This window comes from Lactuca serriola, chromosome 8 (assembly GCF_051521515.1).
Source record: "Lactuca serriola cultivar US96UC23 chromosome 8, Lser_US96UC23_V15, whole genome shotgun sequence".
Taxonomy (NCBI): Eukaryota; Viridiplantae; Streptophyta; class Magnoliopsida; order Asterales; family Asteraceae; genus Lactuca; species Lactuca serriola.
The window spans coordinates 129,273,151-129,345,239 of NC_136415.1; the positions used below are offsets into that span (position 1 = coordinate 129,273,151).

Below are 72,089 nucleotides of genomic sequence, written 5' to 3' on the forward strand. Positions count from 1 at the left end.
GGGGCAACTTCGTCTCCAATGCCCTTTCTCTTGGCAATAAAAGCAAATTGACTCTTTTGGAACATGACATGGAACTACTTCATACATTGTCTTTCTCTTATGATCAAACTTTTTGATCATAGCATATCTTTCGTTGTCATTATCTATATCCATAGAGGTCTTGAAGGCAAATTCACCAATCAACTTTGTTTTTCTATTGCGCCAAACCATTGCTGATTCGACAGCAATAAGCATATAGGTGAGATCTATAAGGGTTACGTCGTGGTTCATCATATAGTACTCTCTTACGAACTCACTATATGAGTTAGGAAGTGACTGAATAACCCAATCAACAGCCATTTCCTCACAGACAACGGATCCCAACATTCTTAACCCATCAATGTGTGACTTCATCCCTAGGACGTGCGCACACACCGACTTTCCTTCTTTATGTTTACTTGCCAAAAGGGCTTGAGTGACCTTGAACTTTTCAAGCCTTTGAACTTGTGGGTTAGGGAGAATAATTGGAGGAGATGGAGGAAGTGAAGTATGATTTCTTGTTCCTCGATCGAATCGTGGAATATCATCTTCATGTGGAATGCTTATTCCACAGGATTTGAGAAAACCATAGTTGTCGAACTTTGACATCTACAATACGGGAGAAAATGAATTCAAGTTAGTTGATTGATCGAGTCCTTAGTAAATCACCCAAATGAGATACTAAGGCTAGGACCCAACACAATATTCTACAACTCGGGAGAGGGATGCCGTAACCCAAATTGCAGAATATTTGAAGGTAAGTGAATGACGATTCACTAATTTCCACCACGAAAAACGAAAAAGAAATTTAAGTTTTAAATCTATGAAAACTCCTAGATCCTTTGAGATTCATTTAACTTTCAATGGCATGTTTAAATCTCGATATGCCCCTCTAGTTTGTGACTGGGATGCCGAGGATCACAAAGCGGGTGTGAATAACCATGCAAACTTACATGGTGCCCTCTTATGTTACAGTCATCTATTCGATGTGCCGGTAAACCACACACGCTCCACCGAACTATGACAAACATTGAGTCACCCTTTGCTACCTTTGCTTAGAACCATTTAGTGTGCCGGTAAACCACACACGCTCCACTAACGTCTTCGCAAGGGCACAAAGTGTAATTTCATGGAATTGCATCAATTCACTTTTGCCTAAAGTAACTAAGATTGGGAATTTTGTAAAACATTTAGTTACTTTTGTACTTCATTATACTTATAATGTAAGGTTCTGTCTTATCCTACCCGTTCGGCTAACGACCCTCCACTAGTCAAGAGCGCGGTGGGTAAGAGTGGATACCTATTCAATCGCCATTTTATAGGCAATTTCCTTAAACACCCCTTATAGACCAACTTCGTGAATGAGGCCTACTAACGGTAGGACTGACTTTTACTCATACATATATATAATGTTAGACTTTTAATGTTATATATAGTATAGGGTGTATTTTACACTTTTAAAATACTAGGTGGTAAAATTTAACAATTATACTTTTAATTCAATTAAATTGTAAACCTAAACTTTTATGGATTTATTAAATCTCTATTAATTATACACCTTAATTAATTAATAAAACCATAAGGGTGTGATTTGAACTTTTTCAAACCTATACTAGAGTTTTAGAATTTAACATTCCTAATTAAACTTTTAATCAACTTTTAAATTCCAAAACTTGAGGGCAAGTTTTGAAACATTTCAACACATTAGGGTTTAGAATTTAAATATACATCAAAATTAAACCATTTAATCAAAATTTAAATTCCAAAACTTGAGGGCAAGTTTTGAAACCTTTTTTTCAAAACATTAGGGTTTCAACTATTTAAATTTCAAAACAACAAAACTTTTGAGTTCAAATTTAAACTATAAAACCTAAAGGGCAAAATATGAAACTTTTCATAACAACAAGGATCAAATAACAGATAATTCAAATTAACATTTAATCACATAATTATCCATATTTGATTTATTTAATGATTTCTTGCAAAACAATTTATCAATTTACTCAAAATAATTAATCAATTATCACATAAGGAAACAATTATCCTATTAATTGATAAATATCTTCAATTAGATCAAAATTATAGTCAAATATATCATATAATCGGATTAATATTGATCTAACATGATAAGGTAACAATCCATAAGCAAAAACAGCAAGAAAACCCGAGAAACCCTCCATGTGACGAGTTAACTCGTCGAGTCAAGCCTGGACTCGACGAGTTAGCATGGACTCGGCGAGTTCAACTATGGACTCGGCGAGTCCAGCCTCCAGAAACCCAAAAAACGAATTTTTCAGTTATACAATGCATCAATACAATTGAAACCAAGCTAGGCTCTGATACCACTGATGGGTTTTAGCCATAAGACATCCTATGTGCTCATACAAACCCTAATGCTTGGATCTAGGTTTCTCTATTATACATGCTTTGAATCCAAGACTATAAACCCTAATTCTAGCATATGGAAATCAATATTAACATATAATTAGGTTTATGATATTACCTTGATTGTTACGTAGTAATAACAACCCCAATTCCTCCTTGAATTGACTTTGGAAGGCTTAGAGTCACAAGTGTCACTCCTCTAATGGCTTACAAACACCAAGAGCAAATGGAGAAGGTATAAGGAGAGAGGAGAGGTATTAGAATTCGTCTCTAGGACCTCTTGGGAAGGCATGCACGAATTCATGAGCCTTGTGGGTCTTTATATAGGTGTAGAGATTAGGGTTTTAGTCCTTATCCTTATCTAGTTGCTTGCCCACCAAGTAACCATAAGATAAGCCTTGAAAACCCTTATCCTTTATCCTTTGGACGATTTCAAGGATCCTTATCTCCTTGAATTCGTTCAACCCATATTTAGGATAACCATTACCATATTTTGTAACTATCACATAATTACAATTCAGCCCCTCTAGTTTAATTAATTACATTTGACCACAAAATTAATTCTTAATTAATTATTGACTAATATTAATTAAACAAATATGATTTCCCTTTCAATATATTATTCTTATAACATATTAATAAATCATAATAACCTCTCTCTTTATTTATTTCTCCAATCAAGTTGCTTTGGTGAAGGCAACCCAAAAGGACCATGCACCATCGGGTCAAGTACATACCAAAATAGTTATGGACTTAGACACTAATCCAACAGTGTACACTAGGCGTACTGGGGCGGACCCTAGAACATTGGGTGTACACCGCATACGCATGATGTACGTGGTAAGTCTTTAAACACTAATTTTTAGGGTTATTTCCACATATAAGCATCATTATCTCTCATTTCTCATTCCCTTACTAGCCTTCATCTGAGAAAAATGACCTCCAAGCTAACGCTAAGTGAGATGAGTGCATCTTGAGCTTATCTTTGTGTTTTGTGGCATTCTTTAAGAAGAAGAAGGTGGTGAAAAAAACTTAGAGCTTGGAATCAACTTGGATATGAGATTATCTCCTTGCTCGAAACCTTCAGGATGTAAAAAGTTCATAACTTGATCACCATATGTTGTATATATAGCCATTTCTCCATTTATGGCACTTTTGGTCCCAAATATGGTGATTCTTGAGCAAGGCATGATCTTAACCAAATAAGTCGTCCTTTCAGACCTTATGAGGGATATTGAGTGATAAAAATGTGATCTTGATGCTTAGTTTTTTCTCCATGCATGCTCTAGAAGGTCTTAAGGAATTAAGATGTTGAGATTTTGTGTATTAAGCACTTAATGGACATGAAAAGTCATAAAGTTGGAAACGTTATAACTCTTAGTGGTATTTTAGCCTTGTATATGAAGTTTAGACGTGAGAGCTTAATATATTAAGCTCTTATTGAGAAAAGGAGGTACCGAACGTTCGTCGTGTGTACCTTAGTGTACAGCGTACTCCCCGCATACGTGGTCAATCTCCCGACTTCGGTCAAAGCTCGAGTACGTCGAGCGTAGGAGCTAAGTACGCCCTGCGTACCCGGTTGAGCGGACCAAGTTGACTCCTTGACCCCGTTGACTTTGACTTTGACCAGGGTTGACCAAGTTTGACTTAAGGGTATTTTGGGTATTTTTAGATATAGTTAAGCCTTGGTCTCTATCCGTTGAATAGGTGACCTGTAGAGTCGATATTTGGAGCAGTGTATTTTTCCAACTATTCCTCAGATTGTGAGGTGAGTTTCCTCACTATACCTGTGGGGCGAAGGCACCAAGGCCGACCCACTAGATTATTTATCCTGGTTAGGATAGTGATATGATAGTTGTAGCTGTTCAGTAGATTCGTATGATTATCTGTGTTGCTGGCTCTGTGCTTATGTTTGTTTGTTGCATATGTCGACATGTTGTGTTGGGTTGCAGCGATCTTGCTTTATTTTGTAGTCCAAGACACCCGGGGACGACAATATAGGCTGTAGGCCCTGCGAGGCGGTTCAGTCATGTCGAAGGCTCGTAGAGCGGTCCTGTAACATCCCAAAATTCAAGCCCAAATTTTTCATTTTTGATTAATTAATTCATAAAACATTCATTAGAAAATATTGTATAAACACGTCATCTCAAAACCAAGTATCATATTTGAAACCCACAACCATGAACAAATGTCATATCATAGTACAATCCCAGAGAACACCGTTCGGAAAATCATATGTGTGTGTGATGTCATGCTACGCCACCGGCTCCTTCCCCTTAGATAAAGAGGTACCTGAAACCAAAAATTGAAACCGTAAGCACAAAGCTTAGTAAGTTCCCCCATCATACTACATACCATACAATGCCATCGGTATCTTTCAACCAGTAATCATCATCGGTATCTTTCAACCGGTAATCGTCATCGGTATCTTTCAATCGGTAATCGTCATCAGTATCTTCCAACCGGTAATCGTCATCGGCATCTTTCAACCGGTAACTGGGGACTATTCCACCCCCTACCACTAACATACAATAACAAGATATAATCATACAGTCAGGCATATCCGGGTACCGACCTACCCCTCGGTTCTAAGGATCACTATCAAGGAAACTATCCCTATCATGTAACATATCATACATATATAACTCATAACCAAACGCATACCAGACCAAGATAAATTATCACAAAGACAATTATCTTCTAAATACTCCTCAACGGTGGACCGGCATTGTGGCCTTAGACCCACCCCTACTGGAAGGTAACTCACCTCGTAGCTGCTGAACTGTGCAGAAATCCTCCGACTGCTGCCGCTGCTGCTACGGAAATCCTCTGGCTATAATTCCCACAAAACACATAGTTAGAAATTGACGTATACCTTTAGGATAAAATGACCATTTTACCCATTGACCAAGTCAAAGTCAAAGTCAAAGTCAACTTCCAGCTGACCTGACTCGCCGAGTTGGCTCGCCAACTCGCCGAGTCCCTATCCTTCCATCAGACCTCATACCCGTCTCTACTCATCGAGTTAGGCGATGACTCGACGAGTTTTCCTTCTAAATGAACATCGACTGAATCCACATCCGACTCGCCAAGTTGTATGAACAGCTCTTCGAGTTCATCATCAACTGATACTCACGTCCTGCCCTGACTCGCCGAGTTGTATGAACAACTCGTCGAGTTACTCTTCATCCTATGAACACGTTCTCTCGCCGAGTTGATGAACAACTCGCCGAGTACCATGAAGATTGTCTTGGACTCGCCGAGTCCATTCATGCACTCGCCGAGTACCATGAATTCCCAGAACACTCCGCTTAGTCCAGAACGTTGGGTCACTCCCCAAGACTCCTAAAACTCTTTCACACTCAACTGGTCCTTATGACCCTCACTGATATGGGACCAAAACCCTTGGACTCGCCGAGTCTAGGAATGGACTCGTCGAGTCAATCACATCCCTTACTAAGAACTTCGATTTCTGATGTACAACACTTAACCAAATGATAGATCTAGGCCCCTAAACTCGATCTAGCACGTAAAGTTACAAACTTTACGTGCGTGCATGGGACATTAGAGCTTAAAAGGCTCTAAAATGGTTCTTTTGTTACATGGGGCCTTCCTTGGTTCAAAAGCAACCTATATCTGACTTGTGACTCATAGAATGACATGATTCAGAAGCCCAAACCCCCAACCATGTTTGCAAACATGGTTGGCCACCAAAAATGGCTTATAAAAGCCCTAAATTAACTCAAAGAGGGATGTAACAAATGAATGAGCAAGGTTCAGACTTTATACCTTCCAAAGACTGCAAATGATGAACCAAACTCGAATCCTTCAGTCCCCTCTTGATCCTTTTATCCTTTTATGCTCTTCCTTCTTCCTTGAGGTCAAAACTCACAAGAATCACTCAAAAAGCCTTATGTCTTCTCAAAAACGGCTAGGGTTTGCTATGAGGAGTGTTTGGGAGCATAAAGGGGGAAAGGAGGCTGCATAAGGTCGTTTAAATAGGGTGCAAACCCCTGGATTAGGGTTTTTGTCCAAACAGCGGCTACTCGCCGAGTCTGGGACCCGACTCGCCGAGTCCGAAGCTTAAACCCCGCGCCTCATCCCGCTTCTACTCGGCAAGTCAGTCATTCGACTCGCCGAGTCCAAGGATAAAATACAAAAATAAATGAAGATTTAATAGCAGAATAGATACCAAGAACTAGGTGCTACAGGTCCAGATAGGCTGTAGACCCTATGAGGCAGTCCAGTCAGGCTTGTGCATGTTGTATGCTTGTTTGTTGTGGTGTGCTGGTACTTTGGGGGAACTCACTAAATCTGGCTTACAATTTTAGTTTATGGTTCCAGACATTTCCGAGGATCGTAGGAAGGTGAATGCGTGATCATACACAACTTCTAGTTTTTATGTATTCGAGTCTTGTGAAAACTCTGATTTGAAATATTTTTGAAACATTGATTCTTTCTGTAGACAATATTGATTCGTGGTTGGTTTTAAAACTTTTAAATTTATTGTGATTTTTGGAGTATTGCACCACATAGACAATTCGTGTTGTTTAGTCTTAAGAAAGAAAAAAAATAGGTGGTGGAAGTTTAACACAAAATGATTTTTTTTTGTTTTTTTTTTATTTTTATACTTTAAAAGCAATCATAATTAATATATATATATATATATATATATATATATATATATATATATATATATATATATATATATATATATATCTTTTTATGAGTTTTTGTCTTTTAGTTTATTTTGAAAGGCTAACACAAAAATCTCATTTAGTATATTTCTTTCGATTTAAATAGGAATGAAATTATTTTTATCGATGTTCTAAATAACGTGCAACGTGAGCTTAGCGATAAGATTAAACTTAAGTCATTGCAAGTCTTGGCGAGCCATGATGTTTTTCAATGCGTGACAATTTTATATATACTAAAAAAGATAAATCATATAATTTTGTCAAATATATCAACTTTTTAGAAATATTATATTATAATTTAATATTAATTACAAAAACTCAATTGTTTTAGGCCCAATAAAAAAAACAAAAAAATAAAAAATAAAAAAAAAACTCGCATCTTGAAAAATTCTCATGCTACAACAGGATAGGATATTTTTTGACACGTTATTTGGATATCACGTTTAACAAACTCGTTGTAAATGTTTTCGTAACGGTTACTTTACGACTCAAACCATGACACATCTTGACACGCATCATGACATTTTTAGAACTATAATTTTTATATAAATCTCAAACCTTTTTGTAAACCTAACTTTTTTTTTTTTTTTTTTTTCAATTTCAGCCGAACCATACATACAATTAAAATTAAAAAAGTATTTAATCAAAAAGTAAAATCGTTTTTCTCTCCACGTTAAAAAAAGTTTTTATTTTTATTATTATTATTATTATTTTTAATGAATAATCAGATCTTCAAAATCGAAAACATCCCTAAATTTGAAAACACTTTACCAAATATAAAAAAAGAAGGACTATTGTTCGCTCACCCAAACTGCCTGTTTTTGGTGTTCGGAGGTTTTTAGGGTTTTGTGATTTCTCAAACTGCTCGGTGCCCACCATGACTGCTCAAACACAAGAAGAACTCCTTGCTGCCCTTCTCGAACAACAGAAGATTGCTGTAAGATCTATTTTCCTTGTAAATCTTTCATCTTCGATTCTTGTATTATTGTTCTTCTTCTGGTTTCAGCACAACCCTTGATTGTTTCACTTTATTAGCTTCATATCCACCTTGATGTGTCGTTTTTTAGTTATGATAATATATGTAAATGGCAACAAAATTCGACTGATGAAATCGAAACAGCTGCAAAAAAAGCTGGATCTACCATCGTGATGCACACCTAAGATTATCAGATCATCATAGGAACCTTGTTTTGATCTCATTATCGGATACTTTTCGTTCTTGCTTTTTCCCCCCAAAAAAAAAGAGATCTAAATGTTGTGTATTTGTAGTGTTGACAATTACTGACCATATTGACTGTACGTCTTCCTTATATATGTTAAGAGTCGGTGAAGACTGCAAAGACTTGTTCTTTTTACAAGTGAACGCACATTCACTATTGCTGTACGATTTCCAGAATTGCCTGTTTAATTTTTGGTTTCCAAGCTAAGGGCCATATGGGTAATGTCACTAATGTTTAAAACGATAAATTTTGCAGCATGAGGAACCGCTGATTGAAGACGAAGATGATGATGAAGATGATGATGATGATGGCAATGATGAAGATGATGTTGAAGGTGAGACGGTGTAATTAAAAATGATGTACTGATTCCATTTCAAGAAAGTGACGAGCTTTTAAGTGTCACATAGGTAAACCATTGATTGATGAATTTGTTTTACAAGCACAGGTTTAGGAGATGCAAGTGGTAGATCTAAGCAAAGTAGAAGTGAGAAAAAGAGTCGGAAGGCTATGTTAAAACTCGGGATGAAGCCCATTCCTGGAGTCAGTCGTGTCACTGTGAAAAAGAGCAAAAATGTTGGTTTCTTTGGTTATCTTTTTCATGATGATTGATTGGTTGTTGATATGATTGATTGATCGATTAGTGTTATGGGGTTGCAGATTCTGTTTGTGATATCAAAACCAGATGTATTCAAGTCGCCTGCTTCTGATACGTATGTGATATTTGGTGAAGCAAAGATAGAGGATCTGAGCTCACAGTTGCAGAGTCAGGCAGCTGAGCAGTTTAAAGCACCAAATTTGAGTAATGTGGTGTCAGGCATGGCTTCTGAGGAGGCAATAGGGGCTGCTGCAAATGATGAAGAAGATGAAATTGATGAGAGTGGGGTGGAGCCCAAGGACATTGATCTGGTGATGACACAAGCTGGGGTTAGCAGATCAAAGGCTGTAAAGGCTCTCAAGGCTGCAGATGGTGACATTGTAACTGCAATCATGGAGCTTACAAACTAGAAGGATATCATGAGTCATGTTCACTATCATTTTGTTTTGTTTAGAGTTATTTATACATGTATGTTTGGAGATTATGAGATGGTTATATCCTGTTATGTCTTATATATCGACAGTTGCCTGTTTGTTAACTTTGTGAGGATGTGAAGAATGATAAAAGGAAATGGTTTGTTTTGCTTATTAGAATGTTTCCAATTGATTGAAGTTTGTTTTTGTATTTTTGAAACTGATATCGAATGGAAGTTGATTGTATGATGTTAAATTTGGTTGGAACTTTGTAAATTTATGATGCATATAGGATGTTAAATTTTGAACTTGTACACAAAAAAAGAGGGTGCTTGGTATCATGGCAAAATGTGAGACTGTTTGGGAACCATTTGGAAATATAATAAACATTTTAAGTAAATCAAAAATGAATTTATTCCGTTAGCTATAACTAAAGCAAACTGATTATAATATTATGGGTTGTTACCTCAAAACCCTTATTTTACATCTAAAGTTATCATTTGACAAAATTGATTTTTTTTTCTTATTTTCCCCTTGTTAATAAAAGAGCCGTATCAATAATAAATGAATATCCGGCTTCACCGGTTGCTCAAAACACAAATGAAAAAAAATCATTCTCTCAAAAACCCTTCCACACCCTTATCTCTAAAACCCGTGACACTCATTTTTTGACGGACACGTGAAGACATAAAATTTGAATCAATATTTAGAACCAAACATACACATAATATTTTTTTTGCCCAAAATACCCTTGCTAATCAAAAAGCCATAATAACAAAACAAATCAACAACACAACAAAATGACCAAACGTACATGATTTTTTATGCCCAAAATACCCCTGCTCAACATAACAATGAGAATACATGATAATTCCAATGTACCAAAATACCCTTGTGCATCTAAACATAACAACAACACTTGCAATGCCAAAAATACCAAATCATAGAAAGGAAGCTTAGTGAACAAAATACTCACGTGCATCAAAACTAAACTTAATTACTTAAAAGGGAAATATTTTTACATTTAGAAGCAAACATCAAATTGTACAACCATCTTTACAAATAGCCAAAACATGATTGTTTAAAAAGGGCTACTTAAATACCATAAAAGTTGACAAACACAATAGATGTTAACAAACAATTGGATGTTTGTTACTAAAAGCTGAAACAAAAATGCAAGCATTTATTGCTTCACCAATCTACCCCTCTTTACTGAGCGCTCATACTCCAATGGAATGACTTTGTCCTTAGAAGAACCACCCTCAACCTTGTCATAAACTGGATTATTAGACTTTAACTTGATTATCCTCTCTGAAACCTTTCTATTGACTGGTACTTTGGCTTGGGTAACTTGTGTATCTTCATTACTATCACTAACCTCCTGTTAAAAATTATTGTATTAGTAAACTTCTAAACAATATTAAAAAGTTTATAACTATGAAATTAAGGTTGGCATACCATTCCTTCCAAATCCAAATCAGTCTCATCTCCCAGACTTCTCCATATCCCTTTTAGGAGTTCCCTAATTCTTGGTAAAGATCCCTCTTCAAACACAGACTCAGGAACATCATTGCACTCTGATACTCCATTTTCAACAACCTCACGTGCATATCTTTGAGAAAAAAGGATCTACACCATGTTGATGGATTCTTTGACATTAACCAATCATATGCCTTCTCACTAATCTTCTTGATTTTTTCCATCGTAGCAATGAAATTGTTACGTCCTGAAATTTCAAAGGAAAATTTTTCATTTTATTTATTATTTAAATATATGTCTTACAAAACATTACGAATCATTATTACATACTTATTTATAAAAGAGTGTTTCAGCGGAAGGTTATAAGACTCAATTGAGGCTTTGATGCAAATACAGTCATGTGAGCCTTTCCACGGTCAGATGAACAACTTGTAAAGTAGTTATTCAACAACTGTAAGCTAAGGCTTAGTGAACTCCCTCAAAACATTTCATACCACAATATATATACAATGCATACACATAATGACCTTTAACATATAGTTGGCTTGCCCCTGGCCTTCAGCATAAAGTTGGTCCGCCCTATTTTTGCCTACATCTTATAGCTGGACCACACCTTGGCCTTTAGCATAAAGCTAGTCTGTCCGAGTATATTGGCCTTCAGCACGAAGCTGGACTGCCCTCAACTTCCACATAATATATTAACACATATAGCAAGCAATATTCCAACATTACATGCAACTATCTAGCCTAATTGCTTAAGTGCATGTTACATTATACTACAAGCATCTATATCCTAACATATAGTGGATACATACCGGAGTATACAATATAGTGAGAAGAACTCACCTTGACAGATTCTCAGAGGATTAATAGTTAACCGAACAATTTAGCTGACGACCAACCGTTCAACGAGGATTAACCTATATCACTATAGTTTATTAGTTCTTATGGTAATCTTGGTAAAGTAGGCTAGACCTATCACTAATCCTAATGAATACCGATAGTTCTATCAAAGAAGGATCAGCCAGGCACGACAGTTTAGAGGTAGGACCATTTTCGACATACAGCCTTTCTGAAATCCAACAACCAAGCCAACATGACCATTCTAGTCACCTATCCCGTAAGTAGATCAATCAGTATAACGACTTAGAATTACGGATAAATCTTAATTATAGGTTCCTAGTAACGATTTGTAACTATAGTTATAAATTACACAGAGGTAGAGTAAGTGTAGCTCACTTAGTGAGTACTATTGATGAGAACTAGGATCTAAGCGGGCAAAATACTGACTTAGGATCTTCTACTCGAAGACTACTACTCAGATGAGTACTCAGAGTGTCGCAGGTTTTCTCCGTAGTATATAAACTAAGGGAAAATAGGCTAGTATCGGGAGATTATCAAGAGAGGACGATTGGGGAGGTGTGGGGAATGGATGAAGCATGGAGAGCTATTTATAGGCAGGAATTCGAGTATGCGTGTTGCGCACAGACCACCTGCACACTACACACCAACTTGGTCAGAAAGGGTGCCCTTAGAAGTGGACACGTGGCAGATGTTGGGTGGTGCAACGTGGCAGCTTCTAGAACGTTGTGCATGTCGTGCATAAAACGCTCAAGTAATTCTAGATTTTCAAAATTGTATAACTTTTTCATACGAGCTCTGTTTTTGACGTTCTTTATACCCACAAAAAGCTCTCGACGAGATCTATAACTTTCGTTTATACTCTTTCGGTTAATTTTAAATTTCTTTTTTTCACACCGCTTAGATTGCTAAAGCCCGTATAAAATGCATAACTTTCTTATATGAAGTCTGTTTCCGACTGTCTTTATATCGTTGAACTCCTATGAATGAGATCTTCAATTCTCATTTAGAATGTGTCGGTTAAAAATCAACCAATCTAAAATTCGATTTTTGAGTTGCACACTGTTATGTCGAATCTTAGAAAAATCATGATTTCCTCTAATGAAGTCAGATTTAGACGTTCTCTATATGCATGCTCTCGGTTTAACGACTATTATGATTTTTGTTTAGATCACTTAGGCTAAAAACTATTTTATGAAAATTTTACTTTTTACGATACGCTGAGTCGTGAAGGTTTAATCATGAAACTTCAAAGAAGTATAACTTCTTCATATAAAGTTGAATTTACGTGTTCTATATATCTATGGAAATAGTATCGACATTTCCTATGTGTTTGTGATGATTATTTTGGCTTAAAAATAAAATATCTTTATTTTGTATTTTATTACAATATATAGTTATAGTAAATATGGGGTGTTACAACTCTCCAGTCTCTCCCGCTTACAAGGATCTCATCCCTAAAATCTAACTAAATAACTCTGGGTAGTTGCTCTTCATCTCTTCTTCTAGCTCTCAAGTCCATTCTGATCCTTTTTAGTGTTGCCACTAAACCTTCACTAAGTTGATCACCTTTTTGCGTAAGGTCTTCGTCTTCTTATCGAAGACCATTATCGGATTTTCAACCTAGTTCAGATGCTTGTCTACGTGAATGTATTCCAAAGGTACAACTGTGGATTCATTCATAATACACTTTCTTAATTGGGAGACGTGGAAGGTGTTGTGGATTTGGCTGAGCTCTTCCGACAGATCCAAACGATAGGCAACCTTACACACTCGAGCAATTATTCGAAAAGGTCCGATATACCTAGGTCCTAACTTGCCTTCTTCCGAAACCTAATGACACCCTTTCATGGTGAAACCTTGAGTAGTATTAGATCTCTTACTAGGAATTCAAGATCTGATCTTCGTCGATTTGCTGTAACATACTAAAATTCAAAACCAAAAGTTTTTGTTTTCATATTAATTAAAACATCAACCAAAATGTGTTTAGTAAAACCAAACGAGAATCAGAATATATTCATAATCATCCAAAACACATCAGAGTCAAGTAAGTGAAAAGTCATGGTGTATGCGATACGATCATCCCCAACTCTTCCCCTTCAATCCAGAAGTACCTGAAACAAAAACTGAAAACCGTAGGCACGAAGCTTAGTGAGTTTCCCAAAGTACCGCATACCATACATATATGACATATGAGGTTCGTTGTACCATCTACACGAACCAAAAGAGCTTGAGGTATCTGATGGATTAGCCGAATCTGAACATGAGACAGCGTCGTTGGTTAGATGTGATGAAGGATTATGATTGTGAGATCCTTTATATCCCGTGGAAGGCCAATGTGGTGGCTGATGCTCTCAGCCGCAAGGCAGTCGCGGCTCCGATCAGAGATATATGTTTGAGGATGATTGTGATTACTCATTATTGAAGCAGATTTGTAAGGCTTAGGCAGAGGCTAAGAAGGAAGAGCATCGGAAGAGTGAACACATTTTGGGGGTCAGGTGGATTCCTTCGATTATGATAGTCGTAGATTGTTGACTCTGCATCGGCGAGTCTAGGTACCTTATTGGGGCAGTGTGCGCCACGTTCTTATGGAGGAGTCCCACAAGTCGAGGTTATCCATTCATCACGGGGTGATAAAGATGTATAGGGATCTTCATCCTGATTATTGGTGGCCCTGCATGAAGAGGGATGTGACATGGTATGTTGAGCGATGCCTGACTTGCAGGAAAGTCAAGGCCGAGCATCACCGTCCTCACGACAAGATGCAGTCGTTGGAGATTCCTTTATGGAAATTGGAAGACATCACTATGGACTTTATCACGAAGCTTCCCATGACTGTGCGTGGAGTGGATTCTATCTAGGTCATCGTGGATCGTTTGACCAAGAGTTCACATTTCATTATGATCCAGGATAGTGTTTCTGTAGAGAAGTTTGTCGAGATTTATGTTCAGGATGTTGTGGCACATCATGGGGTGCCAGTATCAGTGGTTTCAGACAGGGATGTTTGTTTTACTTCCAGATTTTAGAAGCGGTTTCATAACGAGATGGGCACCTGTCTCCTTTTCAGTACATCATTTCATCCGCAAGTCGATGGTCAGAGTGACCGGATTATTCGGACTCTTGCAGTGTGGGTGCGTGTTGGATTTTGGTGGGAGTTGGGATACATATCTTACGTTACTCGAATTTTCGTATGACAACAATTATCACGCTAGCATCGATCGACCTCCTTTTGAAATGCTCTACGGGAGGAAATACAGGACCCCGATTTTTTGGGGCGAGGTCGGTCAGCAAGTTATGGGGAGTACCGAGGTGGTGCACAAGACCACTAATCCGATTCAATAGGTTCGGAGTAGGCTCCAGACAGCTCTGAGTCGGCAGAAGAGCTATGCCGACAGGCATGGGTCAGACTTGGAGTTTTAGGTGGGAGGTATGGTTCTCCTGAAGGTGTTACCTTAGAAATGTGTCATCCGGTTCAGGAAGCAGGGCAAGCTGGGCCCTAGGTATATAGGTCCCTTCAGGGTTTTGGCTTGGGTGGGCCGGGTTGCATATCGTTTATATCTTCCAGCCGAGCTCAATCAGATTCATACCACATTTCATGTCTCTCAGCTGAGGAAGTGTTTAGTGGATGATTCCGCTGTTGTACCTTTGGAGGATATTTAGATGGATGACTGGCTGAATTATATTGAGAAACCGGTGGCAATTTTAGATCGAAAGATGAAAACCTTGAGGAACAAGGGTGTGGAGACGGTGAAGGTGCAGTGGTTACACCTCAAAGGATCAGTGTGGACTTAGGAACCCGAGGAGGAGATGAGGGAGCACTATCCGGAGTTGTTCGAGACGGCGGGCTTCGAGGACAAAGTGTGATTAAAATGGGGGAGAATTGCAATGCTCGATATTTTCCAAGATATTTATTTAATTTTGGGATATTTAATTATTATAAGTTGGGCCTTGAATCATTAGATATTTTCTTATTGGGCTTAGGGTGTGCGTTACACGGGGTGTACTACCCTATGTACGTTGGGCGTACTGATGTGGAATGATCATGGTGCCATGCACGTACGCGTTGCGTACAAAGGAGTACACACATCGTACGTGTCCAGTCCTAAAAACCCTAATGTTTGGGGTTTGAGCATTATTCAAAGAACATTATGACTTAAGAATCTTCTTTATCAGCCTCCCTTTTGTCCCTAAATAGCCTCCACGAAACCCTAACCCTATTGTTGAGTGTTCTTGAGCTTGGAAGGTCTTTTGAGTGCATTTTGGTGTGTTTTGTCTCATTTTTAAGGAATATAAGGTTGGAGCAAGGTGGTGGTTCAAGGAGAAGCTTGTGGATCCAAATTATCTGCTCAAATTCTAGCTTGTGCAAGGTATAAAGTCTTGCTCTTGATCTTTAGAAGCTTAGATCTCCATGTTTTAGCTTTTGGGCCGTTTTTGGTCCCATAGACGAGCTTTTGTGGATTATTTCCGTTTTTGAAGCTTAGAGTTGCTACTCTTGGTGTTCTTTGGGTCCTAGAGTCATAAAGTTGCAACATTTGAAGCTTTCATCCAACCATGCATGAGGAATGGCCATTTTTATGGAAGTAGATTTTTATATTTTGAGTTTGGGCCCATTTGGGCATGCAAAGCCACTAAGTTGTCGACTTTATGGGTTAAGATGTTGTATATGACTCGGATCTGTGATTGGGACTCTTGGAATCAAGTGGTTATGGATTTATTGGAGAAAAGGCTTAATGGGTGAGTATGTTGGGCGTACAAGCTCGTACACATTACGTACAAGCCATGCAGCGTGTACGCTTAGCGTACAGCTAAGTACGCCCCGCGTACTCAGGTAGTTGGGCTTGGCGTTGTTTGGGCCTTAATTTAAGCCATTTTCTCGGACCTTGTTGCTTTGGGCCTTTTGGGCCATCTGGAATTAAGCTTTTGGATTAAGGAATTTTTTTAGTGGGCCTTAGGGCAAGACCCATTTGGGGGTTTGGGACCAATTTGGATAATTGGGCCATAAGTGGGCCTTTTTGGATCTTTTGGTTTTGGGCCTTAGTTTTAGATCAAGATAGGCCAAAGGTAAAATGGTCATTTTACCCTAAGTAAAGATTATTAATTATAGTTTGGAACCCAAGTGTTGATTTGGTGTTATTTTGTACTGATAGCTCGAGGAGTCGTCAGGGCAACAACTAGGGATTTCTTTCCATGAGATTCGCATTTGAGGTGAGTTTCCTCACTGGGTTTAGCGGGTCTAAGGCACTAATGTCGACCCTTACTGATTATGTTAGGATGCTAGGAGTATGTGTGACCCTTGCATGGGTTATATACTGTTATGTATACGGGGCGAGGCTCGATGCCAGGCGAGGCCTGAGGACCGGAACATATGCTAGTGTTATGATTATTATTTGTGTTAGCATGATTATGTGATATTGATTGTATGTGTATAGCGGGCGAGGCCCGGTGACAGGCGAGGCCCGAGAGTAACAGATCTGTATACCGAGCGGGGCTCGATGTCGAGTGGGGGCCCAATGTAGGATTTATTATGTATACTATGGGGTAATTTGGGAAACTCACTCAACTTTGTGTTTACGGTTTTCAGTTTATGTTTCAGGTACTTCCATTGGCAAGGGAAGAGCTCGGGATGACTGCATTGCACACACCATATGGATTATGTTTATGGGACACACTCTGATTTTCCTGATGTTTGGCATACTTATTTTATTTGGGTTGTATGAACTATGGTTTGAAAAACTGTTTTCACTTGAATGAAAAATGAAAATTTTGGATTGTACTTTTGGGATGTTACAATTTATTCCTTTTGTTCAAACTCAATTCTCTATAAAAACCACTTCTTAATTTATAGAGTAAAAATACAACATCCCATAAGAAAAAAAATCCATACTAAAGTAATGATTGAAGATTGAAAATTTACAAATAAGACATTATTGCAATTTTTAACCAGTTGATTAGGAATTTAAGATTTAAAACAAGAGTATAGTTAATACACAAAATAAAAATATAAAGGAAATTACAAGAAAGTTAATAAAAATAAAAGGATCGCCATATGATCCATTTGTTTTCGGTTGACGATATATGTTTTGTTTGTCATAAGGTATGTTTGGATTTTTTTTTGGAAACATGCAGTACATTGTAGAGAGCTCTCATGTTTTAAGTATTGACGCAATCTGGTTAGGGACATTCTTTTTAACATTTTTCGACGTATCAGGGTTTCTGTAAGAAATAGGCACCTGCAAACTTCTTGACTGACTCGTTGGAAGGTACATAAATACTTAGGACGACCGGTGTTTTGGTTTTTGGATATGTAATACAGAAACATGCACGTGTAGATGTTACATGAGTTTCCCCTCTCGTGGGCCTGGTGAATGACTGAGTGAGGTTTTCAGACATATTGTGACATCTCCAAATTCACGGTCATTTTAAAAATTTTATTTATGCTTATTTAAAAATCAGAGTATTCATTTTAAAGAATAATATTGCGGAATTTATTCCCAGAAAACATGATAAATACATTATCAAAGCTTTTCCGGAGAAATGTCTTTTGTTTATATTAAAACTCTGGGATGTCATCGTCAATACAAAAACATAAGCATAAGCAGACCTTACATTCATTTACACTAGGGATCTACATCTCCTTTAATCTCTCAGTGTAATGTAACTTCGTATCGACACTTGTGATACAAATAAACTGAGTGGGTCAGGTTGGGAAACCTGGTGAGTACATAGGGATTTCAATCCTACAATGTTATATATATATGTATGTATGTATGTATGTATGTGTGTATATATATATATATATATATATATATATATATATGTGTGTGTGTGTGTATGTGTGTGTGTTTTAGAACTCGTAATATATACAATTTCACCTCATATAAACAATTTTAACCCACCTCGCCGATCCTCACAATGACATGATCTATACTCTCATATCTAAAATAAAACTCTTCACCTAATCCATGCTCCCATATCAGGTATGTCTAATCCATGCTCTCAGATCAACGACAAATCTTAAAGTTCGACTTTCTGTGTATATATCTCACCCATACTCTGTTAGATTTTCGGGGTATAGATATACTTGGATCAGTGAGAGTTGTGAAACACTTTCAGATTAAAGCATTTCGAGGGTACACTCAAAATCTCTAATCGGATGAAACTCACTAATTTTCTAGAATATAGAATGAAGAAGATGTTATGAATTTGTACCCAAAAGAGAATCCGAAATTGATCATATATAACAGAAAACTAACTTTCTGTCTTAAAACTGCCATATGGTAGTTATATATCTAAATAACTTCCTGTCCAAAAACGGTCATATTACCTGTCATAAACTACCATAAAACCGGGTCTATTAAAAGGATCACAAAACCGGGTCTATTAAAACGATCCCAGCCAGGGGCTGCCGCCCCTTGGACCCCGCTCCCAGGGGCGCTTCCCCCGGACCCCCGTCAGTTCAGGGGCTTCACCTCTAAATAGCAGTATACTTTCAACAATGACAAAATCAAACAAATGTGCACTCCGCACCATACTAATTTGTTCGATAATTGTCAAAGTGACATTGATCAACAAATTAACCCCATTACACTTAAATAATATTAGTGATATAAAATCACCAACACACTCATAAGTAGATACTACCTGATATCCATCTCAATTAATTTAGGTTTGTTCTGTATCTTAAATCATCATATATTATCATATATGCTCTTAGCACGTATTTCAGGCAGTAACAAATATTTCACACACAAACATATATTTAATGCTTTAATCAATACTTGTATTAAAATCATGTTCATTAAATGTACTATGTACTCACTTGTTAAAGTGATGATTCCAAACTCGGGCAGCGCTTCGCTTCTAATAATTCTATTCTCCTTCGACGAAACCTAGTATCATTACCGCGATATTTTAGTCTAATATTTATAGCGACTATTTACGAGCGATATTGTTTTATAAGTGTTAAACAATATTTTTCAACCACTATGTACAGATAGATACCAGACATGAAACACCACATGGCAGGATCATTTTGACATTATAGCACTTCTGAAATCCAACAACCCTATGCGGCCCTTCAAACCAGATTCCCCATACCGCGAGTAGTTAAAAGATATTATAATAACACTTTGTATATTATATTTTATAATATATTTATTGTTTATAAGTTCATAATAATGATATTGAACTTAAACATAAGTTATACTTAAAGTAGGATAAGCATAACTTACTTACTAGGAGGTTTGGCTAGGAGCCGAGCTCCGCGGAGGCAGAACTCCCGAGCCGAAATCTCTTCTTCTCGAAGCCTTCTAGCGCTCCGGGACTCGCCTCTAACACTTAGGAAGTGCTAGGGAAAAGAAGAGAAGGTTTGGGAGTGTTTGGGAGAGAAGGGTTGTGAATGGTGTGAAGAAATGAAAGATTTGCACCTTTATTTATAGGCTAGAAAATGGCCTAACTCGGCGAGTTCTAAGCCTCTAACTCGTCGAGTTGAGTGCCAAGTGTCACCATGTGGTGGCAAAGTGTAGGGAAGAAGCAATGGTCAAGATTGTGTCACGTGTCACTCGCAGATTACTCCAACAACTAATTATCTTCTAAAATCAGTAACCTTCGCATACGAGCTCCATTTTTGATCTTCTTTATATCCACACGTAGGTGATGATATATTCTACAACTTTTGTTTAGACTCCGTCGGATAAATTTGACTTTATTTTTAAAGTTATATTTTAATAGACATAGACAGATAAAATCCGTTAAAAATTCATAACTTCGTCATCCGACGTCCATTTTCGTATGTCTTTATATCGTTGAGCTCCTATTAATGAGATATTCAATTCTCATTTAGGTTGTGTTGGCTAGAAATCGATTAATCTAAAATTTGAATTCCGGACTGTGCACTGCTATTTTAAATCTTAGAAAAATCATAATTTCCTCATACGAAGTCAGATTTGGACGTTCTTTTTTATGCAGGTTCTCGGTTTAATGTATACTTCAACATTCGGTTAGATCGCTAAGGCTAAAAAGTATTTTATCGCAATCTCACTTTTTACGATTCCCGGTGTCATGCCGGTTTTGCCGTAAAACTTCGACGGGTCATAACTTCTTCGTTATAACTCGAATTTCAACGTTCCTTATATGTACAGAACCCAATGACATATACTATAAATAATATTCCATCGAAAAGTCATTTTTGACGCTTATTGTCTCTAAATAGACTAGTCCGAATCGATGGACGTTACACATACTGTTTTAAAAATTGTCTCATGCAAAATTACAAAACATGAGAAACCTTGTATAGAAAATCAACACATATTTACACTTTTCACATTTTATACTTTTGGTTTCCTTGCGCTAGATATTGTGTATAACGTCCCAAAAATCAAAGGTAAAAATTTCATTTTTAATATATAGATTCAAACATCCATTTACATTTATTCAAACATCAAGGTATTCAAAATTAAAACAATTATCAAAGTAATTCCCAAAACCATAAGTTGCGGAAAAACATAAGTGTGTGCGCTGCGATCAAGCCGGACCCTTCCCTTTTGAACCGGAAGTACCTGAAACCATACACAAACTGTAAGCACAAAACTTAGTGAGTTCCCTAAAATACCACATACCATTCATAACCATGAGCCAAACGATATCATACATATCCAATCAACCAATAAAAGTGCTATGTGCCAACCATAGTCTTGCCATTATGCCATGAGCCACCTCGTGGTCTTCCTTGCAAGGCCGAGGGCCACAACATTGGGCCTTACAGACATGTGCCAGGAGCCACCTCAGGGTCTTCCATGCAAGCATCACAAAGACAACTAACATACAATCTACATTACTTAACTATGAACTGCCAGAGTTCAGACTCTAGTCTTGCATACAGTTTTCCAGGAGCCGCCTCTTGGTCTTTCATACAAACTGCCAAGGTATTACCCCCGGGTCTTCTTACAACACATAAACCAAATGGGTCGGCATTGGTGCCTTCGACCCATAGAAATAGTGAGGAGACTCACCTCGAATGTAGAAGCTCACTAAAAGAAATCCCTAGTTGCTTCCCTGACGACTTCCCGAGCTTAAATGAGCTAGAAATGAAGCCAAAAGTTTGGATCTAAACGTTCTCCCTTGAACCACAAGCTAGCACCAAGCACCCTTTTTTTGGAAATGAGTAAGAACACACCAAAAGCACACTTAGATCTCTCATAATGAGGTTAGGGTTTCCAAAATGAGGCTTAGAAGGCTATGGAGGCTGAGAATGAAAGAGCCTTGAGCTCGTAAAGATGCTGACACTCTGACCATTATGCTGGGCATACCCCCAGCTTACGCTGGGCGTACCCAGCCAGACACGCGTATACCATCCTTGCATGCATGGGACCAATTTGCCAACTATTTCCATTATGGGCCATGTAACACCCAAAATCTGGAAGGCCAAGAAAGGAAAGAAAACCCTAATTTTTAGGGGCGACTCGGCGAGTCCAAGGAGGAACTCGGCGAGTCCGAGCGGGATCCGGGTCGAGGAGTAAGTGACCAACTCGACGGGTCAGCCAAGTGGACTCGGCGAGTCTGGTATGTGCGAGGAAAACCCTAAATTTGGGACTTGGAGCCTATTTAAATGTCTCATCCTCTTCCCTAGGGTTCCTTTACTGCCTCTCTCACCCAGAATACGAACCCTAAGCCTCCATTGTTGTGCATTCAAGTTTCCAAGCCATTTTGGGAGTGGTTTGAAGGAAGAAGGAGAAGGGGAAACATTGAAGCTTCAAGGATTGGCCTTGGATCTGAAGTTTGGGGAAACTTTCTGAGTTATTGAAGGTAATAAGTCATTTCTTTCCTTTAGATCTTCTTTGGTTGTGAGATTTGGGGCTTTTTAAGCCATGGATAGTTATCCATTTGAGTTAGAAGCTGGATCTGGAGTTGCTACTTCAGATCTAAGTGTATTTTGGTCTTGGAAAGCATAAAGTTTCAGTCCTTGAGTTGAGTATGGGGCCTCTTTGCCTTAAACCCTAGTTTATGGTGTATTTTGCCTAGATCTCCTTCTCTACACGTAAAGTTTGCAACTTTACGTGAGGAATAGGCTTGGGAATGGTAGATCTACAGTTTGGAGTCCATGCATGACTCAAAAGTCCTCTGCATGTATGGAGATCTGAATGGACTCGGCGAGTCCTTTTGAGTGGACTCGGCGAGTAGCATGAAGATTTGGAGGAACTCGACGAGTGGGATGAACAGCTCGTCGAGTCAAATGAAGATGGGCAGGAACTCGGCGAGTTGGAAGAACAACTCGGCGATTCCGTTGAAGGTTGTCTTGGACTCGGCGAGTCAGGTCGCGAAACCCCAAAGTTTAGACTCGAATCAGTGAGTCGATTGGAGACTCGGTGAGTTGGTCAGGTTAGGACTCGGAAATCGGTAGACTCGGCGAGTCATGGACTGACTCGGCGAGTCGAGTCGCAAAAAGAAGGACTCTGAACATATGAACTCGGCGAGTCACTGGGGTGACTCGGCGAGTAGGGTTGACCTGGAAGGTTGACTTTGACCAGGACTTTGACTTTGACCAGAGTTGACTTGGTAGTCTTTCGGGGGTCAGTTAGACTCAGTGTTGCATTGTTATTGGTAGCTCGGGGAGCGGGTGGAGCAGGAGTTAAGAGAGTTGTCGGGCAACGGCTAGTGGGATCATCAGCAAGTTCAGCCAGTACAGGTGAGTTTCCCTTTGTATGAATGGGTCTACGGCCACAATGCTGGCCCATGTAGTTATGAGTAGAAGACCCGGGGGTTAGCCCTAGGCATGGTATGCTAGTGTGATATTCGGACGAGGTCCATTGATAGCGAGCGGGTGCCCAAGGATTGGTTTATATGATAGTTTGTACTTGTTGTCTGTGTGATACACGTATGTGCTTGGTAGGGAGGTGAGTGGGGGCGAGGTCCCCTAAAAAAACTGTTTTCCGAATCCCTCAAACCAAGGCTCTGATACCAACTTGTAACGTCCCAAAATTCAAGGCCAAGAAAGGAAAGAAAACCCTAATTTTTAGGGGTGACTCGGCGAGTCCAAGGAGGAACTCGGCGAGTCCGAGCGGGATCCGGGTCGAGGAGTAAGTGACCAACTCGGCGGGTCGGCCAAGTGGACTCGGCGAGTCTGGTATGTGCGAGGAAAACCCTAAATTCAGGACTTGGAGCCTATTTAAATGTCTCATCCTCTTCCCTAGGGTTCCTTTACTGCCTCTCTCACCCAAGCCTCCATTGTTGTGCATTCAAGTTTCCAAGCCATTTTGGGAGTGGTTTGAAGGAAGAAGAAGAAGTGGAAACATTGAAGCTTCAAGGATTGGCCTTGGATCTGAAGTTTGGGGAAACTTTCTGAGTTATTGAAGGTAATAAGTCATTTCTTTCCTTTAGATCTTCTTTGGTTGTGAGATTTGGGGCTTTTTAAGCCATGGATAGTTATCCATTTGAGTTAGAAGCTGGATCTGGAGTTGCTACTTCAGATCTAAGTGTATTTTGGTCTTGGAAAGCATAAAGTTTCAGTCCTTGAGTTGAGTATGGGGCCTCTTTGCCTTAAACCCTAGTTTATGGTGTATTTTGCCTAGATCTCCTTCTCTACACGTAAAGTTTGCAACTTTACGTGAGGAATAGGCTTGGGAATGGTAGATCTACAGTTTGGAGTCCATGCATGACTCAAAAGTCCTCTGCATGTATGGAGATCTGAATGGACTCGGCGAGTCCTTTTGAGTGGACTCGGCGAGTAGCATGAAGATTTGGAGGAACTCGACGAGTGGGATGAACAGCTCGTCAAGTCAGATGAAGATGGGCAGGAACTCGGCGAGTTGGAAGAACAACTCGGCGAGTCTGTTGAAGGTTGTCTTGGACTCGGCGAGTCTGTTCTTGGACTCGGCGAGTCAGGTCGCGAAACCCCAAAGTTTAGACTCGAATCAGTGAGTCAATTGGAGACTCGGTGAGTTGGTCAGGTTAGGACTCGGAAATCGGTAGACTCGGCGAGTCATGGACTGACTCGGCGAGTCGAGTCGCAAAAAGAAGGACTCTGAACATATGAACTCGGCGAGTCACTGGGGTGACTCGGCGAGTAGGGTTGACCTGGAAGGTTGACTTTGACCAGGACTTTGACTTTGACCAGAGTTGACTTGGTAGTCTTTCGGGGGTCAGTTAGACTCAGTGTTGCATTGTTATTGGTAGCTCGGGGAGCGGGTGGAGCAGGAGTTCAGAGAGTTGTCGGGCAGCGGCTAGTGGGATCATCAGCAAGTTCAGCCAGTGCAGGTGAGTTTCCCTTTGTATGAATGGGTCTACGGCCACAATGCTGGCCCATGTAGTTATGAGTAGAAGACCCGGGGGTTAGCCCTAGGCATGGTATGCTAGTGTGATATTCGGACGAGGTCCATTGATAGCGGGTGGGTGCCCAAGGATTGGTTTATATGATAGTTTGTACTTGTTGTCTGTGTGATACATGTATGTGCCTGGTAGGGAGGTGAGTGGGGGTGAGGTCCCGTATCTCACCAATAGCAGAGTATGGATGGTGTTCCACATCTCAGTAGGAGCAGAGCAGGGGCGAGGCCCAAGTTAGGGAAGGAGTGAGTGTGGGTTGGGCCCGTATCTCACTATCAGCAGGAGCATGGATGGGGTTCCATGTCTCATCAGTAGCAGGACAAGGGCGAGGCCCAGGATAGGCGAGGCCTTAGGACATTATCCATTGTATATGTTTAGATTATGTGTTGCAGTATGATTATGTGCTATTATGTGTTAGCGGGCGAGGCCCTATGACAGGCGGGGCCTAAGTGAAACAGATCTGTGTCCGAGCGGGGCTCAAAGCCAGGCGGGGCCGCTGTGGCGGGCGAGACCCGAGGTAGGAGGGCGAGGCCCAGGATAGCGGGCGTGGCCCAGTATGTGCAGTATGTGGTTATGCATGGTATGTGGTAGGGTGGGGAACTCACTAAGCTTCGTGCTTATGGTTTTCAGTTTTGGTTTCAGGTACTTCCGGTAGCGGAGGGAAGAGCTCGGGGTGATCGCATGATACACACCATAGATTAGACAGCCTGGGAATGTTTACTCTGATAACGAACATGTATTTTGGAAACTAATACTCTGCTTACGTTTTGAAATGATGAATTTGCTTTAAGTAATGTTTTATTAAAAGAATTTTTTAGCCTTGAATTTTGGGACGTTACAGGCCAATTCTCCCAATATCTTCAAAATGCCATAACTTCCTCATCTTAGGCTAGTTTCCAACGAACCTTATATCCACGGAAGGTGGTGAGAAGCCCTACGCTTCTAACAACACACCCAAGCCTTAAAACCTCCTGAACAAAACCCGAAATCCATAAAAGACCGAATTATCAAATTACGATTATACCATTGACCTCCGAAAACACAATCGAACACTTGGATCACTCAAACCGTAACACCCACATCCGAGAAGGGCCAAATTCTTCATTTCCCAAGGCCCTAAGCCTCATGACCACTGAAGATTGGGCCGCAACCCCGAATAAAGAAGCAAATCCGAAATTGAGTGTTCATTGTGGAGCTTTCAGTAGAGTCCAAATAATCACATGTATTAATATTTTGACCCTTGGTCAATATATATGATTTTTAAAAGAATTAGTTTTGTTATAAAAAATGATGGTCACCACAAACATCACCCTTAATATATTTCTTCCGATTTAATTGGTGCTTTAACTTTATATTCCGCAAATTAAACGATTTTTATAAATCTCAAACCTTTTGGTTCATATGAAACCAATAAGGCCAAATTATTTTGTATTTAATTTCAACCGAACCATACATACAATTAATATATATATATATATATATATATATATATATATATATATATATATATATATATATATATATATATATATATATATATATATATATTAGGTTACAATCCGTGGAAACTACGAGTGAAATATTTATAAAAGATTTAAATTATTAATAAGTAATAAAATTTGATTTATATTATAAATGATTTACACGATCATATTACAATTAAATGAGCAATGAAAATTTTACATGGATTTCTAAATAATTGGATATTTTACATCCTTTTTAATAAATGAATGTTTTTGTCACATGTTAATCTCTTATGAGTTTTGATACTTGTCATTTTATGGTATTTTTGAAATAAATATTATCCACTTGTAAATTTTTGATTTGTTTTAATTTTTAAAATTAAATTCATACTTATATATGTAAAATATTAAATATCATATATACTATATTAAATTGCAATAAATACGCTTCTTCATTTTTTATTTTAAAGTTGTATATTAAAAAATACTTTTTGTTTACATTTTAATTTAATGTTTAATCTTTTTTTAAATCAACCTGTGTAATACACGGGTCTCACACCTATTAAGTAAATAACCATAAGTTTTCTCTTCAAACTATAACACAATAAACACACACACTTATGTCACAAAAATTAACAAAACAAATTAATATCAAATTAGCAATCACATTTCATTACAACCACGTTGTTAATAGTAGGAATTACAACAACTTCAGGGGCAAAGAACTATAGCAACAATAAACTAGAGTATCAACACCGATGGCATTTTAGTCAAAGCACAAACAACTTAAATTACATAGTTAACACGAACAATTTTATCCACTTAGATAACAGAAACCGTTTAGCAACGATTGTCAACAAACGTAAAAATTCAAACTTTTCAATGAATATTTTTTAAGTTTTAGAAACATACACCTATAAACATGAAAAGTAGCTTTAAGCATCCACCCAATGTTTTGTATATGACGTAGATAAAGTGATGCAATAAGAGCCACCCAATGTTTTGTATATGACGTAGATAAAGTGATGCAATAAGAGGTAGTAGAAGGGTATAAAAGTAAAAACACTTTTGGTTGAAAATGAATGGGAAAGAGACATGTGCAAAAGAAGAGTATTTTATTAAGAAGGAAGATTGTAATTGTAATGGTTAACGGAAAGTTGGATTAAGGGTGGAGTGAAGTGAAGGAAATATTTTGGCTTTGAGATAACCCCTATCATAGTAAGAGTAAATTGTATAAAGTTAAAATATTAACTTACCTGCTAATAGCTTCATTTGTTTTCAAAAAAAAACTATATGACCAATTACCAAGAAATTCAAAGATACGATGATAAATATATATATATATATATATATATATATATATATATATATATATATATATATATATATATATATATATATATATATATACTATGTCATTGGATCTTTACCTGCTCAAATGCACTTATAGGCATTACACGCAAGAATGAATTTGCTCAAAGAATTGGTTTGAATTAGTAGTTCTTAAGATGATAGATTTCTATTAATTTATTTTTTGTGGCAAAAAAAATGTTATGTATAATCACGGAAACTTTTGTCTTCCTAAAGAAAACATACAAATAATCTAAGTGGAAACTCTTCAAAAAAAAATCCAATTTTAATAACAGTAAAATCGTTTCACTCTTAGTATTACAAGCTCTAAATTAAAGGCAACGACAATAAATGAAAATAAACTAAATTGGAAAATAAGGGTACATTGCTTATTCTTGCATGTCTAGAGCCCCCATAGAAGTTTCATCCTACCAACCTGGATAATGCTCTAATAAAATAAAATAAAATAGTATGATGTTATAATTTAAAATAACAATATGAAAGTAAAATGCTAAAATTACAATAATAATATAAAATCCTATAATAGCTTCAAGATATGATATAAGAAAAATGGAAAACTGAATCGAACCCATAAGTTCATGTTGATAACCTGCAACTAAATGTGAATAAACTGCAACACCTTTATGAAACTCAAGTTGTTGCCAACTATACTTGACCTCCTTTAGCTGCAAATGGTATATAAGCACATAAAGCCCTGCAAACAAAAAACCGATTATCATAACTAAAAGAATTTTCTAATCAAGTTGCGACAAATGCGAATGAAAGTAATTTACTATTATACTTGTTAAATACAAATAAGTTAGCAAATTCCAATGAAATAACTTTACTATACTACCATGCAGTCAAATCTAAGAAAATTATTAGAAATTGAAGATCATGGATTTTTAGAGAAGTAAGAATGGTAGCTGGCCTTGAATTTTTTAAGGAAGTAGGAAATGCATTAGACCTTAGGAACCCCCTGATTTCTCTATTGTGCAGGGTAGACAAATTTGGCTTTGACATTGTAGACAAATTATCTTTGATAAGAAAGCTCACTCGAGATATTAAACAATAGCATATTAGAATAATTTGTTGTTGTAAGCAAGACACATAGATAAAGGTAACGGGTTGTTTTCTTTACACTTAATGGGTTAAGCACCTAATTTAGCTATGTATGGTTGTTTCAACCACATCACTTGTACATAATCGTGTTACCCATACATTTTGAATAAAAACCAAAAAAAATTATGTTATGTGTGTCAATATGCGAACTTAACTTATTCATACATTTCATCAAACACTTAATATGCGAAGTTAAAAAGTACAATTTTCATCAACCAAACATGAAGTCATAGCAATTTTGATCAAGTATGTAGTTAGAAACAAAGTTGGAAGAAGAAGGATACATATATGAACCTAAATTAAATAGATATGAATAATGATTGGCAGAAACAAAATACTTTTTATAAACTTGTATATGAAATCGAGAATGCAGTGGTTGATCTTCTTTTCTGGAAGAAGAAGGATAAATATACAATCCATTCTACTTCTTTGATTATCAATTATCACAGAGACATATTAACAAACAATTGCTCTTCAATTGCAAATCAGATTTTTTTTTTCAATTCCACCTCAACATATGCCACTATTCATCATCTCCTTCGATATCTTGGAACTAAAAGCAAACAAATGCAGAAACAAAATTAAAATAAGATGTTTGGTACATACATGAACATGAATTAAGAAGTTAAAGTGATTGAAGAGTTTGATTTGATTTATCTGTGTATATCAACAATGCGATACTCAACTTATAAATAATTTGATTTCAGTTGCGTTGATGAACATATGATCAGATTACTCCATGACACATGATTCAAATTTAATTTCTTCGTAGCTATTTTAATCATATCAATTATTACCGCATTGAATCATGGAGTTTATATATTGAAATCGAAGCAAATGGAGGCGTGATTTGAGGAATTAACGAATGCGGAGATAGAGTTTAGAGTTTTAAAAGCTTAAGGGTATATTAAGTAGTTTACTTAGAAATTTTGTAGCTGGAGAAGCTGCCACTTAAGCAAAAAAGATTGTTTTATTAAGACAGGGATATATATATATATATATATATATATATATATATATATATATATATATATATATATATATATATATATGAGGATAGGGAATATACATTACAGCCCCACCTAAGCTTAGATATTAAACCTCTAAAATTTGTCGTTTTAACATGCTAAATATACCCGATTTGGTTTCACTTGGTAAATATATCATTCTCCATAACATTTCTTTCTTTCATTATCGTTTTATCATCTCCGTTTTCTTTCCTCAATTATCGTTTATTACTTCATCCAAGTGAACATTACTAAACCCTAAATCTAAACCTAAACCCTAAATTTAAACCCTAAACACTAAAGCTAAACCCTAAACCCTAAATCTAAACACTAAACCCTAACCCTAAACCCTAAACCCTAAACTTAAACCCTAAACCCTAAACTCTAAACCCTAATCCCTATTGTGTCAATGTTGAATTTACATCTTGAAGTATTAATCGTGAATCCATTAACCGTAATCTTTATATAGTAAAACAATGTATTTTCAAAAGGTTTAGTACCTAAGCTTAAGTGGGGCTGTAATGTATATTCCCTTTTCCCGTATATATATATCTATCTACCATTCTAATAAAACAATCCTAACCACCACGTGTAGCTTTCAAAAACAATCCTCCTTCAATGTTAAATTCCTAATTTGCCCTCCTTCATTAATATGCTGATTACATTACATATGATGTTCATGTGACATTATAACTAATATCCTATTTTATATGATTTTAAAACTTACCATATTTTCACTCTAATAAAGTTTCTCTATAATAATCAACTCCGTCAAAATCCTCTAAAATAAGGAAGTGATAATCCTATAAATAAGGAACTTTATTACTCATTATCGTTTACTTTTCTCTCTTACTTCTTAAATTTACGTATATGCTCCCTATTTCTTTTAATAAGTTTCATAAATGGTCCCTATTCATTAAATAAACAAATTCATTTTCCTAAAATTTGTATGAAATTTCGTGGTTACAAAACAATTTATTCACTCCAATCAACTCACTGAAAATCAGGAAGTGATGACCTCTGATATCTTATTTTCTTTTAATTTAAATTACATTTGAGTTGATTTACTTCCCACTTGTTATCTTAATTCACTTCTATGTAAGATTAAAAATGTTTTGACTATCAATTTACACGAACATTTGTCATTCTTCCTTTGCTGAAAACAAGAGCAAAGGTTCTCCAACATTGTAATCAGTCGGATATATCTACCAACTGTATGTACTTCTTACTTAAAACCTTTCTATGTTATCCTTTTTTCTCTATTTCTCAATCAAGAAAAAAAAATTACTTAAGCTACATATGTGTGTTTTGTTTGAGAATATTTTGTTGTCTTGCAAAACATTTTCCAAATAAACATAAAGTAGAATCCACGTTAATGTATTTATGTTTTGTACTTTTTTTTAATACAGTGACAATGTATGCCTAGAACATCAATTTCATAAACGAATTGGATAATATGGAAGATGATTACACATTAAAAGTCTATATTATTCGTTTGTGGCAATCATTCTCGGATACAAACCCAAATATAGTAAAATCACTAGATATGATCTTGATAGATAGATGAGATGGTAAATCCACTTTTATAATATTGTTTTAATAAGTTATATTTTAAATTCTAACTTAATTTTTTTTATTAAATTTAAATTTTCTTAACTAAATTTTTTTGTCATATTTGAATAGGGTACAAAAATCCGAGCAAACGTATATCCAATGGATTTTGATAGATTTCAATCAAAACTTAACGTATTTTTTGATATTCAAACAAATATTAATATTCATTTTAAAGAATCAATAAAAAAAAGTCTTTGTAAAATCATAAATGCTATTAATAATTTATTTATTTTATAAATATTTTTCCTGTAGTTTCCACGGGTTGTAACCTAGTATATATATATATATATATATATATATATATATATATATATATATATATATATAATCGTGTTAATCTACACTTTAAAAAACATTTTTTTTTATGAATAATCCCTAAATTTGAAAACAGTTTACCAGATATAAAAAAGAGGGACTGTTGTTTGCTCTCCAAAACTGTTTGTGTTTGGTGTTCGGAGATTTTTAGGGTTTTGTGATCTATTCGTTGCTTTTCTTTCCCACACACGCTCCTCGGTGCTCACCATGACTGCTCAAACACAAGAAGAACTCCTTGCTGCCATTCTCGAACAACAAAAGGTTGCTGTAAGATCTCTTTTCGTATTCAGGAATTGTAAATTTTTCATCTTTGATTCTTATATTGTTGTTCTTCTGGTTCCACTACAACCTTTGATTGTTTCACTTCATTAGCTTCATATCCACTTTGATATGTCGGTTTTTAGTTATGCTAATCTATGTAAATGGTAGCAAAATGGACTGATGAAATCGAAACAGCTGCAAAAAAGCTGGATCTAGCAACGTGATGCACACATATCACTATCAGATCATCCTAGGAACCTTGTTTTTGATCTCATTATCGGATACTTTTTCGTTCTTGCCCTTTCCCCCAAAAAAGAGATCTCAATGTTGTGTATTTGTAGTGTTGATAATTACTGACCATATGAACTGTTAGTTTTCCTTATTTATATGTTACGACCCAGTGAAGATTGTAAAGACTTGTTCTTCTTACAAGTGAACGAACATTCACTGTTACTGTAGGTTTCTAGAATTGTATGCTTAATTTTTGGTTTTGGGTCGTCACCAATGTTTAAAACGATAAATTTTGCAGCATGAGGAACCGCTGATTGAAGACGAAGATGATGATGAAGATGATGATGATGATGGCAATGATGAAGATGATGTTGAAGGTGAGACGGTGTAATTAAAAATGATGTACTGATTCCATTTCAAGAAAGTGACGAGCTTTTAAGTGTCACATAGGTAAACCATTGATTGATGAATTTGTTTTACAAGCACAGGTTTAGGAGATGCAAGTGGTAGATCTAAGCAAAGTAGAAGTGAGAAAAAGAGTCGGAAGGCTATGTTAAAACTCGGGATGAAGCCCATTCCTGGAGTCAGTCGTGTCACTGTGAAAAAGAGCAAAAATGTTGGTTTCTTTGGTTATCTTTTTCATGATGATTGATTGGTTGTTGATATGATTGATTGATCGATTAGTGTTATGGGGTTGCAGATTCTGTTTGTGATATCAAAACCAGATGTATTCAAGTCGCCTGCTTCTGATACGTATGTGATATTTGGTGAAGCAAAGATAGAGGATCTGAGCTCACAGTTGCAGAGTCAGGCAGCTGAGCAGTTTAAAGCACCAAATTTGAGTAATGTGGTGTCAGGCATGGCTTCTGAGGAGGCAATAGGGGCTGCTGCAAATGATGAAGAAGATGAAATTGATGAGAGTGGGGTGGAGCCCAAGGACATTGATCTGGTGATGACACAAGCTGGGGTTAGCAGATCAAAGGCTGTAAAGGCTCTCAAGGCTGCAGATGGTGATATTGTTTCTGCTATCATGGAGCTTACAAACTAGAAGAAGAAGCTCTGTTTTGATATTCTTGTATGTTTGAGATCATGTGATCGTGTAATTGTGTGTTGTTTGTTGGTATGTTTATGAGGGTTTGACTTTGATTAATGATAATGAAAATGGTTTGTTTTGCTTTTGTTGGATTGTTTTGAGAATCATTTTGTCATACTATAATTTAACATATTCTTCAAGAAAAACAAACAACTTCAACCGATCTTTATGCCCGAGTTTTGTAGATGCACAAGTAACAAAGACAACAAAAGGGGATGCAAAGTTGCAAATAAGTTCAAGATTGTGATCCAAAAGGCCACAAGAAAGACAACCGACTATGCCATACTCGGCTCCGCTTCCTACTGCCACCACCTGCCACCACTTCGCGGCGGCAAACCGGGCATGAGTTCACCTGAGCTAACCAAGGTGCAATACATCCTGAATGGTACAAATGTTTACATGGCAACTTCTTGGCAGTAGACCCCAATATGAGCTTCTCTTTACAAACTGCACAATGGGAATCAGACCGAATGTCTTTCTTTGAAACTTTAACAGTTGGCAATGCATCGATTGATAATTTTGGAGGTGGTGGAGGAACATCGGAATCATGACTGTTCAACTGTTGGAAGAATTCTTCGACTCCGGGGCCCACAAAGATGTCTGCACCGTTTTCTCGCCGGAGTCCGAGCACTTCATTGAAAAGCTCAAAAAGACCGCCATTGTTGGGGATTCTGACCGGCATGTCGCCGGAGAAAATAGGCCACGGGCCCCATGTGCTGTTAATGTTGTTGTCTTCAGAGACCATGTGTTGTTGTTGGTGATCTTGGTGGTTGGATTGTGTTTCTTGTCGCCGGAAAAAGTTTGAGAGGGTTTCCATGATGCCTGAGTGGCGGTTTTGTTCTTCCACATTGGTGGTGGTGTTGGTGGTGGTTGTGGTTAGGATATTTTCAAGCTCTTGAACGAAGCCTCCTTCACATTCACAACAAACTCTGGTTTGTGTTGTGAGAGTGACTAATTGCCTGCAAGTGTAACACCAATGGGTGGTTGTGGTTATTCTGTCTGCCTCCATTTGAGACCTGTAATATAGTAATTTGAGTGAATGCTAGATTTCATCGTCAATCCAACATTACAGATTCAATGATCCAAATAATTGATACAGATTTCATTTTATCATACACATGAAAAATGCAATACTAATCGCTTTGGATTTTGACTTGAATCATGCTAGCTATCTGTCCTGATTCAAAATTGATTTGGATTTCAAAGAAACTTCGTTGATGAATTAAAAACGAAACCCACATCAGTTTTGTGTTCTTGAAGAACGGGTACAAATCGAGAAATGTTTGTGGTAAATTGCCAACAAAATCAATATCTGTTTTACATTCTGATAGTATTGGGTGTTCGATTGTTTTTCCATGAAATTCAAGAATCCATATGAATTTTAGATCTGCAGATTAACGCCGTTGATATGAAAAAGTCAACGCCGGAGAGAAGAACTCAGAGAACGAAAAACGTAGACACACATATATCGTAGATGAGCCACTTATCCATGTCTGAAATTAAATTTCACAGATGTATAACTGTTTCATGTTTTCCGATCATGTTTCGATAAGGAGACCCCAACTATATCAAAATTTTCATTGTACGGATCAGCTAAAACTAATTCGGGGGATTAATGTCCAAGTTCACCCAGGATCCAAATAATAAAAATCTGAGAAATGCATCAAATCAAAAAGTAGGTATAAATGAATTAGCGAATCACGATCCAAGTCAGTAAATCGAATCCGATGCTTGACAATGGGTCCATTCAAGGAAACAATTGAAGATCAGACGCATAGATATTACTGACTGATAAGGAGGAATGCAATAAAGAGGAAGAGACGATGCATTTTACGAATTGTACCTTTGATCTTTTAATCCAATCCAAGTGCAATGAGAGACGATTTGAGAGATGAATTTGGAACTTGGAAGAGGTTATCAGAGGCAGAGAATAGAGATGCTCTTACTCTGGTAGTGGAGCTGTAACCAGTGAGGGACAAAATGTTGAGGTGTATAGTAGTGGGGTCGTAGGGGTAGCTGCTAACGTGCGCAGGTGTGCGTAGTGTCACCGTCAAGCTTGATGGATTTAGGGTCCACGTGGTTGTAGTCATAGGCTATAATAAAATATTATCAGACTTGACATCTTTTGGCACGCAATTATATATTTTATTTCACAACACAGTAAAGTCACAAGATTCGTCGACACGTTAAAAAGCGATTATGTATTTCACAACACACTAAAAAAGTGATTATATAATTTCCGGTTTACATACATCTCACTCGATATCATTTTCAGAAAGCAAAAGTGGAGCATTTGGAATGAAATCGGAATCAACAACATAAAAAAAAAAAATATAAACTTGTGACAGATACATAATTAAACAAGAAGGATATCCATGCATGGCCCGAAAGAAACCAACAACTAGATACTGACAAAACAAAAATAAAAATAAAAATAAAACTAGGGCTATTAATAAATATTATTACTTGGCCATCATGACCTTAACAAACTCCTCATAGTTGATTTGACCATCGCCATCAACATCTGCCTCACGGATCATTTCATCGACTTCTTCATCAGTGAGTTTTTCACCGAGATTTGTCATGACATGACGAAGCTCAGCAGCAGAAATGAAACCGTTCTGGTCTTTGTCAAAGACTCTGAAAGCTTCCTTTAATTCTTCCTCGGAGTCTGTATCCTTCATCTTCCTTGCCATGAGGTTTAAAAACTCGGGGAAATCAATGGTTCCATTGCCATCTGCATCCACTTCGTTGATCATGTCCTGGAGTTCGGCCTCTGTTGGATTTTGCCCAAGCGATCTCATCACAGTTCCAAGTTCCTTTGTCGTGATGCAACCTGCACATATCACAACATCGTCACTTTTTTTTTACACGATTGAAGAAGTTAAAACAAGTGATTATTGGTTTCTTTTCTAAGAGACAGAAGGTGGATGAAAAGTTGGCTATGATTGTGTTGATTTCTTGTTGAGGTATACGATCCCAGCATTTAGAGATAAGAACATGAATATGTTGCTAGGGGTCCTTATTATCGTATATTAAGTGCTTCCTTCGTCTCAGAATATATACAACTTTTGATTAGTCAATTGGTATGTAGTTCAATCATTTAATATGATGAAGAACCTCCTAACGAGATGTACAAAACTTATGTATCATGATGCTTTTCATCAATATTACTAGCAGGCATATATAGGCATATTTTCAAAGGAAGTTATAAACTTCCTAACAAGATGAAAAAACCATGATCAATTTCATTCATATCCAGTTATATTTACTAACGGCCGAATAGGCAATTTGTACAGGAATCTTTCATCGGTAAGGACGTCTTTTAATTTGCCTTTCTCTTTTTTTTTTCCTGCTGATGTTTATTTATTATATTTCGTCGATGCAAAGCGCTAAGACACGAAAACAAAACAATGTTTTCAACAAAATCAGCTCTAAAACACATGATTTACATCACATTTATTGGAAAATTCGCACCTAAACCAGGATAAACCCCAAATTGATTTTATTTTAGAAACGGCGAATTTATATAAAAAACAGGCCCTGCCTAAAAGGAAAAAGGAACAGAGCAAGGAAATTACAGAATTTTAAATGGGCAAACAAACCCAATTGTGCCACTAACAAGCGCCAAAACTACCCCTATTGAGAACCCAATTAAACACTGTGGTGATGATGCAATCTGCCGTCTTAGAGGGGGAAGTCAGCTTTTTGTTGAAAAGCTTATCGTCCCTAAACCCCAAATTGATGACATAAACATAGATACAACTGATAACATATACACTAACTATTAAAAAAAATCGAAGAAAATCGCATGAACATACTCCGTCATCATGAAAAAAAAAACATTCAAACAAAATTCAATAATCAATGAATCCATTTACAAAAACGATAAGAAATGAAACATACCGTCGCCATCCTTATCGAATAGGCTGAAGGCTTCCTTGAACTCGGAGATCTGGTCATCGGTGAGCTGATCGGCCATTTGTTGGGAGTGAAAGAGAGATTGGTTGAAAGTGTGGGTGGAAAGAGAGATGGAGAGAAAATAGGGTTGTCGATTGTAATCAATGGTTTTCAGACAAAGAATAGGGTTTATATACCAGCTTGGCTTCCGGACGTGATCGGTTTATCAAATTCGTTGCATCCGTTTTTACCGCTCTGCCCTCTTTCTCCCCCTTCCGTTACAAAAAATAAAAATAAAAATAGTAATTATTTTAGGATTACAAACTTTGAATTAATTAGTTACTAAACTTTTTTAATTATGTTAAAATCAATGGGGACTTTACATATTTTATTAATAAAAAATAAAGTGTCTATTAAATTAAAATTTTAATATTTTTGAAATACATATTTTTTTTTAAGTTATATGTTATTTTTTAAAGAGAAAACCTCATAAATGGTCCCTATGTTTTTCAGGAATCTGACATATAGTCCCTAAGTTCAAAAAACATCGTAGAGGGTTCCTAAGGTTTCAAAAAATTTAACAAATAGTACTTCAACCATATAAATGTAACACCTGTTATCCGCGATGCCCTTTTTCTAGTGTCAAATGATGAATTTCAAATCCTGATGTTACGCTTAGTGTAGGCAAACAACTCTAAGCATAGGGCTACCCTAAGTGTATGTATGTCTACGCTAAGTGTAGCACCGCTGTTTGCACATATTCCATGTTTGGGGCACTATTTAAGCATCTCTAACTTTTAAGGGTTTTAAGGATCAACCTCTATCTTCTAGAGAACGAAATCCTAACCTTCATTCCCCTCTCCTCCCTCCTTTGCTTGTTATGGGTGCCATTCGGGAGTCTTCAAGGAATTCCATCATTCTTTGGAGCTTGAGTGAGTGTTTCCATAAGAGATCCAGGTTCTTGTGCATCTTAAGGACCATTATAAGTCATCAAGCTCCCAACTTTATGATTCAAGCTTTCTAGATCTTTCATTTTATGGTCTTTGAGTCCCTTTTGAGGTTTTGGTTGGAGTTCAAGGAAGAACTCTAGATAAAGTTTGCAACTTTATCATTCTTGAATGTAACTAGGGTGTTCTATCTTTTGGTTATGGACTTTGGATTTGTTTTGGTGTCATATATGGGTTCAAGGTCATACTTTCACTATTTTTGACCTAGAATGGTGTAGGATATGCATAGGGCATGCATGTCCATAATGTTTTGATTTTTATGAGTCATTTTTTAGTATAATGCACTTTTGGAATGTTTGGGATGTTAGTTTAGCGGATTAAGAACTTAACCAAAAGGTTGGTTTTGTGAATAATATACGTTGAGCGTAGCATCGTGCTACACTGAGCGTAGGGATAGGGGAATTCGACTATTTTGTCTTTTAATGTTACGCTGAGAGTAGGCTAGCTACGCTAAGGGCCTACGTTGAGTTTAGATATGTGCTACACTAAGCATAGCACCGATCAGTTGATTTTTTGACAAGTTTGACTTCTGGCCAAATTATGATAGAGTTGAATGTTTAGCTAAGATCTAGCATCAGATTTGCATTAGGTAGCTTGTGTTAGATGTTCTATGGCTAAGGTTTGTTGTTGAGCTTCTGTTGGTCAACTCATGTGAGTTTTCTCACTATAATGTAACATCCCGATGTTGAGGTATTTTCAGTTTCGACCCTTTATATGATTAAATATTACATTTTGGTCCCTAAGTAAAAGAAAGAGTGTAAAAGGGCCCATAGTGGCATTTTGATAATTTTGGAGTTTGGGGAGTACGCTGAGCATACGTGTGTACGCTAAGCGTACTAGGGCGTGCCATAGTACGTTGGGCGTACACCTCGTACGCAGGGTGTAAGTGAGGATCATGCAATGTAACACCCAGAATCAGAAAGACCAAGAAAGGAAAGGAAAACCCTAAGTCTAAGGGGCAACTCATCGAGTCCAAGGAGGAACTCGGCGAGTCGGAGTGGGATCCGTGTGCAAGGTTAAGTGACCGACTCGACGAGTCGGCTAGTGTACTCGGCGAGTCTGGTCTGGGTTGGGAAACCCTAATTTCGGGACTTGGCACCCTATTTAAGCATCTCATTCTCATTTCTAGGGCTTCATTTATAGCCCCCACTGTCCAAAGTGAAACCCTAGTGTCCTCCATGAAAGTGTGAGCAATTATTGTGTGTTCTTGAGTGATTTGAAGTCTAGAAGAAGAAGAAGGAGTTAGAAGAGCTAAGGAGTGATTGTAGATCCAGAAGGAGTCCCTCTTCCTCATCACTTTCTGGTAATCAAGCTCTTACCTTGATCTATGGTTTCGTAGATCTCTTCATGTCCCTTTTATGAGACTTTTGGGACCATTTCCAAGGCCAACCCGAGTATTGAGCCTTTGAGGACGAATAGAGACTAGATCGGAGCATCTTTGAGCCTTGGGAGCTCTGAGGAAGAAGCTTTTATCAGTTATGGTTTCCTTTCATGGCTTAGACCTCCATTGTAGCTTGGATTTGGTGTTCTAGCCTCATAACCCCTTGCATGCACGTAAAGTTAGCAACTTTACGTGGAATTCTAGTAGAAGGAGTCCAGATCTATGAGTTGGAAGTGTTGGAATAGATTGAAAGCGACATAATAGAGTTGTCACAAGGAGGACTCAGCGAGTCAGTTCATGGACTCAGTGAGTCAGGTCGCAAAACCCAAATCCTTCCGTTTATGAGTCAGATCAGTGAGTATGGTTAGAAAAGGATTCACCCAGTCTGTGTCCGTGATGGACATGAAGATCATGGTACTCGACGAGTTCAAGGAGGAACTCGGTGAGTCCAAGGCAATCTCCTTAGCTGATGAAGATGGACTCTGTGAGTTGTAGAACAACTCGGGGAGTCGGTTGAAGATAGTCCCGAAGTGTTAGATGAAGGCGAACTCGTCGAGCTCTCACTAGAATCGACGAGTGGAGTCGGGGTTGTTTGGGATTTGAGGAGCGTGGACTCGGCGAGTTGGTAGAACAACTCGACGAGTCGAGTCAGCTGGAAGGATGACTTTGACCAGGGCTTTGACTTTTTGGTAAAAAAGTAATTAGGATTCCATGTTAGATTTATGTTGATGATTGTATGAAGACCCAAATGTTTAGTTGAGCCTATATACGTTCTAGTGCATTTGTAGCTTCCATATTCCAGTGAAATCATGGGACAAAAACACGACCTCGCTCAGCCCGAAGGATGCAATATGTTTAGCATCGTGTACCAGAAATGTATCCAGGAAAATTATTATCGTTAACCAATAAAGGTTGAAGTTGAGCGCCCCTGCTTAAGCATGTAGGGTTTTGAGTGAAAAAAGTGAGGTACATGTTAAAAAAAAAAGAGAGAATTGCCAAGAAATGTTTGAAGAATTTTGGAGCAACTAAAGTGAAGATCAAAAGAGCAAAATTCCATGAGTTCAAAAATTGAAGATACCAAAAATCAAACAACAAGGTGGTGAATTCAAAGAAATCAAAGATCAATTACCAAGGAAGTGAAGAATTCAAAAGAGCTCCATAGTGGTATCATAAATTGTAATTCTAGATTATGTATGCGTGGGTTGCTCAACCAAAAACACCTTGAGGATAGGAGGTTTTCTGCGGATGGATTCGGAGGGATGCATAAAATGAGCATTGTTCGGGATAAGTGGGTGAATGTATATGAGGATTGTAAGTATTTGGAATATTGGGGGGTGGTTTAGGAAAATTTTAGACACAAATGCATGCGTTGCGGTCTTGGCATAATGGTTGGGTTGGATTGGAGTTGTCCTATGTGATTCTAATGTGCTAAAATTCAGTTTTGCTTGGGGGCAAGCAAAAGTCAAGTGTGGGGTATTTTGATATTTGCATATTTAGCCTCATATTAAGTATAGATTATTATCATTTATTAGCTAATTTATTGCATATCATGGACAAAAGATACTTAAAAGTGTTTGAATTGTGTTTTCAGTCCAAAAGCGAAGCTCGGAAGCAAAAGGAAGCAGGAGAAGCGGTTGGGAGCTTGGGAGTTGAACAAAGAAGAAAAAGGCTAAAAATACAAGGTACTCGGCGAGTAGGGTCGACTACTTGATGAGTAGCATCGAAGATTCGAGAGGATAAAGACTCTGTGACTTACCGTGTAAGGGAATTAAGGGATGGACTCGACGAGTCGGTCTTGGACTCGGCGAGTCGGTTCCGATCTATAAAAATAGTTGTCCATATCGACATAAGGGATTCTGGAACCTTTTTGGAGAGAAGAGCTACGATTGGAGAGTCAGAAGAACCCTAGAGATCGAAGATACAACCTAGAATTCAATTCCGAAGGAGATTTGAGGCAAATTCTCATCATTCTACTTAATCTATTGTTTTCAATCATGGTTAGACAATTAGAATTCGTTTTATTGTTGTTAAATACCTCAATCATGAGCTAAAACTCTTAAACTTCTGTTTGGGGATACAATATTGAAACTATGGTTTGATTTATGGTAGGATTAATTCAATATTGGTGAGTTTGTTGATTTTAGCTTGTTAAAGAACCTTGTGTGTGAATGATAACTATTTTTCTGTTAATAGGAAGATAATTAAATAGTATGAACATCTTTTAATTGTCAACCTCATATGTTTATGTGACCACTTTATCATATGTCTAGGATTAATCAACGTGAAACTAGAATTAATAGAAAATTAGGTAAATTCATGTGTGAGCTTGTGTGATGACCATCAACAACAGGTTAACTAAAGGACCAAATTAGTTAGCTATTACAAGTCTAAATTAACCCGAATAAATAATCTAGTGAATTAAATTAAATTAGACAACTGGCCACTGTTTGTTCTCTAAGGATTAGTGCAGCGAACGTGAATCTAATCACTTGAATCGGTAGCCAATAGAAGAATTAATCCATTGCACTATTACCATAATATCAACCATAGGATCATTTGAGTTGAACTAAACAGAAGTTCCTTTCGTTATTGAATTTAGTTAAATCTTTGCTTTTCTAGTTTTTAGTCTAAGTAATAGTAGTAAGTTTCTAGTCTTGTAAAACTAGAGAAAACCCCTATTTATTATTCAATTTAGATAAAATTAGTCTTTAGTTTTAATTTACCTCTCCCTGCGTTCGATACCCTACTTATTTAGCTTTGCCACAATTGATAGGTCCACTGCCTTTGTGTGTTCATTTTATAATTAAAAGTAGGTTTAAAACTAGTTGAGTTTACACACATCATGGCCCAAGACAGGCAAGGCCTTAGCATAGGAATGCAGTAGAGTAGTTATGGATTATGTGTTATGCGATATGTTATATGTTTGTATATGATTAGCGGGCGGCGCCCAGAGACAGGCAGGGACTAAAAGAAACAAATTTGTATCCGAGGGGGCTCGAAGCCAGGCGGGGCCTGGAGCGGCGGGGCCGTTGTAGCGGGAGAGGCCCGAAGTAGCGGGCATGGCCCAATATTTGCACTATGTGAATATGCAGGGTATGTGGTAGGTTGGGGAACTCACTAAGCTTCGTGCTTACAGTTTTCAGTTTTGGTTTTAGGTACTTCCGGTAGCGGAGGGAAGAGCTCGAGATGATCGCATGGCACACACCATAGTTAGCTAGCCTGGGATGTTTTACTCTAATAATAAGATCATGTTTTGATTTAATACTCCAAATTTATGTTATGACTTATAATACGGTTTTAGTAACGTTTTAAAGGAAATTTTTAGTCATGATTTTTGGGTCATTTCATGCAAACCCTAATTTTTACGGTTTGGCTCATATTTAAACCTCATTATAGCCTCACATCTAATTCTTATCCAGCTCCTTCTGTGAAATCGACCCCCAAGCATACCCTAAGAGAAAGAGAGCATTTTGGAGCCTTTAGAGTGTTTAGAAGTCTTATCGAAGAAATAAGAAGGTGGTGAGAAGAACTTGGAGCTTGATACCACTTTGGATATGAGGTTTCTTTCTTGTTTGCAAGCTCCAAAAGGTAAAAATTGTGCATCTTGATCACTCCATCTTGAAGATCTAGAATTTGTTCTTTTAAGACGCTTTTTGGTCCCAAAATGGTGATTCTTGAGCATGACATGTTCTTGACCCATTAAACCGTCCTTTCAAACCTTAAGAAGGGTCTCGAGTCTTAAAAATAGGATCTTAATGGTTGGTTTTGCTCCATGCATTCTTTAGAAGGTCCTAATGTATTAAAATGTTGAGTTAAACTCTTAATGGACATGCAAAGTCTTAAAGTTGGAAACTTTATGACTCTTGAGGATGATTTAGCCTTGGATCTAAAAGTTAGATGTAAGAGCTTAAGGCATTAAGCTCTTAATGAAGTTTTGAGAAGTCTGGGTGTACGCCCTGTCTAACCTGAGTACGCAACATGTACGTGGTCAACTATCTCGTCTGCGGTCAAGAATTATGTACACCCCACATAACTTTGGACTACGCCCCGCGTGCGCGTTCTGTTTCGACTCTGCTGGGTTGACTCAGTCGCCTTATTGATTTTGACCAGTTTGACTCTGACGAAGTTTTATGAAGGGGTATTTTGGGTAATTTGAATGGTGTTTGAGAATTGGTCATTTGGATGAATATGTGACAGTTAGAGCTAAGATCCGGACCCGGGACCTCATTAGCTATTGTTCAGACTTTGAGGTGGGTTTTTTGTACTATATTTACGAGTTAAAGGCATCAAGGACGGAGGCCCATTGGATTGATATCCTATTATACATTGATATGATGAGTATGAGATATATATGCATGATTATATGCTAGTTGTTGATATGCATAGACTGTTAGATCTGTAGGACTACCTGTGATTTTTGTCTTCATGATTTTTTGTATGTTGCCTATATTTGTTATCTGTTATATATCGACATATTGTGTTGGGTTGAGGTTGTACTGCTTTGTGATGTAGCCAATAAACACGGGAGCATTCCAGATATGAGTTGAAGGTTGGTTGTCATGCCAGACTCATACTGAGGGCTCGGGAGCATTCCAAACACGAGCTGAGGGTGGTTGGCATGCCATATTCATACTGAGTGCCCAAGGGCATTCCATCCCGAGGATTACTGGACCCGTTGTATATCGGCATTCCAACCTGACGTATTCCATCTCGAGGATGACTGGAACAGGAGGTTGACTGGGCCTGGGGTAGTCCAACCCGATGGTTGAATGGACCTGACATGCTGTTGTATATGTTATTTGTTTGTATGTTGGTACTTTGGTGGAACTCACTAAGCTTTGGCTTACGATTTTTAGTTATTGTTTCAGGCACTTCTGATGATCACGGGAAGGCGAAGGCGTGACCGTACACATCCTCTTTTTATGGCTTTATGATTTAGGGATACTCTGATATGGATAAACAATTTGGAAACAAAGATTTTTTAAACATTTTATGACTATGGTTTGTTTTTAAAAGTTTAAATTTGTTGTGATTTTTGAGTCATTACAAGTTGGTATCAAAGCCTTGGTTTGAGTGAATTGGCAAAACACCCGTGCGAATCTAGTCTCAAACTAAGGGCTTGAAAAGGTTTTAAAAATGATTTTCAAAATGGATTTCAAAATAATCAAGAGAGGATGCGATGTGTGAGATCAGTCGAAGCCAGTAAGTAGACCCCAAATTACCACACTGTTATTTGATATTGTGAGATGTTAGAACATCATGCTAGTGATAGGCTAGGGATCTTCAGGAATCATATGATAGAAATGTTTGATTATATGATGCCTGATAGCCTAGGGTTTTACTTATATGAAATTGACGTCATTACTGTAGTTGTTTAGTATATGCATCAAAATTATACATAACCAAGATTTTATAACATGATAATGTTTGATTTAGCCTTATTTCCTATTCCTTGTTTGGTTGTGGGCTTAGGGTAGAATCAATTATTCGAATGTTTGTAGGATCCAGTGTTCTGTTTGATTAGCATACATAAGTGCTGCAGGGTAGGTGGAAGTTTCCTGGATGAGTTATGTGGGGTCAGCCAACTAGTCGAGGGATGTCTATAATTTCTATAGGAAGTAAGAATAGGTTGTAAGCGTATTCTAGTGAGTGTCATTAGTGTTGTTGTGATGATCTTCAGAGACAAATATCGGTAGGTGTGGAAGGTAGTATGGGCTTGTACTACCGGAAGCATAGGACCCGTACACGTAGCAGAAAAGTCACAACCCATGGGGTTTTGTTGGGATTCGGTCCCTATGTTATTATGTGCGTTTATCTGACATCGCCCTTGTTTATTTTCAGTATGGTGGTTACGAGGCGATTTGAGGCAGGATCCGGATTAGGATCAGGAGCGGGTGGCCAAGATAGGCCAACATTGACTGAGGACCGGGTTAGGGAGATCATTTAGGAGGAGGTTGTTTCCATCTTCTGGGGTCAGATACCGGAGTTTTTTAGGTCTATTAAGACCACTATGATGGAGTTCTTTGATGACTGATACACTGCACTTTCTGAGATTGTTGCTGCTACAGCCACCGCAGTCGTTGTTGTTGTATGGATTGGTGCTGGGAGGGCTTTCCAGTACCGGGACTTTGATCATTGTCATGAGGTGGTTGTCAGATATTAAGGGATGTTTCTTTACGTGCTCTTGCCCAGCTAATCAGAAGGTCAAGTGCGCTCTAAACCTTCTTCGGTCTGGAGCGAAGGATTGGTGGATGTTGATTACTAGTTCTTACACCCTAGAGCAACGAGCTATAGTTTCATGGGAGCAGTTATTTGACATGTTCCGCTCGAGATATGTTCAATTGGTAGAGTGGGAGAGGTTGGATCAGGAGTACTTGGATTTAAGGCATGGGACCGAGTCGGTGATGGAGATCACCAAGACGTTTACGGAGAGAGCCATGTTTTGCCTTGATTTTGCTACTTCTGAGCAAGCTCAGATGACTCGGTACTTGAGCATGCTTAATATGGACATCCAACAGTTTGTATCCACTCAAAATTATGGTTCATTGGTAGATTTGTAGTAGGCCGCTAGGCGGCGGGAGGTAGAGATGGAGCTTCATACGAGGGAGTAGAGGCATGCCCTTGCGCAGTCACAGCTTGCGCCAAAGCGGTTCAAGGCCAATGATGTTAGATTTGGGAATCGGAAGGGCCGCACTTGTGGAAATGGTGCTTGCTGATCTTCTTCTGTATGCTACAATTATAGCAGGCAGGGCCATGTTGCGAGGGATTGCCGTCAAAGTGGTAAGCGTGGGTTGTCAGCAGATCGAACATTGGATGGAGAGAAGGATTGGGAATTATTTCCAAACTGGGAGTTGTAGGGATCTAGTTGAGTCAAAGTAGGGGAGAACTATCCCAGTGGTCAAGAGTAGAAGCATGTGCAAAATTAGGATGAGTTCGCAACTTTGTTGGGAAGGGAAGCAGCCCAAGTGACTGTTTGGTTAGAGGAGCGCGCGAGTTGCGAGTTTAGGAAAACTTCCCAACATTGAGTTCGTGTTTTCGCGATAGTTGATAACTGGTTGGGAAAAGGCGGGAGATTTTTTTCGGAAGGACACGAGTTTAGCCAGGATGTAAGACTACGGGATCGCCGTAGCATTCCCCAGTAGTTAGGTAGAGCAGGAAGAGTAGTAAGGTTGTGATATAGTCGTAGCATTTCGTTAGCAGCTAGTTACAGGATTGTGGGCGGGGGGCCGTATCTCCTAGTTAGCATGATAGAGATCGAGGAAGGATAGTTTGTTGAGTTTCAGGATGAAGTTGGTCCTGCATAGCCCTAGATAGGTGAGACTGTTGGATTAGTGTCTAAATCTATAACTATTTTGGTATATTTGACCTGATGGTTCATGGTCCTTTTGGGTTGCATTCACCAGAGCAACTTGTAGGATGAATTAAGGAGAGAGAGGATTAATTATGATTTAGTAATATATTATGAGAATAGTATATTAAAGGAGAAATCATAATGTTTAATTAATATTAGTCAAAAATTAATTTTGTGGCTAAATGAGATTAATTAAACTTAGGGGATTGGAATTGTAATTATAAGATAATTGCAATTGGGCTATAGATTGCCTTGGAATATAGGTTGGACGAAACTTATGGGAAGCCCATATGATTTTCGTCCAAGGCATGTTCCAGAAGGGGTCCATGGGCTGCTTAGGGCTTAAGCAGTCAAATTAGGGTTTCCTTGTTAGATAACCCTAATTGTCTACCTATTTAAAGAACCCTTGAGACCCAAAAACGAGGCTAATCTTTTCAAGAGGGTTTCTAGACGTTTTTGGAGTTCTCATTCTCTTTCATTCTTCATCCTTATTGCTTATGGTGTTTGTGACCCCATTAGAGGTGCAACACTTGAGGCACTAAGCTTTCTGAAGCCAAGGAATAGATTGTTATTGCTACATAACAATCAAAGGTAATTTCTAAACCCTTAATTCATTTCATATTATGATAGATCTAGGGTTATGGCTTTGGATGATTCAATTGCATGTTCATTAGACAAACTATATCCAAAGCTATTAGGGTTTGCATGTACCCCATAAGAATGATGTAGTGCTCAAAACCCATCAGTAGTATTAGAACCTAGGGTTGTTTGTTTGATGTATTTGATGTCATAGTTGATTATTCATTATTAAAATTGAAAATTTTGTTTTCTAGGGGCTGGACTCGCCGAGTCCATGGCTAAACTCACCGAGTCCATAGTGAACTTGACGAGTCCAAGCTAGACTCAACGAGTCAGAGTCGCAGATGGAGCAAATTTCGCGATTTTCTTGCCTTTTTGCTATGGGATAATTACCAAAATGTTTTTTATTGATAGAAATCGGATTTTTATGATATTGGGTGATTATCCTTGTCAAAATAAAATATAATTTCATATTAATTGAATAATTACTTCCTTATATGATAAAAATTGATTATTTGAATTATTTGGTGTATTATTTTGCATGTAATTGGATTAGGTCAAAATTAGATAATCACCAAAAAATTGTTAATTGCTTTATTTGAATTTGTGATCTAGAATATTCCTAATAATGTTTTGAAATGTTTCAAAACTTGCCCTCAAGTTTTGGAATTTAAATTTTTATTAAAAAGTTTAATTTTGAAATATTTAAATTCTAAACCCTAATGATTTGAAATGTTTCAAAACTTGCCCACAAGTTTTGGAATTTAAATTTTAATTAAAGGTTTAATTTTAAAATGTTAAATTCTAAAACCCTAAGTTTTGAAAAAGTTCAAATTGCACCCTATGGTTTTATTAAATTAATTAAGTGTATAATTAAAAGAGAGTTAATAAATCCGTAGTGATATGGTTTACATTTAATTAAATTAAAAGTGTAATTTATTAAATTAGACCACCTAGTATTTTAAAAGTGTAAAATACACTCTTATACTATATATAACATTAAAAGTATAATATTATATATGTATAACTTAAACTGCTAGTCTTACCGTTAGTCGGCCTCATTCACGAAGCCGATCTATAAGGGGGTATAAGGTTATGACCTATAAAATGATCGTTTAATGGGTGTCCACTCTCACCCACCGCTTCCTTGATTGGTGGAGGGTTGTTAGTTGAATGGGTATGATAGGGCAAACTCTTTCCATTAAAAGTATAATGAAGTATAAAGTAACTAAATGTTTTACAAAATTCTCAATCTTAGTTATTTTAGGCAAAAGTGAATTTGATGCAATCCCATGAAATTACACTTTGTACCCTTGCGAAGACGTTAGTGGAGCGTGTGTGGTTAACGGACACACTAAATGGTTCTAAGCAAAGGTAGCAAAGGGTGACTCAATGTTTGTCATAGTTCGGTGGAGCGTGTGTGGTTAACCGGCACATCGAATAGGTGACTGTAACATTAGGGGCACCATGTAAGTTTGCATGGTTATTCACACCCTGTTTTGTGATCCTCGGCATCCCAGTCACAAATCGAGGGGCATATCGAGATTTAAACATGCCATTGAAAAGTTCAATGAATCTCAAAGGATATAGGAGTTTTCAATACATTTAAAACTTAATCTATTTTCATTTTTCATGGTGGAAAATTAGTGAATCGTCATTCACTTACCTTCAAATGTTCTACAATTTGGGTTACGGCATCCCTCTCCCAAATTGTAGAATATTGAGTTGGGTCCTAGCCTTAATATCTCATTTGGGTGATTTATTAAGGACTCAATCAATCAACTAACTTGAATTTTTTCTCCCGTTTTGTATATGTCAAAGTATGACAACTATGGTCTTCCCAAATCCCGTGGAACAAGCTTTCCACATGAAGATGATATTTCACGATTCGATAGAGGAACACGAGATCATGCTTCACTTCCTCCACCTCCTCCTATTGTTCTCCCTAACCCACAAGTCCAAAGGCTTGCAAAATTTCAAACTCACTCAAGCCCTTTTGGCAAGTAAACATGAAGAAGGAAAGTCAGTGTGTGTACACGTCTTAGAGACGAAGTCACACATTGATAGGTTAAGAATGTTAGGAGCCGTTGTCTGTGAGGAACTAGCTGTTGACTGGGTTCTTCAGTCGCTTCCAGACTCATATAATGAGTTCGTAAGAGAGTACTATATGATAGACTACGACGTGACCCTCATCGATCTCACCTATTTGCTTATTGCTGCTGAATCAGCGAGGATTTGGCGTACTGGAAAAGAAAAGTTGATTGGTGGATCTGCCTTCCAGACCTCTATGGACATAGGCAATGGCAACGAAAGACATGCCATGGTCAAAAAGTTTGATCATAAGAGAAAGGCAAAGTCTGAAGTAGTTCTGTGTGCTATTCCAAAAGAGTCAATTTGCTTTTATTGCCAAGAGAAGGGACATTGGAGACGAAGCTGGCCAATCTACCTGAGAGATCTAAGAGATGGGAGAGTTAAGAAATTTGACTCTACTTCAGGTAAAATCCACTATCTAACTCCATTAAGTTCCTGATCATTGATTCTTAATACATAATGTGATAAGATTACATTTGAATATTTTGCAGGATCAATGAAAATAGAGGAAGCTTGATGGAAGAGCAAGATGAGTCTGATCATGAAGAAATGGATCACGATCGCATGGATTCGAAGATCCCTTAGAAAGTTATGATAGAGTTGTTAGGAATATTTGATTACATAGTTTTTCAGTTGATTTTGCATTGTAAGGACATGTTTTCCGCTGCTTTTATAAATGAAATAAATTTTTTGATTTGTCTTATTTATATATATCCTTGCAATGAAATTGTTGTGAAAAATTGATGTTTGTGTATTTATATAAATGGATGTGATTCTTAGTTATGTTATTTATGGTAGTGTCAAAAGTTTCTAAGTAAGGAAAGATTCCCATCACCCAAGTTTCAATTGGACATAAACTTGGAATCATATTATTTGAATCATGTGATGTATGGAAATCTTAGTACTTAGGAAATTTAGACTAATTCATTGATCACACAAGTATGTGAGTCAAGTGAAGGACTAAAAGAATAAAACACAATGTTGTGCACTAGTCAAGTCCACCACAAATAACAATAAGACTATTCATCATAATTTACTAAAAGTCTAGTAGATGTGGTTATGCTTACAAGATTAAGTGGAATTCTGAATCATTGAAAAGTTTCAATGAATGACATAGTGAATAAGAAGAATCAATTAGGCAAAAAGATAAAAGTTTCTCAAATCTAAGACGAAGCGAGAATACTTTTATATCAGTTTTATGATCATCTTAATGATTAAGAACCATATCACAATTGATCATCTAAGGACATCTTAGTGCACTAGTATGGCTAAAGGGAGGAATCGGAAATTGTTAAAATGGTCAAATCAAAAGGATGAGTCATACTTCGTTCCAAAATCAAGCCTTAGAGTCGTATTCCAAGATTGTGAATTGAGTGACACACACTTATCAAATGTAAAGTAGAAAAAATTGTTTTTCTTACTCTTGCACGTTTGAAATTGGTAAGTTGTGATGTCATGGAGAAGACAAAGACCAACTAAGACCAAATGTGTGAAATGTTTTGTCTCGATATAGACACACACTAATTCTTGGATATTTGTTTATTAAGAAATGTTTCTTGATAAGAGAATCTAATATGTCAAGAGGTCAGTGGGAGTCTGAAGATCTTGAAAAGATTCAAGAACTAATCAAGAGTAAACTGATTACTAAACACTAGCACACGACTTGCGGTTTGTAACCTATCGTGTTGAAATTTTTTTATTTTTGTGCCAATCCAGTTGAGTGATTATGCATATGAGTTCTACGAGTTCCCAATTGACTGCATAAGGGCAAACACCTTGTTCAATGAAAGTAAATTGACTGGCATAGGTGAACTGCTAAATAAATTGGAAACAATGGTGGGACCCTTGATGGCAAGAAATTAAGAATGGACAAGTTCTGTCCATAAGAGTTTGAATTTGTCACAAACATTATCTTTCGATTATGGTTATAGCAAATTCACATGGATAGGAACACATACACCATAAAATCTAAATGTCATAAGGTTTCTCTCATTCATGAAAATGATTGTGAGGAAACGCTTTCACTAAGAGAGATTTTAAGGAGATAGCGATTATGTAAATTGTATTCTCAAATTCGATTATGATTACGGCATCCCTCTTCATAGTTCGAATTGTGAGATTTGGAAATTCGTCTAAACATTTGCGACTTAGTAAAATAAGTTATGAATTAGTTTAGACACACATGTGAGCTGTCTAAGGAAAGGTGTGTGATTTTGAGAAACTTAGATAAAGGATTATCGAAGCATATCGTATTAGAAACAATGAACTTTGGAAGTCAATAAGTATTGTTTTCTAGAAGTTTAGCTGGTTTCTACATACGTGTCAAAGCTAGTGAGAGCATAAATGTTATGATGGAATTGATATAATCATCATGTTAGTGGGAGCATGATTATTATTTAAGTATTGCAAGTTGGCAATATTAATTATAGAAAAACATTTCACTTTGCAAAGTTGCAGGGGTAGAAAAGTTGTTTTTGCTATAATTAAGGGAGAGAATGTTGTACTTAGTTTCCGATCTAAAAGCTTGGATCGAGAAATTTTAATTGAATTTAGTCATGGGTATATTTATTATTTGCATTTTCAAAGTTCGATTATGATTACGACATCCCTCTTCATAGTTCGAGTTTTGAGAACACGACAAATAGAAATATTATGACAATATTATAGTAAGAAATTGGTAGAGTATCATGTTTTCATTATGAATTGCATCCCATACGCTTTGGGTATAGGATCGATTGCATATGCTATAATATTTGACCGTTCTAAAATTTTCAAATGCCTACGACATTTAGAGGGAAAAGGGAAATAGAACCGGTTTTGACTAAAAATAATTAAACAACTGCAAAAGACAATCTAAGGTTCGCTAATGATTGGTCGCTTGTGGACAGTTGAAAGTATAGTAATGGATGGAACATATTGACATTATTATGAATAGATAAGATTCTATTTATAATGAGTTGTCATATGGAAAATATGGAAATGTTTCCATATTGGGAGTTGGATATCGAGATTAGAAACTTTTATGCAAGAAAGATGTTCAAAGGAATGTACTTTGAATGTGAGACTTCACATCTATGGAATTGTCTTGTAACAATCTCCAATAGAGTATTTTAATTTTATTGGCCGAGTCTTGGTGACTTTTGTGCCATGACATTACGAAAATGGACCGTTGCATAAAATGTTAGAATCTAACATATTCTAGTAGTGGAGAGAATTTTGTATTCTTACACTAATGGATTAGGAATTGTGAAATGAGTGTGATTGAAAATGTTATTCAATTATACTATTTCACAAAGTAAGGACCATAGGTAAACATAGTATGCATGCTAAGAGCATGAGACAATTGTTGTTATAATTCAAGTAAGAAGTTGATTACCCGAAACAACAAATAATGAGTAATCAATATGGTGATAAATAAAAGGTGTTTTATTTATACTCAAAAGTTTGAGGCTATATAGGATTAGTATTATTCTTGTGTTTCAATTTACATGTTTTGACTTCCTGAATAATTAAATTATTTTAGAATAATCAAATTATTCAAACCCTCCACAGTCGCTCATTCTTTGGAAGTAGGAATGAAAGAAGATTGTCATTAATCTGATTGTAGATTGTCTAAAGTGTTTTAGACATATCAAAAGTTTGTTGTAGGGTTCATGAGTGTTGCTATAAGATTAGAGTATTGGATTAAACCCACGCTCACTTGGATCGCTTCATGGATTTTATCACGAGTGATTGGTGAGACGATAATATCTTATATTCTTGAAACCGATATGTGTAAGTTGTATCTTGCGAGTCGGTTTCACATTGATAATATGTAAACGCACCAGTAACTTGGTGTTATAAAACGTATTGTTATGTGTGATTCGGTGAGTGAGTGCAAGTGAGCATTAAGTCAAAGTTTATCCGTTCCTTTTACCCAAAGTGGGATAAAAGCGATATCTGTGGGCCCCTCGATGATTTAGTGATGACACCCTAAGCGCTTGGCCAAGCCGAGACTAAGTTGATGTGTTCACTTGTAGTATGTTGTCAGTCGTCATAAATCAGAAATCGGGAAACAACACATAGACTGAGAGAATAATTTAAATCCATGTCTCATGTCTATACGATATCTAGAATGGAGGAATATATGATCCCTTATCTAAAGGACGCGTATCTGATAAGATCAGAGTTGACAGCGGCTTTTGAAAGCTACGATTGCGGATCAGGATCTGAAGTCATACGCATAATAGTTATTAGACTTATCCAAGTGGGAGACTGTTGGATTAGAGTCTAAGTCCATAACTATTTTGGTATGTACTTGACCCGATGGTGCATGGTCCTTTTGGGTTGCCTTCACCAAAGCAACTTGTAGGATGAATTAAGGAGAGAGAGGATTAATTATGATTTATTAATATATTATGAGAATAATATATTAAAGGAGAAATCATAATGTTTAATTAATATTAGTCAAGAATTAATTTTGTGGATAAAAGAGATTAATTAAACTTTGGGGACTGGAATTGTAATTATAAGATAATTGCAATTGGGCTATGGATCACCTTGGAATATAGGTTGGACGAAATCTATGGGAAGCCCATATGATTTTCGTCCAAGGCATGTTCTAGAAGGGGTCCATGGGTTGCTTAGGGCTTAAGCAGTCAAATTAGGGTTTCCTTGTTACATAACCCTAATTGCCTACCTATTTAAAGAACCTTTGAGACCCAAAAACGAGGCTAATAGTTTCAAAAGGGTTTCTGGACGTCGTCTTGTACTTGAATCCATTCCTCTCGATTCTGTCATCTTGATTAATCGTTCTAATCACCGGTGCATCGGCTTGACCAACGGTCCCACTGTAGTTCCCTTCCTCTGACTGCCCATCATTCAGTTCGGGCTGTTCGATAGGCATTGTAATTTCCTCTCGAGTTTGTTGAAGTAAACACCTTATTTCCTCCATTTGACGATCCAACATCATTTGGATCAACGCTTGAACTTCGGCCATTGTGATTGGCTCAGGAGCGGCTACTACAACAAATATTTGCTCAATCACTAGGGGCTGATCTCGGTTCCCATTTGCATTCACGTTTCCGCTACGGGTCCTTGCCATCTTGATCTATACACCGAATAAGGTGAATCTAGATATTTATTTAGGATTGACGTTTAAATCATCCTTATCACTCCGAAACGTTTATATGCTAGTTCTAATATCGTAGTTAAACGCTTAGAATCCTAAACACATAAGGTTTCCAGATCCGGTCGGCAATAAACCATAGATCCGAACAAATAACAACATATCAGGCACAAGCATTTAGCACATAAAAGCATTTTAGGCACAATTCCTAAAATAAGCTAGTGCTCACACCTCACAATCATCGCTTAGCATTCTAAGTTTAAGTCTAGAAATAAATCCATATTCCTAGTTCGCTTAAACTAATGCTCTGATATCAACTGTGACATCCCTATTTTCATGGCTAGAAAAGACCGATTTTGTTTATGCTTTATAAAAATCAGAGTACCTATTTTAATAAAAATGTTGCGGAATTTGTTCCCAGTAAAACATGATAAATACGTTATCAAATCACTTCTGAAGAAAAGTATTTTTATTCATTTTTAAACATTTTGGATGTCATTGTCAATACAGAAACATAAGCATAAACAGAACTTACATTCATTATCACTAGTGATTTATATCTCCTTAATCTCTCAGTGTAGTGTAACTTCATATCAACACTTGTGATATAAATAAACTGAGTGGGTCAGGTTGGGAAACCTGGTAAGTACATATGGATTTCAATCCCACAATGTTATACCATATATATAGTTTAAAGCTCACAAAATAAACAATTTCACCATATATATAAACAACTCTTATCCCACCCCGTCGATCCTCACAACGAGACTACCCATACTCTCGGACCTAAGATTAGCCGTTTTACCTAATCCATACTCCTGGATCAGAAATGAACGACTTTACCTAATCCATACTCTCGGACTAGGGACGAATGACTAATCCATACTCTCGGATTAATGATGAATGATTATGCATAATCCATACTCTCGGACTAGGGACAATGACTATGTCTAATCCATGCTCCCGGATTAATGATATATACTAAGATTTTATTCTCTAAGTATAATTCCCTTGTACTCGTAAGAAAACATGACCCAATATTCCTCATAATTAATTTAGGTTTACTCTTTATCCTAAATCAGCATATATAATCAGGTATGTTCTTTAACAAGCATCTCAGGCAACATCAAATAATTCGCACATAAACATATATTTAATACTTCAATCGATACTTGTATTTAAATCATGTTCATGAAAGGGACTATGCACTCACTTGAAAAGGTGGTGATTCCGAACTCAGACAACGCTCCGCTTCTTAAAAAAAATAATTTCCTTCGACGAAACTTAGTATTATTACCACTAGAGTTTAGTCTATTAGTTGGCGAGACTAATTCATAGTCTAGCTATTATTACTATTATATAAGCGTTAAACAATACTTATATAATCCATAATAATAGCCCAAGTACTTATTATAAGTTCCTAACAACGTTACTATAATTAAATAAAAACTATATTAAAAATAGCGTAGGCGTAGCTCACTTACAACGAGTTTTATAGAAAACCGGGCTTTGCTTGGAGCAGCGCTCCTGAGCCGAAAATCTCTTCTTCTCGGGGCCGTTGAGCACTCCGGGGCTTCCGCCTCGTGCTAGGGAGGTTCCCTAGGCTTTTCGAGGGGTATCGGGGCTAGAGAGAGGTTCTAGAGATAGAGTAAAAAGAAGAAACAATGGGAAATGTATGAAGAAAATGAGGGTGGGAGAGGTTCTATTTAAAGGGTGAAAATGGCTGAACTTGGTGCCACATGTCACCATCTAGTGGCAAGATTTGGGGAGAAAGCAATGACCAAGATTGTGCCACATCACCCATTTTCGCACAGTACACTTCCAACTTCTAAAATCTGTAACTTTCACATACGACCTTTGTTTTTGACGTTATTTATATCCACACGTAGGTAAAAATAAGATCTACAACTTTCATTTTGACTCCGTTGGCTAATTCTCGACCGATCTTAAATTTAACAGTACGAGGAGATTATACTGTTAAATATCCGCGTAAAATTCATAACTTCTACATACAGACTCTGTTTTCGTCCTTCTTTTTACCATTGAGTTCCTATTAATGAGATCTTCATTTATCATTTAGGTCGCGTAGGCCAAAAACCAGTCGAACTAAAATTCGAGTTTCGGGTCGTGCACTGCTATGCCAAATCTTAGAAAATTCATAACTTCCTCATACGAAGTCAGATTTGGGCATTCTTTTTTTGTATGTTATCGGTTTAACATATACTACAACTTTTATTTGGATCGTTAAGGCTAAAAAGTCCTTTATCAAAAATTCACTATTTACGTCTCCCGGTGCCGTGCCGGTTTTGTCGTAAAACTTCGACGGCCATAACCTCTTCGTTATAACTCGGATTTCGGTGTTCTTTATATGTACGGAATCCTTGAGACATATTATAAAACTTGGTTAAGATTATTTATTCTAAATAATCTTTTGTCGAAAAGTCGTTTTCGACCTCTATTATCTCTAAATTGACTAGCCCGGATCTACGGGCGTTACATACACCATATGAATGATGTATTGCTCTAAACCCTTCAGAGACCTTTGGGGGATGCCACTCTGAGATATAGTTTGGGTGAGACCCGTGGGCGAGGCCCGTGTGATTATAGCAGGGAAGGTGGGACCTGGTAGAGACCTTAGGGTCAAGATAGGGGATCGAGGATCCCATGACTCAGGGAGCCAGAGTGGCAAGGTAGATAGAGCAGTTTTAGATAGTTAAAGTCTCTTCGGAAGTCACTGGGAGCGATTGATAGTTTGAGCTTGGGTTTAGTAACCGGTGGGAGTCCGATAATCTAGGTAATGGAATATTAGTTGGGACCAGGGTGGTCTCGGTTCATCCAGAAAGTGGGCAGGAGATAGCAGGATCTTCAGACATGAGTAGCGATAAGGGAATTATTGTAGGGAGCATTTAATTGTATGAGAGGTGCTAAGTCACTCACAGCAGGATTGAATAATCTCAGAGTAGAGGGTTTGAATCTGTTGCGCATCTCTCGTATGATTCTAACCGTTGCAAGGATGAATCTTTTACTCGAAGGATTATCTGATTTGTTCGTTGGGTTGGGCGTTCAACATTGAGGAGTGATAAAAGGAAGTATTCAGTGAGTAGCAGCGAAGGGTTGTCCCACACAAAGATAGAGAAGGGTTTTGCTTATGGAATTTACCTTGGGAATGCCAGTGATCGTGCAGTGAAAAAGGGGTGAATCACCCTTGGATGTCTAGCATAAGTACTCAAGGAGTACCGAAAGGATTGCTGATTGGATATGAGCGATTGGATGGTTCTCAAGAGGATACCCCTCGAGGGTTAGCATGTTGCTTAGAGAGATCGGCCGGAAGGCCAATGAAAGCGGTCCTTCGAGGATTGGACCAAGCAGACAAAATATGCATCGTATCGGAACGCCGTCAGAGGCTACGGGGTAGTTAGCTGTAGCGGACTTCGAGGATGAAGTCCAATTTAAGTGGGCGAGAGTTTTAACACCCCGTTTTAAAAAGTACTTCGGTTGTGGTTTTGGAGGCCCAGGGTATAAGTGACTCGGTCTTTATGGGTCTCGGGTTTTATTCGAAAGGTTTTAAGGCTTAGGTGCACAATTAGGAGCGTAGGGCTTCTTGCCACCTTTTCATGGGTATAAAGTTCGTCCGAAACGGACTTAGAACGAAGGAGTTATAGCACTTTCAAGTTATTGGCAATATTGGTCCTTAATGGAGAAAGATGGCAAGAAAGGACCATGCATGCAAGGTGACCAACGCAAGAGTTTGCCTAACGTAAGCTGGGTTACGCCCATCGTATAAAGAAGAAGGATCGCGGGTGCTTTATACATACGCCCAACGTACGTCCAGAGTCTAAAAACCCTAAATTTTAGGGTATACCACTATAAAAGGAATGATAAGCCTCAAGGGTCAGCCTCCATTTCACCCTTGGGAAGCCACCATGAAACCCTAATCTTTCCTCGAGTGTTCTTGAAGCTTTGGTGGCCATTAGTGAGCATTTTAGTGTTGTAAAACCATTTTCCAAGCAAGAAAGGAGCAAAGCAAGGTGGTAGATCAAGGGAGAAGTGGTAGATCTAGGACTTTTGCCTCTTTCTAAACCCTTTTAAGGTATAAAGTTATGAGCTTGATGATTGTTCTCTTAGATCTCTATTATGAGGATTTATGGACTCTTTTAGTCCAAAGGATGGATCTTTTGATGAAATCTCGTGTTTTATCTTAGGGTTGCCACCCTTAGAGCTAGAAGGGTCCCATAAGCAATAAAGTCTCCATCTTGAGTGTCTTAATGGGTTCATGCATGAGATCTAGCTATTTCCATGGAAGTAAGTTGTTATATTTCAAGTTTGGGCTCTTTTGGTAGGTTGCAAGCCACCAAGTAGTCGAATTTATGGATTAAGACATTAATGAGGACTTGGATATGTGATGATAGCTGATGGTTTGTAGTATTAAACACTTAATGGAAGAAGTGGCTTAACAAGGTTGTACGCTGGGCATATAGGTAGGTACGCAAGGCGTACAAGCCATCAGCCAGTACGCTTAGCGTACATATATGTACGCCCCGCATACGTATCAGATTTGGGCTTTGCGTTTTTAGGCCTCGGGTTGGGCCAATCTTTGGGTATTTAGGCTTTGATGGGCCATTAGGAGTCAGTTAATATGGGCCAATTATATATTTGGGCTTAGGGTGAGGCCCATTAAAGGGATTGGGCCAAATTTAGAAAATTAGGCCATTAGTGGGCCATGTGTGGGCTTGGGAAGCCTACCTAGTGTTGGGCCTTTTTATATCATGTCTTGGGCCTTTGAGATAGACCAAGTTGGACTAGGGGTGGAATGGTCATTTTACCCTAAGAAGGATTATTGACTTAGTCTATGTGATATTTTGGTATTGGTAGCTCGCGGAGCCGACAGATCAACAGTTTGGGGACTCTTAGATAACAACCAGAGGGGTATCAGCAGGTCTTTAGCAGTGAAAGGTGAGTCTCCTCATTGTGTGCATGGGTCTACGGCCACAATGCCGGCCAATTATGTTTGTGTATAGTAGGAAGACTCGGGGGTTAGCCCTAGGCGTTTTTATGATATATGATCCAGATTGCGATCCGATGTCGGGCAAGGCCCGAGGTATGTTAGTATGCTAGAGGTCTTTGTGATTTTTTTTGCATGTGTCGGTAGTATGTTTTCAGACCAGGGTCCGATGTCGGGGTAACCCCGAGGGATGTTATATGTTGCATAGTAGAGTATACTTGTTGTCTTCGTGATACATATATGTGCCTGGTAAGGAGGTGAGTGTAGGCGAGGTACCGTATCTCACCACTAGACGAGTGTGGACGCGGTTCCACGACTCATCAGTAGCAGAATAGGGGCAAGTCCCAAGATGGGTGAGGCCTTAGAACAGGTGTACAGTAGAGTACATTTCTTTATGTGCTAGTATGTTGCATGTTTGTATGTGTATAGCGGGCTAGGCCCAGAGACAGGCGGGGCCTATGAGAGACAAATATGTGTACCGAGCAGGGCTCGATGCCGGAGCGAGTCCGATGTCGGGCAAGTCCGGATGCAGCAGGTGGGGGCCCAGTATGTGGTTATATGTCTGGTATGTGGTAGTATGGGGAAATCACTAAGCTTCGTGCTTACGGTTTTCAGTTTTGGTTTCAGGTACTTCCAGTAGCGGAGGGAAGAGCTCGGGATGATTGCATCACACACACCATGATGTTTTAGCCTGTGATGTATTACTCTGATAACATATGTTTAGACATGATACTCTGATTAAATATGTTTTGAATGAATGGTTTGACAACTATGGTTTTATTATAGTTTTAAAATGAAATTTATTGGACATGATTTTCGGGACATTACAAAACATGAGATTCTAACCTTGAAACGTTCATCGAAAACCAATATTCAAGATTTGAGTTTTGATAGAGGTTCATGTAAGAGGGCTAGTAGATTGATTACCTCGGCTTCCCATAAGTAAGCAGTTTGTGACGACGTCAATTTTTAAACCAAAATTTTTCATTTTTAAAACACATGAAAACTCATAATATATTTCTCAAAAACATAATTGTCTCAAGTATCAACACAAATCCACATAAAATGTCACTATCCCAGAATCATCCACATAGTCTCGAATTGGTGTGTACAATCAAGTCGGCGCCTTCCCGTGATCCTGAGAAGTACCTGAAACACATAACACATAACATGGTAAGCACAAAGCTTAGCGAGTTCCCAAAAATACCACACATAGCTCATTAGCCTCTCATGACTATACTCAGATAAGACCCTCCGGTCAATGTGTCTCAGTGGAACCCTCCGGTCCCACAAATCGGATGGACCCTTCAGTCCTAACTCTGTAAGCTCATAATAATACACAACATAAATCACAAAGACATAATGTAGGATATCACAATACTCAATATAAGCACATAAGACCCTCCAGTCACACAAAGGTTACCACTCTAGGTAAGTATAATGAGAAGACTCACCTCATACGCAAGAAAGGAAACTGAATACCCCTCGAACAGTCTAACCCCCGCCTACATGCAATAAACATCTCTAATTAACACTTAAAGATCACAAATCTAAATAAACTCGTGATCGTCCCTCTTTAACGCCTGGGATGGGTAAAAGACCATTTTAACCCTCCATTGACTAAACCCTAAAGTCAACAGAAGTCAACACTCGAGTCAACTGCCATGTTGATCTGACTCGCCGAGTGCACCTATGTGACTCACCGAGTCCCCATTGTTCCTCAGAACATCGCGAAAACCAACTTAACTCGTCGATTTGTCTCATTCACTCGTCGGGTTACCCTTGTCCAGATTCATCGGGGAAAACCCTAGCCGACTCGTCGAGTCAGCTCATTGAATCGGCGATTCCATTCAGTCTGTATTCTCATTTAGATGTTTTAAGGTAGATCCACCACTCCAAACTCTAGATCTAGTCCCCCTAAGGATCGAATGTCACGTAAAGCTTCGATCTTTACGTCCATGCATGGCATATTTGCTCCATAGTGCCAATACAAGCTCCAACAAGGGTTAGATGCACAAGATCTTGTCTCTAGCTTAATAAAGTTCGGGTCTTTGGACTCACAGGAACTCCAACAATCTAGATGTGAGGTTTTAACCTCAAATCATGCTCAAGGGACTCAATGACACAAAAAGGATGGGAGAAAATGCTAGAAACTCCCTAAACCAAGATCCCATAAGGAAATGATCAAGTTAGCATCTTTTTACCTCCAACTGAAGCAAAACCCTGATGAAACTCTAGATCCAAAGCCTCATCTTGATCCAAGCTTTGATGATCTCCACTTCTCCTTCAAAAGTGCACTAATAATCACAAGATTAGCTTCTCTCTCACTTTCTAGCTCAAGTGGACGATTAGGGTTTCTCTCAAGGATGTAAGGTGGCTGGTGAGGTGGAAATGAGGGCTTAAGGCCCTTTAAATAGGACACAAACCCGGGGATTTAGGGTTTCCTCACACAACGCTAACTCGGCGAGTCGGCTCTTTGACTCGTCGAGTTAGTCATTAAACCCACACGACCAAACCAACCCTACTCGACAAGTCGGGCACACAACTCGTCGAGTCACTCACTCAATCCCAAAATAAATATATAAATATTATACCTGAGATTCGGGATGTTACATAGTTGAAGAAGATTTTGATTCAAACTTCCATTTGCTGGGGTGATGCCACATCCACTTCTTCAATTAACAGTGGCTTTTCGGTTTCCCATGCCACTGTCGTTGTCACATTTACATTCATCAGCAGCAGTTCTTCTTTAGGGAAAATTACAATAGAATGAATGAAATGCTTACCTTTACATCAAATCAACTTGTTAATAATGCTCGACATTTTTATCTTATCGTTACTTGATCTTGAAGTATAGAATATGAAAACAACTTCAAGTGGGTTGGTTTGTTAATTACTTGATATGGAGGAGTAATGAAGAATTGAGTATTTATAAGATGGGAGAGTTTGTTAATATAATGATCGAGAAGGTTTGATTTGAGTTTGTAGAATCTAGTAAACAAGATACTAAACCAAAACTAGAAACCTGCCACCAGGTTTTGATTTGCTTGTATTCGTTGGATCAAGGTGTTGACGAATTAAACGCAAATTTTAAGGAATTTGAGCTGAAGAACCTAGCAGATACCATCACTGGGACGTTGCTAGATTGTGTTCTTGAGAGAGATAGATAGATAGAGAGAGAGAGAGAGAGAGAGAGAGATGGAGATGAGTATCACTCAAACTGGCTAAAACAAGTAAAAATGACTAAAAAAACATGTTACTCATGAGTTGGTTCCCTCATAAAGCCATGAAAATAATTTAGGGACTAAAATGACCAATCATAAAAAGTTCATAGAACAATTGTGTTATTTCTCTAAAAATAAATTTAATATAGTGGTATAATATAGTGGCGGGTATTTCTTAAAGTGAGGAAGGTTCAATGAGAATTAGGGGTGACAATTGATGACACGACACGACAAAAATACACGACACGAAACGAAATTGAGACGAAACTGAAATTCGAATTTGTGTTCGTGTCGTGTTCATGTCAAGTGTAAAAAACACGACTTCGTGTTCAAAATTTGACACGATTTAACATTTTTTGTCGTGTTTTTCGTGTTTGTCGTGTTATGCATGAATAAATATTAATTAAATACATTAATTGTTATTTCATGTTATATTTGTCGTGTCGTGTCGTGTTTGTCGTTTTTTAATCGGTTTGGTTTCGTATTAGTTAAAAAAAACCCGAGATTGTGTCGTGTTGTGTTCGTATTACATAAAACATTGTCGTGTCGTGTCATATCAAACAAAAACATAATACGAAGGTCCGATTTGTCACCCCTAGTGAAAATGTTGTAAAGCTAAGACGGTGGTGTGACATTTTTTTGAGTACCTATTCCGTATAACCTAAAAAGGAGTATATTGTGTACTAGTAGTAAATTACACATTAATAAAAAGAAACATTGCAAATAAAAAAGAAATATATTTTTAGCATTTAGTTAAGCTTTTCTAGACTATACATCCAAAAAAGCTTTTTCTTTTTTGTGTGGAAGATATCTTTTATGACATAAAGAAGGTTAGATATTCACTACATCTTAAAAAAAAATAAAAAAAATAAGAAAAAAAAAACAAAACCAAAAACTAAATCGACCATTATCGTTTATAATTAACCAAAAGGCTTCTAGATTACATTCGCAACTTGAAAATTAAAATCGATGGCTCAAGTCCCATATAAAATATTGATGAAATTAAAAACAGCTTATGAATAAATTAAATTTGTAGTTCTAAAAATATTAGAGATCAGTTTTATATTAGCTCTAGATAAAGATTCCAATCAATTCCAAGATTACGTGGAATACTTTTTTGGTTTAGATCCAAAATTCTGTCGGCATTAGAAAAACGCGGAATGGATAAAATAATTAAGATACTGAGGTTTGTTGGTATTTAATGGTTACGCGGTTTATACGCGTCATGTGACTTGGGGTCTCACCTCGGGTTGACCAAATCTAGTAGTGTATGCCCCCACGTATTACCATTTACCGAATCACCAATCCTGTCCTCGATTTGGTTGACTTACATTCTTTTTTCAAGTTCAACTTAACAAAATAAATAAATAAATAAATAAAAATAAGAAAGAAAATAAAAAAACTTTATACTTTCAAGTTTTATTAAAAGAAAAAAAATTGGAAGAATCACTTTTCTTCCAAACTTTCTTTCGATTTGAAATGATTTAGAAAGAAACAGCAAAATGATTAATTTTTCCTTTAATTTTCTTCTAAACATTTTTCTGATTTGGAATGATTTAAAAAGAAACAGCAAAATGATTAATTTTTCTTTCAATTCTCTTCACTTCGAAAAACAAAAGAGAATTTTGTTCCTTTCATTTCTCTTCTTACTTTCTTTTCTTTTCTTTCGTTAAACATTTTTTTTTTCGTTAAACTTGGAAACTAGACGTTAGGTTATATTTAACGTACTGATTGAAAAACTCTCTATTATATAAAAAACTAGTTGATAAAAAATGACGTTTGACAAAACTAGAGTTTTTGTCCATAATAAGGTCATTGAAAAAACTATTTACCATTTTAGTATGTCTTCGAAAATATTTATCATATTAGTATTAAGGAATTGATTTTTTCACTTTGACTTTTGTTTAGTCCACTGAAAATTCATGAGTTGTCAATATTGCCCCTAATTTAAAATTTTAGATATTAAAAAGAAAATATCTCTAGCTAAAATCTTGTAAATTTCCGTTTTTTCCTACCAAATTAGTTCCCATAAAATTATGTACGCAAATTTATTTTTTCAATCTTTTCAATTAGTTACACCATTGTTATTTTATGTTTAATTTTTTTTTATGAACGAAACGATCCATATTTATTTATTACTTAATTTTTTTTTGCTTTTTTTATATTTTCATATCATCGACTCTATATTTTTAAGAGGTGTTAGCAAATAAAACTATTACAAAATTAGTCACTTAGTAAAAGATTACAACTTCAAACTAACATATATAAAATCACAAATATAATATTGACCAACAAAAAACATTTTCAACTAATGCGTATCAAAAAAATTCTTCAATCGGGTATCTTCAAGTACTTTCCAGCAATAAGATAGTGTTTGTTTTTGATGATGTAAATGTATTTGGTCTTTTTAAATGCCGGTGAAATAAAATATGGTACAAAAGTTTTTTTTGTTTTTGTTTTTGTTTTTTTTGTTATGTTTTTTTTTTCCATTTCTCTAGTCTTCATAGACAAATGTTTGTTTTTTAAAGTCTTTATAAAAAAAACTCGACGATGTTGGTAGAGGCGGCGGAAATGGTGGTGGATGTGGCACAAGTAGTGGTGGTGGTGGCGGAGGTAGGGGGTAGGTGTAACGCTATAAAAATTTCAATCAATTTAAACATTTCAAAAACAACCCAACATCATCAAGTTATTACAAAAAGGTTTTCAATACATTTATTATCAGAGTATTCCCAGAACCATATCATAAAACCAACACATGAGGAGCGGTACGATCACGCCTTTGCCTTGCCACAGTCCCCTGAAGTACCTGAAACATTAAACCACAACTGTAAGCCCGAAAGCTTAGTGAGATACCCCCAAAATACCAACCACATATACCATACACATAACATGTCATATCATAACAGAACAGATGAGCCAGGCACTTCGGGTCTACTGTGTGACTCGTCCGCCGCACCGGGCCTACAATCCACCTGGTCCACCCTCTGAGTCTAGCCATATACATCGAGTCTGCAGTGTGGTTGGTCCGCCCGCACCGGGCCTTCAACCCACCTGGTCCACTCTCTGAGTCTACAGTATGACTGGTCTGCCTGCACCGGGCCTTCAGTCGGCCTGGTCCACTCTCCGAGCCTCGGCACGTCTGGTCCACCCCCGCAGGGCCTACAGCCTATCCGGACCACTCGTTGGGCCTTCATGATAACTAATCCACCCTGGATATGTTGGCCTACAGCACAAAGCAGGACCCGCCTCAACCCAACCCCAGTCCAACAACGATGTGCATATAAACATATAATCATATATATCAATTCTCAACTAATCAAACCGATCTTAGCAGACCACATACATAACACATCCCTACCAGGATTCCGACCTAACCGGTCACTAGCATAGCATCATCCTATATTTCAGGATTCCGACCTTAACCAGGTCTCTAACATATACCATCCTAACTCCTAGGATGCAAACATATAGCAAAGCAATAACATAACAACTACCCGAATTTCCATCCGATAAAGGGCCGGCCTTGGTGCCTTAGACCCTGTCGATATAGTGAGGATAACTCACCTCGCAATTGCTGACTGAAAAGATAAGATCACGCTGCTCCAACCTCCGACACAAAATCCACCACTGATAATACCAAAAGACTGAACTCAATAAATACCAATAATTACCAAAATACCCCTGGAAGTCAATTGGTCAACTCTTGGTCAAAGTCAAAGTCCTCGGTCAAAGTCAACCTTCCTGACTGACTCTACTCGCCGAGTCAACCTGCCAACTCGTCGAGTCCCTATCCTCAGAAACTCCCAATCCACGACTCAACTTGCCGAGTCCAACCAACTCTGAGTCACTTCCTGCTCAACTCACCGAGTCGTCCCTTAACTCACCGATTCACCGCTCAACCAAAAAGGTTAGGACCTTACGACCAGACTCGCCGAGTCTAAGAACAGACTCGTCGAGTCCAGGACAATCTTCAACAGACTCGTCGAGTTGTTCTTCCAACTCGCCGAGTCCATGCACATATTCATACAACTTGTCGAGTGCACCCATGTGACTCGCCGAGTCCAGACGTGACATCTTCATCCAGACGATTTCAGGCCATTCCAATGCTTCCAATACATAGATTTGGACTCCAAGGGCCTGATTCACACGTAAAGTTTCCAACTTTACGTGCATGCAAGTTTCAACAAGCTAAAATGAAGGTTTAAGGCAAGGACACTCTCAAACAATCCCCAAAGCTATCACTTTCCAGATTCATGAGTCAAGACCAGTCTAGATTTGTAGTAGCAACCACAGATCTGAACCCAAAACTCGAAAAGAGACTCATATATGACAATTTGGCCCTAAAACTTCATTCATGAACAACCTAAGCACAACCAAGCCAAGGCAACAACTTTTACCTTTAATCTGATGCCAACAAGCAAGGAAATCAGATCCACTTCGCTCCTTTATGATCCCACAAACTCTTGTTTCAAGTATCCTTCTTCACCAAGCTCCACAAAACACTTAAATCCCTCTCACTCTCAAATCAGGGTTTGGAAACGATGTGGAAAGCTTCTGGACATAAAAGGGGGTGCTAAAGAGGCTAGGGTGGGTTATATAGGGTGCAAACCCCAGGAATTAGGGTTTCTCATTCCAGCACGGACTCGTCGAGTCCAACCTCTGACTCGGCGAGTCTGGTCACTTAACATGTGCCCGACACCCGCTTAGACTCGACGAGTTGCAGCTCCTACTCGCCGAGTTCCTTTCTTCCAACTTACACTTTTACCCCCGAACTCTTGATTCTGACTTTGGGATGTTACAGTAGGGGTGGTGTGAGAGAAGGTGCAGGTGGAGGTGGTGACAAAGGTGGAAGTTGTGACGGCAAAGACAGTGGTGGTGATGGTGGCAACCGTGGTGGTGATAGCGGTGATGACGTCATTCGTAGGGGAACAAACAATATCACAAAGAGTTATAACTTAAAAAAATAATAAAAAATAATAAAAAAAAAACTTTAAAAATCAAGAGCTATTTTTTGTTTTATTTGAAAAAGATGTCAAAAAAACTCTTTTATGTCTGGTGTCTTCTAAAAAATAAATATTTTTTTTTGTCAAATGTCTTTCCGCCAGTAGACATAAGAGGTTAAAAAATCTTATCAAAAATTAAACAACACCTAAGTAATCTTTTATATGTCATTATGTTTAATTTATGATGACTAAAATTTGATGATCAAAGGTTTGTGTAAGAAAAATGGATATTTAAAATAAAAAAACATAAAAAAAGATAAAAAAAAAACTGCTATTTTGAAAAAAAAAACAATAAAAAAAACTGAAATAAAAACTATTGTTTAAAAAAAATAAAATGTTGAAATAAAGGGGAAAGGAAGAAATAATCGCATATTTAAACTAAAAAAACAATAAGAAAAATTGAAAAGTAAACAAATACGAAAAGAAATACTAAAATGGTAAATATTTTTGAAATTACACTAAAATGGGAAATAGTTTTTTTCAATCACCTTATTATGAACAAAAACTCGACAAAACTAACTGAAAAATATAGAATGAAATAAAAAGACATTTAAAAAACTATGTTTCTAAAATTAATTAAAGGGTATGTTTGTAAAATTTTAAAAAAGCTCATAAAAATTAGTCTAAATAATAAGCTATTTTTTGATTTGCCAAACATGACTAATTAAAATTTTTATAAAATAAACTATCCGTGACGTGCTAAACACAACCTTACCATTTTGTAGTTTGTAATTTTGTGCCAGTGTATATACACCTACGGTATTTCTTATCATAAAACCTTAGTTTAGCCTTTACAAATTGGTGTCAACATGTTCATAATCATTAAAATAAAAAGTCAAAATTTTAATATGGGATACAACAATCCCTATAAAATTTTGACCACCTTTTAAACAATATTTTAAATGATCATCAATTTAAAAAAATTGTCTAAGTTTTGAAATAGGTTAAAAATATTTAGCAGTATAAGGATTCTATTAGTTTGGAAAATACTTTACGAGTTACAAAAGGATGCATCATTCTACGGTTTCAGCTACCGGCACACTGCTTGTATTGCTCTCCCAAAACCTCATTAGTAGGTTTTTCGGTTTATAAAATGAGAGACATGTTTGTAAAAATAACTAGTAGTTAGAAGTTGTATCTTTTATTTGTATCGAAGTGTTCGACAAAAATGTTGCAAGATTTGAATGATGTGAAATATATAAAATATCAAAGGTAAAAGCTTATTTTGATGTAGCTTTTGGATTACTAGGTTTTGATTAAAATAAAAGTCTTGTTCGTATTATCGATTATTTATTTATTTATTTCAAGTTTTTTCTTAAAAATTTAAAGCAAAAATGTCTTAAAAGCTTTAAAAGTTTGTTGTTTAACATACAACAAGTCAAGTTTTATAGGTACCATATACACAAAGGTAAACTAAGTTGCAAGTTGCAAGTTCTTCGTATAAAAAATGAGATTATAATTGTGAAGACAGTGATTACTATTGTTCGACAACTCATTTCCCTATGTCTGTCTCGGATCATGGGGACCTTTATTACAGTGGAGAATTTCCACAAATTATATGATGTTTGTTACAAAGAGTTGTCAACGAGGCAACAAGAGGGATGTCGAAGATTGTAAGTAATTATTATGCACACAGACATAGAAGAAGTAACATCGAAGAAGAAATAGATTATCGAAAGTAAATAATAGATTAAACTAGTAGAAAAATGGATATAGATATGATTGTTTTCAATCTCGACTTCACGAAGAGTTTCATCATCTTGAAAAATATTTTGAAACAATAATGGACTTATTGATGGTTTTATAATATTAAGAATAATATTAAGATGCAATTTATTTAGCTGTAAATTTGGTTTTATTAAGATGCAATGTATATACATAATGAGATACTTAAACACTTTGAATCACACACATATGATAAATAATATAAATAGCCGTGACATTATTTTTTTTATTTCCAACTGACCACCACTACTTTTATACTCTTAAAACATACAAAAAAAAAATACAACAATCCATATCATTTTTTCGTTGCAATAAACACTTGCCACTACGAAAAGTGAACATCACATCCGAGATACGTTTTCCACCTAGTCATCTTCAGTAATTTATTGACTCTAAAAATCTACTTACTCTAAAAATATAGGGAGACGAACCTCAAAATGACGAAATATTTCTTTCACCCTTTCAAGTAAAGATAAAATTCATCAGCCGGGTTCGATGATTATAATGAAATATACTATAATTAGTTTATAACTCGTGAGAACCACGGTTACAAAATTAATTAAAATTTTATAGTAAAAACTCAAAATTATTAATTAATTATTTTAAATAAATTATTAATTTAGAGTTTTTTTAGTTATACAAATTTTAATAATTGATTTAAATAAATATATGAAATTATATCATTTGTATTATTTTTATTATAATATTATTAATTTAATGTAATTAAAGTGGAAATTTTAAAATCTGAAATTTGAAATGGAGTTACAAGTATATACATTAATTATGAGACATAATAAGGTGATACATGACAAAAGGAGAATAAAATATGCATTAACTAGTAGACCTAATATGATGACACATGTCAAAAGGAGAATAAAACTATTCTTTTATTAGAATAGGGATCATTATGGTCATGAAAATTATAAAAAATTGATTAATCATCTTTAACGTGATACATTTTATAAAGGATAAAAATCATATTTGGTCCAATAAATAGGTTTAAGATTTTCGTTGATAGTAATATATATATGATTGTTTTTACCTTTTATAGTCATTATGTACCTGTATATATTATCTTATACAAAAAAAACTATGAAAAAAACATAAAATGTAAAATTAGGAGTATGATTAGAAGGTGTGTGTGTTTGTTGTTCAGAAAAAATAAACATAAAAGTTCCCTATATTAGGTATACATAACTAAATATTAGCATATATGAATAAAGTTTAGAATGAATAAATAAATATTGGTATGGATAAATAAAAGTTAGAATACACACATTGTAACATCATTAAAGTCTAAGTCTAATTCTTGTGGACATTGGATATTGATCCAAGCTCTAAGAGAGATCGGAGTGGCTCGGGAAGAACGATTTTGGACTGATGGTATCTGTGATACCGTCGGGGGATTATACTGAGCAAAAAATGGGACCGCTGATTCTTCCTCGGGCAGGTAGGAGAGCCTGTGATTAATTCTTTTTCCACCTTTGACTTTGACCGGTCAACATCAAAGAAATTAAATATTTTAACTTATATATAAAACCATCACACCCCATTTTATTTCCACTCCATTCTATCCCAATTTCATTTTATTTTCTCTCATTCTATTCCAATCTTTTCCAATTCCATAATTTTTTCTCTGGCTTTTCAACAAAATGAATTCAATTATTTGTAAAATATTAATGAAAAGTTGTGCAGACGATTCATCTTCATCCGATGACAAAAATAACAACACTAGTTTGTTTGCTGCACTGGTCCAAGTAACATTAATACGAGAAGGTCAATCAATAGAGATCATATAGAGGTAGAAAAACTACTAATCCGACATTATTTTGTTGGTGATCCAACTTCTGCACATGAGCAATTTTGTAAAAGGTTACATATGAGCAAACGTTTGTTTATGTGTATCCGTGGTGACCTTGAAAAACTTATCCTTATTTTTAAACATCATAGAATGCAAGTGGTGGGCGGAGTTTTAGTACGCTTCAAAAATGCACCTCAGTAGTAAGTCAAATAGTGTACATCCACAACCTAGACCCGTTAGACGAGGATATGAATATGTCAGAAAGAACTTCTCGTGAAAATCTTCAAAACTTGTGTTATGGTGCTGTCAAACTGTATAATGTCGAATATCCTCATCACCCAACATCCACTAATATTCAACTCTTGTATGAAGCACACGAAAACAAACATGAATTCCCTGGAATGCTAGGTAACATCGACTACACACATTGGAAGTGGAAGAGTCCAACTGAATTGAGAGGTCAATACATGAGGGGTG

At 37.1% G+C, this 72,089-nt stretch overlaps 3 protein-coding genes and 1 pseudogene across 5 annotated transcripts; 2 read left to right on the forward strand and 2 right to left on the reverse strand.

Annotated features, from left to right (window-relative positions):
• Positions 1–7,867: 7,867 nt before the first annotated feature.
• LOC145069259 (nascent polypeptide-associated complex subunit alpha-like protein 1) lies at positions 7,868–9,502 on the forward strand. The gene is made up of 4 exons (XM_079016206.1): positions 7,868–8,037; positions 8,576–8,654; positions 8,766–8,893; positions 8,978–9,502. Exons 1-4 carry the CDS (start codon positions 7,978–7,980, stop codon positions 9,323–9,325), a joined length of 615 nt encoding a protein of 204 aa, XP_078872332.1. The 5' UTR covers positions 7,868–7,977; the 3' UTR covers positions 9,326–9,502.
• A 22,436-nt stretch (positions 9,503–31,938) lies between these two features.
• LOC145065828 (nascent polypeptide-associated complex subunit alpha-like protein 1) lies at positions 31,939–33,526 on the forward strand. Of its 2 annotated transcripts, none has more exons than XM_079012920.1 (4): positions 31,939–32,117; positions 32,647–32,725; positions 32,837–32,964; positions 33,049–33,526. In XM_079012920.1, the coding sequence occupies exons 1-4, from the start codon at positions 32,064–32,066 to the stop codon at positions 33,394–33,396; spliced, it is 609 nt and encodes a 202-aa protein (XP_078869046.1). In that variant the 5' UTR covers positions 31,939–32,063; the 3' UTR covers positions 33,397–33,526. The 2 variants fall into 2 exon arrangements, with proteins under 2 accessions (XP_078869046.1, XP_078869045.1); XM_079012919.1 differs by having other exon boundaries at positions 31,940–32,123.
• A 57-nt stretch (positions 33,527–33,583) lies between these two features.
• On the reverse strand, positions 33,584–35,402 carry LOC145065827 (putative E3 ubiquitin-protein ligase RHC1A pseudogene; annotated as a pseudogene). Its single transcript, XR_013688528.1, has 2 exons — positions 35,285–35,402; positions 33,584–34,457 (listed from the first exon to the last, which is right to left on the reverse strand). The product of XR_013688528.1 is annotated as a putative E3 ubiquitin-protein ligase RHC1A pseudogene (transcript).
• A 338-nt stretch (positions 35,403–35,740) lies between these two features.
• LOC145065829 (calmodulin-7) lies at positions 35,741–37,513 on the reverse strand. The gene is made up of 2 exons (XM_079012921.1): positions 37,348–37,513; positions 35,741–36,277 (listed from the first exon to the last, which is right to left on the reverse strand). The coding sequence occupies exons 1-2, from the start codon at positions 37,421–37,423 to the stop codon at positions 35,904–35,906; spliced, it is 450 nt and encodes a 149-aa protein (XP_078869047.1). The 5' UTR covers positions 37,424–37,513; the 3' UTR covers positions 35,741–35,903.
• Between the last annotated feature and the right edge of the window lie 34,576 nt (positions 37,514–72,089).

Coding starts and splice junctions, on each gene's coding strand:
- LOC145065829 (XM_079012921.1), bottom strand. CDS start 37,423: ATGGCCGATCAGCTCACCGATGACCAGATCTCCGAGTTCAAGGAAGCC. Junction 36,278..37,347: donor ATTCGATAAGGATGGCGACG/GTATGTTTCATT, acceptor TGATATGTGCAG/GTTGCATCACGACAAAGGAA.
- LOC145069259 (XM_079016206.1), top strand. CDS start 7,978: ATGACTGCTCAAACACAAGAAGAACTCCTTGCTGCCCTTCTCGAACAA. Junction 8,038..8,575: donor TCGAACAACAGAAGATTGCT/GTAAGATCTATT, acceptor TAAATTTTGCAG/CATGAGGAACCGCTGATTGA. Junction 8,655..8,765: donor TGATGAAGATGATGTTGAAG/GTGAGACGGTGT, acceptor TTACAAGCACAG/GTTTAGGAGATGCAAGTGGT.
- LOC145065828 (XM_079012919.1), top strand. CDS start 32,064: ATGACTGCTCAAACACAAGAAGAACTCCTTGCTGCCATTCTCGAACAA. Junction 32,124..32,646: donor TCGAACAACAAAAGGTTGCT/GTAAGATCTCTT, acceptor TAAATTTTGCAG/CATGAGGAACCGCTGATTGA. Junction 32,965..33,048: donor CTGTGAAAAAGAGCAAAAAT/GTTGGTTTCTTT, acceptor ATGGGGTTGCAG/ATTCTGTTTGTGATATCAAA.